This window comes from Archocentrus centrarchus, chromosome 13, assembly GCF_007364275.1.
Source record: "Archocentrus centrarchus isolate MPI-CPG fArcCen1 chromosome 13, fArcCen1, whole genome shotgun sequence".
Classification (NCBI taxonomy): Eukaryota; Metazoa; Chordata; class Actinopteri; order Cichliformes; family Cichlidae; genus Archocentrus; species Archocentrus centrarchus.
The window spans coordinates 24,578,494-24,650,582 of NC_044358.1; the positions used below are offsets into that span (position 1 = coordinate 24,578,494).

General features: G+C 41.0%; 2 protein-coding genes and 1 pseudogene across 4 annotated transcripts; 1 reads left to right on the plus strand and 2 right to left on the minus strand.

Moving 5' to 3' along the window:
- Positions 1–21,481: 21,481 nt before the first annotated feature.
- On the minus strand, positions 21,482–22,493 carry LOC115791052 (glutaredoxin 3 pseudogene; annotated as a pseudogene).
- Positions 22,494–27,272: 4,779 nt separating this feature from the next.
- LOC115790874 (galaxin-like) lies at positions 27,273–48,988 on the plus strand. 3 transcript variants are annotated; one of them, XM_030744869.1, is made up of 14 exons: positions 27,273–27,364; positions 33,487–33,598; positions 34,404–34,505; positions 34,663–34,836; positions 35,252–35,265; positions 35,502–35,524; positions 35,627–35,671; positions 36,523–36,623; positions 43,366–43,451; positions 43,793–44,019; positions 44,565–44,724; positions 46,688–46,850; positions 46,981–47,034; positions 47,126–48,988. In XM_030744869.1, the coding sequence occupies exons 1-14, from the start codon at positions 27,308–27,310 to the stop codon at positions 47,374–47,376; spliced, it is 1,569 nt and encodes a 522-aa protein (XP_030600729.1). In that variant the 5' UTR covers positions 27,273–27,307; the 3' UTR covers positions 47,377–48,988. The 3 variants fall into 3 exon arrangements, with proteins under 3 accessions (XP_030600729.1, XP_030600731.1, XP_030600730.1); XM_030744871.1 differs by having other exon boundaries at positions 43,940–44,019; XM_030744870.1 differs by lacking the exon at positions 27,273–27,364 and having other exon boundaries at positions 33,393–33,598.
- A 3,088-nt stretch (positions 48,989–52,076) lies between these two features.
- Positions 52,077–54,897, minus strand: LOC115790479 (uncharacterized). Its single transcript, XM_030744285.1, has 5 exons — positions 54,678–54,897; positions 53,725–53,884; positions 52,603–52,765; positions 52,419–52,472; positions 52,077–52,327 (listed from the first exon to the last, which is right to left on the minus strand). Exons 1-5 carry the CDS (start codon positions 54,803–54,805, stop codon positions 52,077–52,079), a joined length of 756 nt encoding a protein of 251 aa, XP_030600145.1. The 5' UTR covers positions 54,806–54,897.
- Between the last annotated feature and the right edge of the window lie 17,192 nt (positions 54,898–72,089).

Genomic DNA, 72,089 nt, shown 5'->3' on the forward strand with positions numbered 1-72,089 from the left:
TGTGTATGACCCACTGGGATTTGTGGCACCCTTCATCCTAAAAGGAAAACAAATCCCGCAACTGTTATGTCAAGAGAAAGTTGGATGGAATGAGCCACTCTCGGATGAGCTTTATACATAGTGGGAATTCTGGCTCCTAGATCTTCAAAACTTGCCAAAGGTGAGAATTCAAACATGTATCCTACCTGAAAACACAGACATTACACAGTGTGAATTACACAATTTTTCAGATGCTAGTATGATAGGCTATGGACCATGTAGTTATTTAAGAACAGTCACATCCAAAGGGGATGTTCATTGTGCTCTAGTCATGGGAAAGGCACGAGTAACCCCAACCAAAGTCACTAATGTCCCTAGACTTGAGTTAACGGCTGCAGTAGTTGCGGCAAGAACAAGTGTAATGTTAAAAGATGAATTGGAGATGAGCAATCTTCAAGCACATTTCTGGACAGATTCCAAGGTGGTTTTGGTATACGTGAATAATGATGCAAAAAGATTTCATGTGTTTGTGGCAAACAGGATTAAAAAAATAAGGTCACTCACAGACCCACATCAGTGGCATAATGTACCAGCTGAACGTAATCCTGCAGACCACACATCAAGAGGACTAAGTGTCCAACAGCTACTCAGATCCAACCGGTTTAAAGGTCCAAAGTTTTTGTGGCAAAGTGAGCTACCTACTGAAACTGACAAGGTTATTCCTGATGATCCAGAGCTAAAAACAGTACACACGCTTAGCACTAAAGTACAAGAAAGGAGAACAATACTTGACCGTCTCACCAAATTCTCAGACTGGATAAGAGCTTTTAAAGCTATTGTGCGTCTAAGAAAATTTGTAAAAAATTTTAAAGGAGTCACACAAACAAAAGGTGAAAACACAAGTGTAGAGGACAGACAAGAAGCAGAACTGTTCATAATAAAACTTGAGCAAGAAAACACCTTCAGTAAGGAAATCAAGGACTTAACTCAAGGAAAGAACATTCAACTCAAGGATAAGACATAAACTGTACAGCTTAAGTCCATTTGTTGATGAGCAGGGAGTACTTAGGGTGGGAGGACGTTTAACAAGAGTGAGTCTACACCCATATATCAAACATCCTGCCATTATCCCCAAATCAAGTCATGTGTCGTCTTTACTGATTAAACACTTCCACGAAAAGGTGCAGCATCAAGGAAGAGGAATAAATGTTAACGAGCTGCGTTCCAATGGACTGTGGATCACAGGATGCAGCAGTGCAGTTGCTTCACACATCTACAAGTGCACAACCTGCATAAACTACAGGAAGGATACTCAAGATCAATGGATGTCAGACTTACCAGAGGATAGAATGGAAACAACACCCCTATTCTCCTACTGTGGTGTTGACAGATTTGGACCTTTTTATGTAAAAAAGAGGGTAGAAAAGAACTTAAAAAGTATGGTCTTCTTTTACATATTGAAATGTTGGATGATGTTTCTACTGATGCTTTTATTAATGCAGTAAGTTGTTTTATTTCTATTCATGGACATGAAAGACAAATCAGGTGTGACCAAGGTACTAATTTTGTTGGTGCTAAGGGAGAGTTTTTTGAATGCACTGAAGGACTATGATAAAAAACAGTTGAAACAATATGGATGCGAGTTTGTTCTGAACACCCCCTCTTCAAGCCACATGGGAGGTGTTTGGGAGAGGCAAATTAGGACTATTAGAAGTGTCTTAACTGCTATTCTGGATCAAATGTCTAAGAGACTCGATAGTTCCTCCCTCAGAACATTTCTTTATGAGGTTATGGCTATTGTGATTAGCAGACCATTAACAGTAGAAAACCTAAATGATCCAAATTTAGAGCCTCTCACATCAAATCATATTCTTATGATGAAGTCCAGTGTTATTCTGCCTCCTCCTGGTGAATTTGTGAGCCAGGACCTCTACCTAAGAAGTTCAGGTTTTAGCCAATTAATTTTGGGCAAGGTGGAAGAAAGAATATCTTCTCAGTCTTCAACAGAGACAAATCTGGCAAAGAGATAAAATGAATGCAAGAGTAAATGACATTGTTATTCTTCAAGAGGACAATTCTCCAAGGAATACGTGGAAGCTGGCAAGAGTAACAGAGGTATATCCAAGCACAGATGGAAGAATCAGGAAGGTGAAGCTGTTGCTCAGTGACTCAACCTTGGATAAGGATGGGAAAAGGACTGTCAAACCAGTGTATATTGATCGGCCAGTACACAAAACTGTGTTGTTACTGGAAGCAGAGTAAATGCTGAAATGTAAATATGTTTCTATTATGATGTTATATGTTTGAATTGAAATCACAATAAGTTGGTGATTTGGTGGGAGTTTTACTGCCATAGTTTCAGTTTATGTATTTCATTTTGAATTATGCATATATTTTGTGTCATTAGGACATTTATTTTTGGAGTTTTATTAGTAGGAACTAAATTACAGGTTGTTTGGTTCCGCTGGGGCACCTGAGAGAGTAAAGGTAGCGGAATATTGTCGGGAAGTGTTGCTGTAATGATACCTACTGTAAACTGCTACAGCCCATATTAAAGCCGACTTCATGCCATCAGTAAAAGAGCTTTTTATTGACTTCAAGAAGAGGTGGAAGTGACATAATACCTGAAATTCTTAGCCTCGCACAACAGTACCTCAGATCAACTGCTAACTAGAACCCTTTGGATAGATAAAGCTGAGCATCATCTGCATAGCAATGAAAATGCATGCAATACCTTCTAATAATCCTGTCTAGAGGAAGCATGTATAGTGTAAACAGAACAGGTCCCAACACAGAACCCTGTGGAACTCCATAATTAACTTAATGTGTGAAGAAGCTAAGCTAGCTTGGTCCGCATGGAGTACAGGGGCCTGGTTAGCTAAAGGATTTTCCAGTGTGCAGAGCCTGGCCTCCAATTCACTGAGTCTGGCCTCCAGGGCTACAAATAGGCTACATTTATTACAAGTACCATTACTGCTAAAGGAGGCCAAGGAGTAACTAAACATCTGACACATGGAGCAGCAAAGTGCGGGAGGCACAGGAGAAGAAGCCATGCTGCCAGTGAGTTGGTAGAGCTAAGCTAATAGTTACACTAAGCTAGTGAATCCCTAAAGACACAAGGATTATTTATTGTCATTTGCATCACATTTACATGTGGTGGAATGAAATTCCTGTACTTAGGTCCCAGTGTTGCCCTTAAAGAAGAATAAATAGAAATAGAACGTAACAATAATATAAAGAAAAATATGCATATACATATGTTATATGGCTGAGGTAATTTTAGTGTGTTTTATTTAGTTTTATATTTGCATGTTTTTAAATTGCATGCTTTTATTGTTGTGGTGTTTTTACTTCCTCCCACATAATCAGGGGATGTGCAACAACTGTTGGTCACCTTTTAAAGGACATGGAAACAGAGAGAAGAACAGAGAGGAAAAGAAATGAAATGGAAGAAGAGAACAGGCAAAAAGAAAATGGACTGAGGGATTTGAGCTGAACAGAACAGAAGAAAACTGACCAGAGGTGACCCAGCAGAGCAGACCACACAGATGGCCATGAGAGAAGCAACGATGGACTCTGCAGATTTTGGTGTCAAGGGAACCTGGAGCAAGCCATGGAGTCGTGGCTGTGGTTGACAGTGGAGTTGGGCCCAGTGCAGGTGTGGTTTCCATTGGGAAAGGACTGTTTGCTACAATGGCCCAAGAGAATTTGTGTGGGACTGAAATATGTGTATGATGCGTAGCTAGACTGCAAGGACACCTCCTTTCTAAGTTTGCATTGCCTTTGCCCTGTATTCATTTTGTTGTAAATAAATTGCATATTTTTGACTGATTCTTGGTCTAGTGTACTCCTTGGCTGCCACTTATTTTTGTTTTGTGTTTTGAGCTGCTCTTCACATCTATACCCATACACATACATAATTGACTAATATAAAAAAAATACAGTAACAGGTTGAGATGTAGTAAAGGTAGTGAAACTTGGTGCCACAGCAGTGATGATTGTGCAATAACAGCAGCATGTGCGTGCAAGGATTGGAGGGAGAGCAGTGCAGCTACACAGCCCCACTAGAGTTTGACAGTCTTACAGCTTCAGGGAAGAAGCTGTTCCTCGGTCTGGTGGTCCTGCTCTTAATGCTCCTCAGCCTCCTACTTGAGGGGAGTGGAACAAAAAGTATGTGTGCCGGGTATGTGGGGTCCTTTTCCTGCATCTGGCAGTGTAAATGTCAGTGGTGGTGGAGAAGCTGACTCTCAACAGTCCACTGTGCAGCCTTCACCACCCTCTGCAGAGCAGCTTCCGTGCCACACAGTGATGTAGGAGCCCAGGACGCTTTACACATCTGTAGAACGAGCAGTGTGCATCTCTGGGGTTATAGTCTGTGATACTGTACTCACAATAAGTGAGTACAGTACTGTAAATATAATTTACTGGTGTTTCCTCACTAAGAACTTTTAAAGAATGAGGGTAATACCTGATTTGCAGGCATGTGGACGGAGACAAAAACAGATTAGCTCAGGTGACCAGATTTAGATCACCTAGACCATTTAGATCACTGATAAGACTTTTCAACTTAATTCTTAAAATAAAGTCAGTAATTTTGTTGAGGTTATTTAATAAAAAAGGATATTCTACTCATAAATATACATAGATTATTCATTAATGATTTCCAACACAACAAATTAATAATTCATCCATTAAAAATGACCTGGTGTTGGTTGGTGGAAGCTGCCATGGTCCACCACCACATTTGAATACCGTGGCCGGGAAGGACATTTCCCCTCTGGCTAATCGCAATTTACGTATATGGCTAGAGACCGGCCATATACAGGTGCTGGTCATAAAATTAGAATATCATGAAAAAGTTGATTTATTTCCATAATTCGATTCAAAAAGTGAAACTTGTATATTATATTCTTTCATTACACAGAGACTGATATATTTCAATTGTTTATTTCTTTTAATTTTGATGATTATAACTGACAACTAATGAAAACCCCAAATTTAGTATCTCAGAAAATTAGAACATTACTTAAGACAATCCAAAAAAAAAAGGATTTTTAGAAATGTTGGCCAGCTGAAAAGTATGAGCATGTACGTACATGCTCATACTTTTTTTGCATGAAAAGTGGGGTTTTCGACAGTTTCTGGCATGTAATATTGACGCGCGCCTTGAGTTTTAGGGCTCTCAGCAGGAGGCTTTGGCCAGAACAGTAAACTGTAGGGAAACTGCCGTGAACTCTCTGTGTCAGTGCTCCCTCAGCTCCCCCCTCTCCTCAGGTCTAGGGCAGTCATATGTAAAGGAGGTTTCTGTGAGTCATACAAATGCAAATCAACTACTCACCAGGGGTCACCAGTACTCACCAGTGGTCTGTCTACCCCTCCCAAGTTGTAACCAACATATTTTTATTTCTACAGTGAAACATTCAAACAAGACTAAATTTGAATTATCTAGTTGGAAATATGTTTTTGGAAGTTTTCAGCTTTTGTCCCTTTTTCCAATAAGGCTGTGAGCTTCTGTTTTGTGAGCCTTTGACATGGAGTTTTTTGTGAACCCTGAACTTTAGTGACTGAGGGAGATAAACAAAGGCTATAACTTGATTTTGGTGACACCACAAGCATTATTTTCATTGAAAAGCATACTCAGTTTTCAGTCTAATTCACTGTAACAAAAAGTCTGTCACACCATCATCCTCTCCTGTGCAGTGGCTTCCCAGCTAGCATTAAATATTCAGACAACATCCCATGAACGCTGCCATAAACGTTCAGTGAATGTTCACATGCATTAATGACATTAAAGACTACCAAGGCAGATGTAATAAGAAAACATATAAACATATAAAACATTTTGCTATACATGGATGTACATAAGAGATAACAGCAAAACCTTCATGAGAAAAATGTAAATGTAAAAGGTAAATAAAAAAAAAATAAGGAAAATTTTAATGCAACAGTCACCTTCTCAGTTGTCCTGCTTAAACAGACAGTGGATGTGTGAACAACACATCTTCCAGCTCATAGGGGTCATTTTGACTGTTGGGTTTTCTCTGTATTATTGTAGGGTCTTTACCCACAATACAAAGCGCCTTGAGGCGACTGTTTGTTGTGATTTGCTGCTATATAAATAAAATTGAATTCACTTGAAATGAAATTAATTCCATGTGGCAGCTTCCTCGCCTGTGATTGGACAATACAGATCACGTGCGGGATCACGCTGAAGGTCTGTAGGACCAATCAGTGCCTTCCTTCTCTTCCGTTCAAACTGAATGGCGGTTTATGTCTACGCTGCTTTCCCCTTACGACAATGGAGGACGTTGTAATGTACTTATATTGTGTACTAAATAGACAGGAACGAGCTTGTTCTCAACTGGCGCATTCTTTTATTATTCCACAAACATGGCCGGGCCGCTTTCCTGACTGCCCCAACTGCTAGGTACGGATACCCATTAGGGACATACAGAACGCGTACCACACACGCACTTTCCAACAATACATTACATCCCCCTTTCTCAACAGTAAAACAAATGCAGTGCTACATGTAACAAACTGAAAGAAGCATTCCCCTAAACACTACCCCAACTGAAATTATCATTTAGCTTCACAACAGTGTAACCATAACCGAACAATACTTTCACTGATACAATACTTACTTTCACTGATACCTGTAATCTTAATACAGTGAATATTAAGCTTATTACTGAACAAGTAGTCAAACTAAACTAGGAAGGAGAGGTTACTAGCACATCACTTCCAACAGACGTCTTACCACGCCTGTCCCTGACTAAGACAGTTCATAAGTTGAGCCTCTCAGGTGGTCTTACTGTTCTGCCCAGCCTAGTGCGAAAGAGTCCACCTGTTTGGGCCTGCGTGAGCCGGGGTACCTCTGAGGGTGACAGAGGGGACGCTGGCGGGCCTGCCGATGACTGCGGCTCCTCAGCTGCTGGTTCGTGCCAGGGCTCATCAGGCAGATCATGCCGGGACTGATTGGCAGTTTGAGTGGCTCTGCGGAGATGTTGCATATTGCGCCGAAACAGCTTGCCCTTGCTGTCCACAATGTACGACCGAGGTGAACTGTGCTGCTGAGTGATAACTCCAGGGGCCCATCTCTGATTGCCTGGGTACGGTGCCATCCTGACCTCGTCCCCAGGACGTAGGTCTGGACGCGAGCGGCTTGCTCTTCTGTCGTAATAGAACTTCTGGGTGTCTTTAGTCTTGTCTAGTAGGTGCTTTACTTTGAGGGGGTCATAGGTCATCGGTCTAAGTAATGCACGAGCAGTTGGCAGTTTATTGCGGGGTCTCCTGCCCATGAGCAGCTGTGCTGGCGACAGGCCGACTGACTCAAGAGGAGTTGTCCTGTAGTCCAGTAGAGCCAGATGTTTGTCAGTTGCTTTGCTCCACAATTTCTTAACTGTTTGTACTGCCCGCTCTGCTTCGCCATTGGAGTGTGGCAAATGAGGTGAAGATGTTCTGTGCAGAATGCTGTAGCTTTCGCAGAACTCTTTGAATTCCTCTGAAGCATACTGCGAGCCGTTATCTGTCCGCAGAATGGCAGGGATTCCATGTCTGCTGAACTGAGATTTCAGGGCTTCAATAGCAGTGCGGCTGCGCTGGTCTCTTAACAGTTCAACCTCAATGTATTTAGAATGATAGTCCACTAGTATGATGTACTGTTTGTCCTCAAACTCAAACAGATCAGAGGCCACAACTTCAAACGGTAGCTCAGGTGTTTCTGTTGGAATGAGTGGCTGCTTAGGAAGTCTGTTCTGAATCTCAGCACACTTACAACAATTTCTGATCGCGTTTTCAATTTCGGCACTCATACCTGGCCAATATAACACTTCACGTGCTCGTTGTTTGCTCTTCACCATGCCCAGGTGAGACTGGTGTATTAGCTCCAGCATGTGTCTTCGCATGGTGGGGGGGACAACGATGCGCATTCCTTTGTACACTACGCCGTCGGTTATAGTCAGCTGACTTCTTGAGTCCCAGTAGGGCTGGACGGGGATGGGTAGTTCCCTCCTGTTGTCTGGCCAACCTTGCTGGATGATTTGCTGGAGAGGACTTAATTCCTCTTTGGTGTATTGCTGCAGTTCGGCGTACTTATCGCTACTTACAGACAGAAAGCTGAGCATTGAGACACATTCCAGGCTGCCTGCCTCTGGGGTCTTATCAGGCAGCTGTGCCCTGGACAGTGTATCAGGGAGCTCCATGTCTTTCCCTCTTCTGTAGTTAACCGTGATGTCATACCACTGCAGTCGCAAGCGCATCCTCTGTATGCGCATCGGAGTTGACAGTAACGGTTTCTTATAGATGTCCTCCAGTGGCTTGTGGTCATTGTATATTGTGACATGTTTCCCAAATATGTAGTGGTGAAACTTGGCGCAGGCATGAACAATGGAGAGCATCTCCTTCTCAATCTGTGCGTAGCGCGTCTCGGCATCCGTCATAGACCTAGATGAGAAGGCGACTGGTTGATCATCCTGTATCAGAACAGCTCCCAGTCCTATGCTGCTTGCATCACAATATATCTCCACAGGTTTTGTCACATCATAAAACTTCAGCACGGGGTGACGAGTGCATAAGTGCTTAAGTTTGTCAAATGCCTGCTGCTGTGCTGGATCCCATGAGAACTCCACATCGCTTTTTGTAAGTTGTCGTAAGGGAGCATCAATCTCACTAAGGTTTGGAATGAACTTTGACAAATATGTCACAAATCCCAAGAAGCGGCGAACACCGTCTTTGTCAGTTGGTGGTGGCATGCGTCGCACAGCTTCTGTTTTAGCAGGATCTGGTTTCAATCCGTCAGCTGTTATTAAATGTCCCACATATGGCACTTCTAGCTGCCGGATGTGGCATTTGCTGAAGTTTAGCCTCAGATTGTAGCTCGTGGCTCTCTCTACAACTTTTCTGAGTATTTTGTCGTGCTCTTCCACTGTGTGTGCTGCGATGAGAATGTCATCCATTATGGCAGTTGCCCCACTGACGCCTTCCAGCATCTGGTCCATGATGCGCTGGAATATTTCCGGTGCACACTTTATGCCGAAGGGTAGCCTCAGCCATCTGAACCTCCCAATAGGGGTGTTGAATGTTGTCAAGAAAGATGATGCTTCGTCTAACTCAATCTGCAAGAAGCCTGACTTTGCATCTAGTACAGAGAACACCTTTGCATTGGGCATAGTAGCTACAACCTCTTCGATTGTGCGCATTGGGTAATGCTCCCGTTTGATAGCGTGGTTCAGGTCACTTGGATCTATGCATATTCGGAGTTTGTCTTTGTTTGTGACCACAACCATAGAGCTCACCCACTCAGTTGGTCGGTTAACTTTGGTGATGTAGCCGTCATTTACCATCTCATTGAGCTTATTCTCTATCTTTGCTCTGAGGGCTACTGGTTGTCGGCGCACAGGATGCACCACTGGTTTTGCTTCAGGGTCGATCTTTATTGTATATTTGCCTGGCAATGTTCCTGTAGTACGTGTTAGTTCAGGAAAGTTTTCTAGACCAGCAGGTGGGCTCGGGTTCGTGGCGGTGTTGTTAACTGTGCTCACATCGTTTGCCACTCTGCCGACATTTAGAGAGTCCAGTCTAGCAATTAGGCCAAAGGCCTCGGCTGTTGTGCCACTGAGCACATTCTCTTGTGCAATGTCCACTATTTCGAACTCCGCTGTGCATTTACAGTCCTTATACTTTAGTGGAAGGTCGACTGCAGCTACTGGCTTTATTTTGTGATTGGAGTAGGTTCTCAGCACTCTTTTGGAACTCTTTAGCTCCCCCATGTGGTTCAGCAACTGATAACAGTTCAGAGTCAGCGTATTGCATTTAGCACCTGTATCTATTCTAAACTGCACTTTGTGAGCCAGAACAAAAATGTCCACCAACCACTTATCATCTGTAAGCATTGCTATGGGAACATCCTCTGTTGTCAGGTTTATGTCCAGAATGTCCTCGTCACTCTGGAAGGAGGGTGACTCTGCATTAAGTGCACTTACTAATCGGCTTCGGCAGACTGATGCCCAGTGGTTTGGTTTTTGACAGCATGAGCATAAAGAGCCTTTTGCTGGGCATTTTCCTCCATTCCACTTGTGTTTGTTATCTTTACCACATCTTGAACAATTGTTTGTTTTATTTGGTGCAGTTTGCATTGGTTGTGTGGGCTTATGCTGCTTGTGACTGTAAGTTTTTTTGTTTTGGTTATAGTGCTTCGGTCTGGTTGACACATGCGCCACCTGTGCATCTTCCTCTCTAACAATTCGCATCTGAATTTGAGACATTTCGTATTGCTGGGGAATTTCAACTGCTTTAGCCAGTGTCAAATCCTCACCTTTATCCAGCAGTCTCTCCTGGACACGTTTCTCTCTGACTCCTGCTATTATTGCATCGATCAACATGTCATCTGCGTTTGGATACTCACAGTCCATTAGAAGCAGCTTCAGGTCCTTCACAAAGTGGTCAAAACTTTCTGTTGCGCCTTGCTTTCTCTGCTTGAAGCGGTGTCTGGCGATCCGTTTATTTTTCCTCGGTCTGATGTACCCGGCGAACTTATCCAGCACTTTCGCGGGGTCGTCTTTTTCGCCATCCGCCCACTGAAGCGTCTTGTAAATCTCTCTCCCTTGCTCGCCTATCCACGTACCCAGCCAGCCGGCTTTCTGTTTTGCTTCCAGCGCGGCGAGGGGTCCTGCGAACACGAAGCTAACGTGGCAGCTGAACCGCTGAAACTCCTGATATAAATCCGCGGCATCCCAGTCAATCTTCGGGTGTTCAAACTGCGTAGTCATGGCGGCGTGGTTGCCGTTCTTACTAGACTTCTGACACCATGTAATGTACTTATATTGTGTACTAAATAGACAGGAACGAGCTTGTTCTCAACTGGCGCATTCTTTTATTATTCCACAAACATGGCCGGGCCGCTTTCCTGACTGCCCCAACTGCTAGGTACGGATACCCATTAGGGACATACAGAACGCGTACCACACACGCACTTTCCAACAATACATTACAGACGTCGTCTATATTTCAACACCCCAGAAGCTCCCGGTAAAAGCGGGCCTCTCTACCAGCCAGCCTCAACCAGCCCCGCTGCAGACGAGAAGACACTGCTGGCTGCAGTGAGTGGGTTATCGACTCAGTTACTCAAGTGCGACTGAAAGACAACATGGCGTCTATTGTGTAGAGACTCGATGCTCTAACAAAGCCTCACCTACAGAAGGACTCGAGGAAAAGACGGCAGCATGATCCAAAAACTGCGGTAAGACTTGGTCGTTTCTAAAACAAAAATACTAAGAGTGGCAGAATGGTCACAGTAAGCTGACAGACGTATTGTGATTTGGTTTCTTATTTTTATTTCATCTTACAGGAAGCAGTTCGTGGCCTGCACAACTCTGAATCCAATAAAAGCCGGTATGATCCTCTGCAGAGGTAAGAATCAGAAACAAAGCAGCAGTATTCAATGTGTGGAGGAGAGAAGAACTTCAAATGTTTTTACTCTTATTTATTTTCACGTTTTTTTCCACAGACTGTTCGCCTCACAACGCGAGTGGGTTTCTAATGCGTGGACAGTGATATAATTGTGTGTAAGTATCTATTGGTGTTGTATGTTTGTGTGTGTGTTTTTTTGCCTGAATATTGTTTATGTATGCACTGTGTTTACACTGTGTTTATTTGCAATGTACAAAAATGTTTTTCAGCTTCTTGAAAAACCTACAGACGGTCCGCCGCAGCTTCCGCTACAGTCAGCCTCACGGTCCGGAAAAGGCGGCAGCCATTAAAAACTCTGCCCGGTGTCGTGCAAGAAGGAAGCCGGTAAGACGTATTGGATTGTTTTGTTGGTCTGCTGTATTTGTGTAGTTAGCTTGGAAATGCAGTTTTATTTTTGGAAAATATTACTTATTGTTTTTTTAACTTTATATAAAATCTGGCTTCTTTTGAACAACCCAAAATGTATATAAAAAGCAGTGGCGGCTGAGCATTTCACACCTAGGCCTTCAGTAGTGATCCGCCTGAATCACTCCACCCTCAATAACTATTTTATGGCAATAAAAACATCTTTTTATGCAGAAATGCAGTAGAAAGAGCTGTTGCATCGCAGATTGAGAGCTCATGTAGCCAGAATAAAAGCATTTACCAAAGAAACAAACCCAAGGTGCACAAGTCTGCTTTTACTGCCGCTACAGCTGCGACACATATAAAAATGCATTGATAACCTCATAAAATTATTATTAAGAGAGAAACATTTTAGTCATCGTGACCCCGAAATGAAAGTTCCTGCTTGCCCCCCCCCCCCAAAAAAAAGACAATCTAACAGTCTCTTTAAGATTTCCCTATTATTCTTCACCTTTACGTCGTGGAGCTCCGCTTCCCTGCGCACTTGCTCGCTCAGCTGATCCGCTCTGGTGTCCCCGAATGTTTTGCTTGTAAGTGTCCGGCAGTGCTTTGGTGTCTCGTTGCTGTCTTGGTTAGGCAAGTCAAATTTACAAACCCAGTGTGGCTCCAAACACCATGTCGATCAGTGGCAAACAACACGCACTCCCAGCAATACAATTTGCAGTGTTCCTCGGGGCCTGTGAGCCAGTGGTACCGCTCGTAATTAGTGGACTGAAAGTGGTGGACACATCCTTTTCCCGGTTGTGACAGGCTTGCTAGCTTCGGAGTTGCCCGACCTTTCTTAATGATGTCCAGCTCTTCTTGAAAAGTCCGTCTTGAAAATGGCTTTGACAATAAATCTGCAACCAAATCCATTTCTTCTCCTCCTTCAGCCATTGTGGGTTGACAAAACAGCTATAAAATCAGCACAACTATATTTTTGCTTGTGCAGCTCGCTACAGATGCAGTTTGCTAGCTCTGGCTAGTACACTGACTATCCAATCAAAGTGTATGAATATGCTGCCGTTACCGTACACCTGCTAGAGGGCCTCGGTGTTGCCAACTCATAATCTGATTGGTTGATCAAACTGTTTGATCGACGATATTTTTGTGCTACGGGGCCCGCAGAACTGATTGTGAAGGCCTCCAGGCAGATTTCTTTGACCCTGGCAACAAATGATGGCTGAAATGTGATTGATTAAATGCTTTAATATGAAAATACACGTCTGGAAACAGCGCGACCACAGGAAAAGCTGTGAAAGGAACCGTACAAACCATTTGGAATAATTTAACAAGTATTGATGGACAAGATATAATTAACACCAGTCTGTGATTCAGATATTTTTCTAGGCCAGCAGAGAAGGCCTTGCAGGCCCTGACGGCCCACCACTGCAGTGAAGGTGAAAATAATTAACATTGAATGTTTATAGTTTCAGCAGCTGTAACATATTTGGACCTAAAGATAAAAAGTGTATAATCAGTTTAAAGGTGCCTCAAGGGTTAATGACCAAAATCACTGAAGTACTTTTATCAGTGTTAAATTATTTCAAAGTACTTGTTCATTTGTCTTTTATTCACAGGATGCAGGAGTTGGTACTTTGTCAGATAACCATTGTTTTTGGTGACAAAGATGGGCTGATTAAATTTTTTTTTTTTTTGCATTCAGGGTCTTATCTGCTTTGTGTGCATTCAAAGTCAAGAGACTCAAACTTTCAGTGTAGTTTCCTGATTTTTCATAATATTTCATTTAGTTTCATAATGACTTAATGTGTGCTCTGTGTCAACAGCTGCTGGAGGCCAGGGCGAGTGTCCTGGCAGTGAAGGAGGTTGACTTCTGGGACGGTGTCACCACTGACCTCATGTTGGATGAGGAGGATGGCGTCTCAGAGGGCGTGTCGGGCTGGATTTAGACCCCCAAGCTTCCCCAGCCAGGAGAGTGACCTCTGAGCCAAACTGCAAGACTGACTAGAAGCTCACCCTAAATACAACACTGTGCACCATAAGTGTTTGTATGCTGGACCATGCTCTGAGAGAAAGCCACCACCACATGGCCCAGAAGTAGCAAAGCATGATATGTCATAATGTTTTTGTTTTCTTTATATATATATATATATATATATATATAGATAGATAGATAGATAGATAGATAGATAGATAGATAGATAGATAGATAGATATAGATATAGATATAGATATAGATAGATATAGATATAGATATAGATAGATATAGATATAGATATAGATATAGATAGATATAGATATAGATAGATATAGATATAGATATAGATAGATATAGATATAGATATAGATAGATATATAGATATATATAGATATATAGATTATAGATTATATGATGTGTGTGTGTGTGTATGTGCATATTGCTTTATAAATAAAACAAAAAAAAAATTCAAACTTGTGCCTCACAATTTGTTTCTTAATTGTATTCCCTTTAGTTGAGGTTATTAGCATGGCATAAATACAACATAACATACAAGGTATATCACAGAAATAGTAATTAAAAATAATTTTTATTACTGGGTTATTATTTATTAGGGAGGGGCTTACCCAGGCCTGTCTTTATAAAGGCCAATGGGGGGACAGATCTACCAACCAATCACATGTGAATACTGAATTGTGATGTCATTTTTATCATCCAATGACTGAGAAGCCACGTGGGTCTCTTGCCGCTGCTTCGGCTTGCAGCGTTATTCATATGTAAAGTGGAGTCATTAACACCTTGCGCCTGCCGGCTCCCCCCGTACCTCTACCCCCCGCTGATTCTAGTGGTACGTAAACGACCATATCCGTCTCAGGCGAACGAATATGCGCTGCCCCGTATGCTGACGAAAGCTGACGAAAACTAGGTGCGCCCGCGTCAGTATACAGGGACGGATATGCCTCTTTTCGTGCAGTGTACAGCACTCAATACTTAGTTGGGGCTCCTTTTGCCTGGATTACTGCAGCAATGCAGCGTGACCTGGAGTCGATCAGTCTGTGGCACTGCTCAGGTGTTATGAGAGTTCAGGTTGCTCTGAAAGTGGCCTTCAGCTCTTCTGAATTGTTGAGTCTGGCGTCCAGAAAGTTTCCATAAAGTTGGTCAGCAGCAGGAAGCATGAAGTGCTCTAAAACTTCCTGGTAGATGGCTGCGTTGACCTTGGACCTCAGAAAACACAGTGGGTCAACACCAGCAGACGACATGGCACCACAAACCATCACTGACTGTGGAAACTTTACACTGGACCTCAAGCAACGTGGATTCTGTGCCTCTCCTCTCTTCCTCCAGACTCTGGGACCTTGATTTCCAAAGGAAATGCAAAATTTACTTTGATCAGAGAACAAAACTTTGGAGCAGTCAGCAGCAGTCCAGTCCTTTTTGTCTTTAGTCCAGGCGAGACGCTTCTGACGTCGTCTCTTGTTCAAGAGTGGGTTGATAAATAAACTTGCTTTATAAATAAACTTGACTTGACTTGACTTGACTTGACACAAGGACTGCGACAGCTGAAACCCATGTCTTGCATACGTCTGTGTGTGGTGGTTCTTGAAGCACTGACTCCAGCTGCAGTCCACTCTTTGTGAATCTCCCCCACATTTTTCAATGGGTTTTGTTTCACAATCCTCTCCAGGGTGCAGTTATCCCTATTGCTTGTACACTTTTTTCTACCACATCTTTTCCTTCCCTTCAGCTCTCTATTAATGTGCTTGGACACAGAGCTCTGTGAACAACCAGCCTCTTTAGCAATAGCCATTTGTGTCTTGCCCTCGCAAGGTGTCAATGGTAGTCCTTGTGCAAGGTGTCAAAGGTCATCTTTTGGACAACTGTCAAATCAGCAGTCTTTCCGATGATTGTGTAGCCTACAGAACTAAACTGAGAGACCATTTAAAGGCCTTTGCCGGTGTTTTGAGTTAATTAGCCAATTAGAGTGTGGCACCAGGTGTCTTCAATATTGAACCTTTTCACAGTATTCTAATTTTCTGAGATCCCGAATTTGGGGTTTTCATTAGTTATCAGTTATAATCATCCAAATAAAAAGAAATAAACATTTGTAATATATCAGTCTGTGTGTAATGAATGAATATAATATACAAGTTTCACTTTTTGAATGGAATTACTGAAATGAATCAACCTTTTCATGATATTCTAATTTTATGACCAGCACCTGTATGTAGTATGCCAAAAGCGGAGAAGAGAAGTTGTAAGGGTTCGCAAGCCATTGAGGGACATATAAATTCGTGTGTGCACCTTCAGGCTCAAGATATGAAGGATTATACTTTGTTTTATCAGGAGAAGGGGTTCCCTTCACCAAAGAAGCGAAAACGTGAAGGAAAGACGCAAGCCCCCAGCATCTTAATAAAATGTCATCCCCTTCCTTCTCACCTCAAGCCTCATCTCCTGAACTGAAGTCAAGGTTTTAACACACGAAAATGTCCATAAACATGCTTATTTATTCCCGTGCGACCCTTCCATCTGCGGACAGCTGATGAGCCGGCTAAACAACAGTAGCTGATTATAAGCTGACATTATGCCAGCTAATGTTGCTCGCAATAATCCTGAGCATGAACAGAGGTGGGAAGTAACGAAGTACAAATACTTCGTTACTGTACTTAAGTAGATTTTTTAGGTATCTGTACTTTACTTGAGTATTTATTTTTCTGAGTACTTTTTACTTTTACTCCCTACATTTTTACACAAGTATCGGTACTTTCTACTTCTTACATTTTCAAAACAGACTCGTTACTTTTTAACACGTCAGGGAGAAGTTTGCGTTTTCGGTCAGTGCGCCGTCAGTCATCAAGTGATCTGAGCCGGAGGAATATTAACATATAAGAGACAATCGTACTGGCGTATCCTCCATCATCGGGGCTTATCGGGTACAAAGGGATTAAATACACAAACCCATGTAATTAATGTCTCATTTATAGCGCTATAATCAGGGGTTACAGCGGGCCGTTAAGTTATGCTCGCGGCACATAAACAGCTTAGCTAGCGCTACTGAAGAGGAGCGAGCATGAAGGGAGTAACGTGTGGCAGGTAAATGCAACGTTTTTAAATGCTCAACAAATATCAGCAAACACACAAAGTGTGTGCAGTTTGTCACACAGTGTGTCTGCTAGCTAAAAGAAGAGCTGCTGCATTTCAGGGAGAACAAAGAGAGAGAAGTTCACTCAGAGATGGAGAAAGGGGACAGGAGAGGAAGAAGAGAGGTTAGATTTAAAGGTAAGGACTGGAAAATAAACTGAAGTATGCTGACTTTGTGTTATTCAAAGATTGTATGAAAATACTGCAGTTTAGTACGTAATAAACAGGTTATCTTGTTGTACTGTATTTACAGTAAAGCTCTGTGTTGGACTGGAGCACAGTGTTTGTGTTCATGGTCAGAGTTACAGGTTACATCAGTGCAGCAGAGATGAGTTTGAATCAAAGCTGCTGATGCTGAGATTCATTCACTGAGTCCAACATTTCTACAGCCTGTATGCTGTCAGTGTAGAGGATGGAGATCAGCTCAGATAGCTGTGAAATACTGGGTTACATCTTTGTGAGTTCAGTTCATCCACACAGAGCAGTAAACCTCAGAGCAGCAGCAGCAGGTCAGCTGATCACAGCCTGCACACCAACATCATTTACTGCAGCTCACAATAGAAAGCTGTGATTCTTCTCCCCATACAGAACCACTACAGCTGATCTTAGGGTTCCTCCAGCTTCTGAATCCCACTGTAACCCCTGAGTATCCTCATGTTGGTGTTTAGGTGGAGGCACAGTCACCCTCTACTATGGAGGACACAGAGAACAGAGCTGTGTTTAAATTCCCTTTCACAGTTTGTGATTCAAGCTGAGTACATTCATTAGAATTAAAATTTAGATGGAATAACGTTTGTGTTCTCATGTATTATTTTATATTATTACAATAATATATAATAAGGTTCAGTTAGCTTTACACAAAAATAGCAGGTAGAAACGTCCTCCAAAGAGCTACTTTTACTTTCTTACTTTGAGTAAATTTCAGAGCCTGTACTTTTTTACTTTTACTTAAGTAAAGAAGTTGAACCAGTACTTCGACTTTTACCAAAGTATTTTTTAACACAAGTACTTGTACTTCTACTTAAGTACAGAATGTCAGTACTTTTGCCACCTCTGAGCATGAATATTGCTAGGTTTCAAGATTTATTTCTTGTAGAGTCCCCCCCCCCCCCCCCCCCCCCCCCCCCCCATTAAATAATGTTACCTTGTTTTCCCATCACAAAACGTAGCTTTTATTTTGGTCAGTCCTCATTCAGTCAGTCAGTGCTGGCTTGTGCATGAATATGAACGCTTTCGATGGGTTGCAGTGACTCTAATTAGATGTAAGGATCATTGAAGGTATTTGTTCACTTTGAGTGCGTTTGATTGGTTACAATGAAGTTGTTCCTGGCTTGCTTTATTGTCGATCATAAATTGATTAAGTGATGTGAAGTAAAGAACTTTGTTTTGTTGTTTTTGTTTTTGTTTTTTTATTGAACAAAAACCTTTTTTTGCAAGTAACCTGCCGTGGGTGTAACGAGAGTTTATTCTCTAAGCCTCAGAGTCCAACAAGATTGCATCATCTAATTTTAATACGCTTGTTTGTCATCCTTAAATGTTGGCATTTTTAATTTAGATAACGCTTCTTGAACATAGAACATAGAACAATGAACATAGTGGGCAAATTTGCAAGACGCGAACTGTTAAAATCCGTATACGCCGTAAGGCAGTCAGGTGGGATGAGGCCAAATTCTCATCAGTGTTGCAATCGCTTCCTGACAATGACATTACTGAAACTGGACTACATAAAATGCGTGTCTGTTTACAAGATTTTTTCATTCAAGTATATTTTGATTAGAGAATAGAGATTTCATCACTTCAGTTTATGTAAGTGAAAATAAGGAACCTGTTATCATCCTGAAGTCACGTAGAGGCGCGGCGGTCCCAGGAGGTATCAGCAATCAGCAGTTACAATAGGTGACTCTTATCAATACACAATGATTTGGGTTTAAGGGGACAATATGGGCTATCCGTGTTAACGCATACAGATGTCTTTCACAGAAAACAACTTTTCGAAGAGCCTGTCCTCAGTTACAAGAAAATGCCATCCACTGACGTGTAAACTGCCTGAAAACCTCGCTTTTCACAAACAAGCTCTCAGGAGTGGTTTGAGGGCGACAGTTTCCACCTCAGTGCAGCGTCTATATTGTACATAATTACTGCATGCTCTAACAAATTCATGTTGCATCTTTCCGCAGTTGCGGAAATCTTATAAACGCGTCTTGCTGCGGAGATTGATGTTAGGGTTCACACAAACATATTTGTAGGTGCACATCATCATGACGGTGGTTATAAAGGCCATATTTTTAGGTGATATCAGGAGGGAGGTGTGGCTAATGATTGTATTTAAACTTAACTGTTTGCCTCTTTTACATCTCACTCAGATTCAGTGTGCAGTAAGATGCTCCTAAAAGGCTCCCAGATGTTCCCGTTTTGTGCTGTGGGATTTAGTAAGTTATTTGACACTTTTGCTATAATAGATTTTGAATTATCATTATTATTTTTTAAAAACAAAACTGTACAATAATACTTCTGCGCCAACTATTTCAGTTTGTTTAACCTTTGGCTTCAGCACTGCTTGTGGTAAGTAGGGTTTATTTTAATTTAATTTAATTTAATTTTTTGTTTTGATTTCTTAAACTCAGCATGAAGGTGTGTGTGTGTGTGTGTGTGCGTTTTGACAATAGTCCATCAAAGGTCAGTTTACCAGGCGATATTATGACAAGATGAGTTTTTGCTGTTTTTAAGCAATCTTCAATCCCTGCAGGGCACTCACTGAAACACTTTGAAATTCAAAATTCCAACCTTAGAGTGTTATTGGAGGACATAAAAAGACCTAATTGCTTCTGTGGCATTTTTCAAAATGTTTCATTTTCATGTAATAAAAAAAAAAAAAAAAAAAAATCAAGGTCAATGAAGTTTTCATATTTGGTTCCTTGTCCATAACTGGTTAGAAAAAATTCCAAGAAGTGTACAAGAAAAACACATATATGTTGAAAGGAACATGTATTTTAGAAAATTATAACAGATTCCTTACAACATCACTGTTTAGTACATTACAATGCAAACATTAATGCACACATTATAAATTTACATATTTCTTCATGACCACATTCTTCAGTACCACATACTGCACTTCTTAACCTCACTGACACTTTATATGTGACATTCACCCCAATGGGGGTGGGCTGGGGTTAATGTCACATATAAAGTGTGTGGAAATGACCAAAAGTAGTTACTTGCATTTTAAAGCGTTTAACTGTATCATGAGTCCTGGTAAAAAAATTATTATTACAGAAAACCATAAGTTATCTTGTCCGTGGGAATCAGGAAGTGAAATTTTCATCTAGAAATACTGCTTAACAGTGCTAATACCAGTGACTCACAGCTTTGAACTTGTGTTTCTTGGCAGAACCTGCAATGGGAGGAAATTCAGCCTCCACAAAGGACTGTTATCAGTGAGTCACCCCTTCCTCATTCACTGTGTTTATGATGTGTAGTTCTTTTTTTTTATTTATTGACTTGTTTTTTAAGATGTGTGGTTCTACTATCTGAAAAAGTTTAAGCACTGGCTTAGAGGCTAGCAAACCCATGTGCTAGCCTCTAAGCCAGGGAGGGTATATATATATATATATATTTTTATATATATATATATATATATATATATATATATATATATATATATATATATATATATATATATATATATATATATATATATATATATATTAGGGGTGGGACTCGATTAAAAAAATTGACATGACGAATAAATCAATATACATAAGCTTAAACTTCAAAATTTTGTTTATTTTCCACCAGTCTACTACACAGACCAATGAACGGTGGAAGTGCTCCTGTGATAAGCAAACTCCTGAAATTAAAGTTAAGCATCATAACTGGATAGTTTTATTCAACATTAATGTCTCACTTGTTATAGTTGGAAATTAATCATTCTCTCAGCTGTATTCCTTGATGTTGAAATGTGTTATGCTTGTTTTAACAGCTTATTTTGAATTAAAGACTTAAAATTAAACCACAAAAAGGAGAAAAAGTTCATTCTCCGTTTAACCAGCTGCTTTTACACAGCTGTGCTTCGCACTCACGGTTGCTAGGCGACATGAGCTACGCAGAGGTGACGCTGATACGAAGGCTAGCCGCTCACTTCCGGCCTTTGTGGTGTTTTTTTTTTTTTTTTTTTTTTTTTTTGTTTGTTACTTTTTAATCATAATCTTACTGTCGAACACATGTAGCTTGTTACCAGTGGTCCTTGCACAGTTAAAAACATGTGCAGACAGGACGGCGTGAACAGTGAGCAGAATCAGACAGCAAGGAGAAGTATTTTAACCAGAAACCTTCACTTTAAACAATTCTTCAGATGTATTCTCAAGAATTTCTAGTAGTACAACTTTCCAGGAACAACCATTTCCAGAAAGAAAACCATTAGCAAATTCTCACTGTTGACTGCAGTTTTGTTTCTGACTGTAATTTGAGTGATTCTCCACCTGCTACCATGCTTTAGTTATTAGAGAAAATTTTGACCCCATGCAGGGTTACATGAGCTGATCTGGGCATGTGTAGCCCTCCCCCGAATGGCCAGTGCAGATCCACCTATGACTCCCCCTTCAGGACCGATACCAGCTCTCCACTCTCCTTCAGCTCCTTCATGATGTCCAAACCACCGATAAGTTCTCCTTTCACGTAGAGCTGAGGGTAGGTCGGCCAGTTAGAGTAAGTCTTGAGCCCCTGACGCACCTCTTCATCCTGCAGGATATCAAAGGTGTCATAATCCACCCCGGTACCATTCAAAATCTCCAGGATCTGCCTGCTGAAGCCACATCTGGCAGCCTCTTTGTTGCCCTTCATGAACAGCATGACCGGGCCCTGGTTGATGATGGTCTTCAGTTGGTGCTGTAAGGTGACAGCCTTCGGGCAGGTGTTCTCGAGCTCTCCAGACTCAGCCAGCTCTTTCACTATGTCCAGTCCTCCCACCAGCTCCCCGTTCACATACAGCTGGGGGTAGGTGGGCCAGTTGGAGTAGGTTTTCAGCCCCTGTCGGACCTCCTCATCAGAGAGGATGTCGAAGCTGCTGAACTGGATGTTGTGCTCCTTCAGCAGCGCCACTATCTGCCGGCTGAATCCGCAGCGGGGCTCCTGGGGAGATCCTTTCATGAAAAGCATGCAGGGGGCGGCGTTGATCAGCTTCTTCAGCCGCTGGTTCAGATCTGCGCCGCTTCCCTCAGCAGCTCCAGCGGGACTCTTGTTCACTGCGAGCCGCTGCACCATCTTGGTCAGCTCCGGAGCGTGAGCCCCGTTCAGGCGATCCAATTTCTCTCCCTCCTTGAAGAAAAGGAAAGTAGGGACGGAGGAAATTTCATACTTGTCTGACAACTCCGGCACAGCTTCCGCCTCCAGCTTCACGAATGTAGTGTGCGCGTTTTCTTTGGCCAGTTCGGCCATCACCTCGTTCATCTGGCCGCACTGAGGAGCCCACGCTGCTTGGAAATGCACCACAGTGAGGCATTTTCCAGCTTTGGCTAAGAAATCTTCAAACTGCTGTTGGGTAGTCGCTTCCACGAGATTCGCCATTTTTCTTTCCTTTCACCCTCTGCACGTGCAGTGGTTCCGGTGCCGCCTTGACGTCACATCCATGTAGCTTAGCAGTTTCTGGCAAGTACCAGAGCAGCTACAGGGAAGTGGTTTGCATGCTAGCTGATGATAAGAAAAAACTGCATACACTGAATGAGTCGAGAGGATAGTGACTTTTAAGGTAAACGTTTAATGACACAGCCTTGATGGCCTTTGTGGTGTTCGTGGGCTGCGAAAGACGTGGGCCGGGTCCTTCGCAGGATGTGGCCCCTAATTTGGACATTGTGCGTCGATATAATCTGTATGCCGGGAACTCGCGCACTGAGAAACGTTCCACGGTGCAAAGTGCGATTAAAATGCGTTAAAATTTTTAATGCGTTAATTTCCCCATAATTAATTAATCGAAATTAACGCATTAAAGTCCCACCCCTAATATATATATATATATATATATATATATATATATATATATATATATATATATATATATATATATATATATATTTGCTGTGAAAACAAACTTCACCCAGGTGGAAGTCTGTCTTGCTGTGGAAAACGCAATTAACGCGTTAATTTCGATTAATTAATTACGGGGAAAATAACAAATTAAAATTTTTAACGCATTTTAATCGCACTTTGCACCGTGGAACGTTTCTCAGTGCACGAGTTCCTGGCATACAGACAGAGGTGGCAAAAGTACTGACATTCTGTACTTAAGTAGAAGTACAAGTACTTATGTTAAAAAATACTTTAGTAAAAGTCAAAGTACTGGTTCAACTTCTCTACTTAAGTAAAAGTAAAAAAGTACAGGCTCTGAAATGTACTCAAAGTAAGAAAGTAAAAGTAGTTCTTTGGAGGATGTTTCTACCTGCTATTTTTGTGTAAAACAAACCGAACCTCATTATATATTATTGTAATAATGTAAAATAGTACATGAGAATACAAATGTTATTCCAATCTAAATTTTAATCCTAATGAATGCACTCAGCTTGAAACTGTTATGTAGGACACAAGCTGTGAAAGGGAATTTAAGCACAGCTCTGTTCTCTGTGTCCTCCATAGTAGAGGGTGACTGTGCCTCCACCTAAACACCAACATGAGGATACTCAGGGGTTACAGTGGGATTCAGAAGGTGGAGGAACCCTAAGATCAGCTGTAGTGGCTCTGCATGGGGAGAAGAATCACAACTTTCTATTGTGAGCTGCAGTAAATGATGTTGGTGTGCAGGCTGTGATCAGCTGACCTGCTGCTGCTGCTCTGAGGTTTACTGCTCTGTGTGGATGAACTGAACTCACAAAGATGTAACCCAGTATTTCACAGCTCTCTGAGCTGATCTCCATCCCCTACACTGACAGCATACAGGCTGTAGAAATGTTGGATTCAGTGAATGAATCTCAGCATCAGCAGCTTTGATTCAAACTCATCTCTGCTGCACTGCTGTAACCTGTAACTCTGACCATGAACACAAACACTGTGCTCCAGTCCAACACAGAGCTTTACTGTAAATACAGTACAACAAACTAACCTAAACTGCAGTATTTTCATAGAATCTTTGAATTACACAAAGTCAGCATACTTCAGTTTGTTTTCCACTCCTTACCTTTAATTCTAACCTCTCTCCTTCCTCTCCTGTCCTCTTTCTCCATCTCTGAGTGAACATCTCTCTCTTTGCTCTCCCTGAAATGCAGCAGCTCTGCTTTTAGCTAGCTGTGTAACAAACTGCACATACTTTGTGTGTTTGCTGATATTTGTTGAGCATTTAGAAACGTTGCATTTACCTGCCACACGTTACTCCCTTCATGCTCGCTCCTCTTCAGTAGCGCTAGCTAAGCTGTTTATGTGCCGCAGCGCAACTTACGGACTCGGTCCGGCCCGATTATAGCGCTATAAATGAGACATTAATTATATGGGTTTGCGTATTTAATCCCTTTGTACGAGATAAGCCCCGGTGATGGAGGATACGCAGTACGATTGTCTCTTATATGTTATTATTCCTCCATTTAGGCTCAGATCGTTTTATGTTTGAAGGCGCACTGACCGGAAATGCAAACTTCTCTCTGACGTTAAAAAGTAACGAGTCTGTTTGAAAATGTAAGAAGTAGAAAGTACCGATACTTGTGTAAAAATGTAGGGAGTAAAAGTAAAAAGTAGTCAGAAAAATAAATACTTAAGTAAAGTACAGATACCTGAAAAATCTACTTAAGTACAGTAACGAAGTATTTGTACTTCGTTACTTCCCACCTCTGCATACAGATTATATCAACGCACAATGCCAAAATTCAGGGGCCGCATCCTTCGAAGGACCCGGCCCACGTAGACTGCAAAGGCCGGAAGTTATCGGCTAGCCTTCATATCAGCGTTGCCTGCTGTCACCTCAGTGTGGCTCATGTCGCCTAGCAGCCGAGAGTGCGAAGCACAGCTGTGTAAAAGCAGCTGGTTGAACGGAGAACGAACTTTTGCTCCTTTTTGTGGTTTAATTTTAATTCTTTCATTCAAAATAAGCTGTTAAAACAAGCACAACACATTTCAACATCAAGGAATACAGCTGAGTGATTGATTAATTTCCAACTATATTAAGTGAGACATTAATGTTGAATAAAACTATCCAGTTATGATGCTTAACTTTAATTTCAGGAGTTTGCTTATCACAGGAGCACTTCAACCCTTCGTTGTTCTGTGTAGTAGACTGGTGGGAAAATAAACAAAATTTTGAAGTTTAAGCTTATGTCCCACCCCTAATATATATATATATATATATATATATATATATATATATATATTTTTTTTTTTTTTTTTTTTCGGTTAGCCTCAGTGAGGCTAGGGAGCATAAAGATTGGACTCTGGAGCAATGGAAGAAGGTCATGTGGTCTGATGAGTCCAGATTTACCCTGTTCCAGAGTGATGGGTGCATCAGGGTAAGAAGAGAGGCAGGTGAAGTAATGCACACATCATGCCTAGTGCCTAGTCCCTTTGTGCAGTGGTCAGAATCTGCCATCATCACTGCAAGATCTTGGTGAATATAATTTAATGCAAAACTGGATGGAAATAAATCTTGTGACATTGCAGAAGCTTATCAAAAACAATGCCACAGCGAATGCATGCTGTAATCAAAGCTAAAGGTGGTTCAACGAAATATTAATGTGTGCCTTTTTTTTTTTGGCCAGGCAGTGTATGTAACAGGCCTATTTTCCCCCATGTGACAAAGAGGTCTGGCCAAGTTCTTTTCACACTGACTCTTGCAGAGAGTGGTTTTCTAATTGGGTGTGCTTTTCAGAAAAGAATGCAATGGAACACAGTATGACATCCAAGAGGCTACTTGCTGTGAAAACAAACTTCACCCAGGTGGAAGTCTGTCTTGCTGTGGAAAGGAGCCTTACAATCCTGGCACAGCCACTTGTTGTAAAATGCACCATGGAACCACCTTCACAGGTAATGAATTTTTAAACTAGCTAACATGAGGAGAACACAGAAAGGTCCCAGCCAGATGATGGATTTGAACCTAGGACCTTTCGCTGTGCCACCACTTGTCCGTATATACTTCCTACTCCAAAGTGCTTTAAAGATTAGAAACATCAAAACACAGAAGATTACAATGAAATTCAAGTTTTAAAAAAACACTACCAGTAAATACTCATTGTCTATTGATTCATCTGCTATGACTGAAACTAAGTTTGATATTTGCATTGATTAAAGCTTTTGCGGGCCTTGCATTGTGCACAATAAGCAGATGAAGTTTTTTTTTTTTAAGTAAATCAAACAGAGTTAATGAGAAAATTAGACAGGTCTGGGAGTTATCTAATCTCCCACACTGTGGTGCTAGTTTCTGTGTCTTGCTTTTACAGCCAGTGTTACACAGGGTCTGAGTGAAAAGGTGTCCAACTGCTGTGACTTGAAGGCCTACAACCCAGTCAATGAAATATGCTGTCAGTCAACCATCACAGCAAAACCTGCACCAATGGCTGAATGTTGTGGTGAAGGTGAGCAGAGGTGGTCACACCAATGAAAAACATCATATTACAATCAAAAGATAAGATTACATTTTCTCCACCACAAACTTTTGAGTGTCCTTTAATTTTTAACAGTTAACAGCAGATTAGTGTAAGTATTACATTGTGAGATTTAGCTTATTAGCCCCCAGTTAACTAAGTGACCACAAAATATAAATATGTGCTTTTTGCTTACTAGGCAAAGGTTTGGACAAAGCTACTCATTTAACTTTTTTCTTTGTTTTTACATCAATATAACTCATCTGAAATTATGAAACAAAGGTTTTTACTAGTTGATGTTTGCCTTGATAACAGCTTTGTCCACTATTGGTAAAGTTGAGCCTTGTTAGAAGTTAAATGAAAGAATTTTTTTCATCTTGTTTTAGAAAGTTAGTTGAATTTTTTTTTTCCAGTGTTAAAACAGTAAACAGGCCTTTTGTAGCAACTTCTGTAAAACTTCTACCACTTCACAAAGTAAAGAGATAGAAACACAAAGACAGATTTTTAGCTTCAGATGTCATGTCTTTGTGCAAATGTTTAACAGATGGCGAGCCTGCGTAGAAGCATCACTGGTTCTTCAGTAGAACAATTGTGCAATTGTACCACATCGACTCCATTCAAACATCTGCAGGACACTGTAGCTGCCTCACAGCTGAGTTATGGTGGTGGTCAAGGTTTAAAATAAAAATCATGATCTTTTCCACAGAGGCTTTTGATAAGGACAAGCAGTTGTGTTGTGGTCCGACTGATAAGAAGATGATTCTGATAAGGAAATCCAGTCAGCAGCAGTGCTGTGGTCATAACCAGTATGACACAGAGAATCAGTGCTGCTGTCTGAATAAGGAAAATGTTCTGGAGATTCAGCCTAACAATTCGTCGTGCTGTGTCACGGACTCCACTGCAGGTCAGCTAAGCACTTAACTGCATGTCACACTTAAGAATAGATCTGAAGAATGTACTTTGAGTCATAATGTACACATCAGTCTTAATGAATGTCAGACTGATGCTTGTCATGTCTGCAATGTTGCTTATGCTAATAGTTTTCTGATTAGTTACCTTGTAGCAAATTTACCATTTTCTTTTCTCCTTTTAACATCATAGATCTTCATGGAAATCAAATTGTTCTAAGTTTATGCTAATTACTGTGAGCAAGATTTAAGATTTAAGATTTAAGATAGTGTTTATTCGTCACATGCACAGTTATACACAGTACAATGCACAGTGAAATGTATTTTGTACCTGCAACCATATATACACACACATATAAATAAGAAGAAGAATAAAAATAAAAAAGTAATTCACACTATACACTATACTCTATATACTATACACTATACACACTTTTACGTGGAATTATAGATTATAAATTATAATATTTACATTGTGCAATGATAGTCCAGTTAGGGCTCAGAGTTGAGCAGACGGATGGCTTGTGGGTAAAAACTCTTCTTCAAACTTTCAGTCTTAGTCCTCAGGCAGCGGTAACGCCGGCCTGATGGGAGCAGGGAGAAGAGAGAGTGTCCGGGGTGGCTGGGCTGTTTTAGGATCTTCATGGCCCTCAGCCTGCACTGCTTGGTGTAAATGTCCTGCAGGTTGGGGAGGGTGGTTCTGATGGTCCGTTCAGCTGAACGAACCACCCTTTTTAGGGCCATGAAGTCCTGCTTGGTGCAGTTTCCCATCCAGGTGGTGATGCTCCCACGCATGATGCTCTCGATGGTGCAGGTGTAAAAGTTCCTGAGCACCTTGAGTGGGAGCTTGAAGTCTCTCAGCTGCCTGAGGAGGTAGAGACGCTGTCTGGCCTTCTTCACAGTGATGTTTATGTGATGAGTCCAGGACAGGTCCTGTGAGATGGTCACTCCCAGGTATTTGAAAGTGTCCACTCTTTCCACCTCAGCACCACTGATGACAAGTGGATGGTAGTCCCTCTGCTGCTTCCTGCTGAAGTCCACGATCAGTTCCTTTGTTTTGCTGACGTTGAGCAGGAGGTGGTTCTCCTGGCACCAGTTCTCCAGGCGGGAGACCTCTCTCCTGTAGGCTGTCTCCTCATTGTGAGAGATTAGTCCCACAACAGCAGTGTCGTCAGCAAACTTGATGATGACGTTGGACTCTGACGTGGCCTCGCAGTCATGGGTGTACAGTGAGTACAGCAGAGGGCTGAGCACACAGCCTTGGGGGGGATCCAGTGTTGAGGGTGAGGGAGGATGAGGTGAGGTGACCCAATCGTACCACCTGTGGTCTGCTGGTCAGGAAGCTGTGAACCCACCTGCACAGGGATGGGCCCAGGCCCAGGTCCAGCAGCTTAGAGACCAGCCTGGAGGGAACTATGGTGTTGAATGCTGAGCTGTAATCTACAAACAGCACTCTCACATAGTTCCCCTTACCAGTGTCTATGTGTGAAAGGGTCTTGTGGAGGAGGAAGGATATGGCGTCATCTGTGGATCTGTCTGGCCGGTATGCAAACTGTAGTGGGTCGAGGGTGGTGGGCAGTGAGGAGGTGATGAATGTCTTGATGAGTCTCTCAAAACACTTCATCACCACTGAGGTGAGTGCTATGGGCCTGAAGTCATTGGGGCTGCTGGGGTGTGGTTTCTTTGGGACTATGATGGACTTTTTAAAGCAAGTGGGAATCACACACAGTTTCAGTGAGAGGTTGAATATCAGTATAAACACAGGTGCCAGCTGGTCAGCGCAGGTCTTAAGGACACGTCCACTAATACCGTCTGGTCCAGCCGCTTTCCTGGTGTTTACACGTCTAAACGCCCTCCTCACGTCGCGCTCCGTCACAGTGAGTGTCTCCGCCCCTCCGGCCGGGAGCGCAGCGGGCTGTCGGCTTCCCGACTCGAAGCGCGCAAAGAAGTTGTTGAGTTCATCAGCCAGAGAAGCGTCGGCACTCACCGGGGGTGTGTGTGTGGTGCTTTGTAGTCCGTGATGGTGCGTAGTCCCTGCCACAGTCCCCTGGAGTCAGACTGTTGTAGTTGCTGTTCCAGTCTGCGGCCGTAGCGATGTTTGGCCTCTTTCACCGCTCTGCAGACGTTGTATGATGCAACCTTGTAGTCCTCCATGTTCCCAGAGGCGGGGCCAGAGTTGTAGGCAATGATGCGGGACCTCAGGGCGTCGCGGACAGATTTATCCACCCACAGCTTCTGGTTGGGAAAAGTCCTGATGGTCCTCCTAAGTGAAGTGTCATCAACAACTTTCCCAATAAATCCCACAACAGTTTCCGTAAACTCCTCGATGTCTCCGCCCGCGCTGCTGCGAAACATGTCCCAAGGGCCTAGGAATGAGTTTACTATGGGAGGGGGGGGGGGGCACATATCAGAAACCTGACAGATCCGTAAATACTCTGAGCAAAACATAAAAAAATGCTATTTGATCTTTTACCTTCTTCTTTGTCAAATGTTTCTTGAAAAAATAGTGTTGTGTACAGCTACATTATTGCATGTATAATTTTATGTTTTATAATCGTAAGATGTGGGCAAACCACCAAACAAAATGGCTTGAGTCTTTTATCAAGCATAATGACCATGTCATTCCAGGGCTGTACACTTACCTCACTGGTACTAGCATGCTAAATATTTCAGTAGCACAAAAATTATTTAGTAGCACACACAAGTGCAAGGTTTGATATGTTTTATTGCTCCAAAACATTTAATACTGCTCAAAATGCATTTATGTAGGTTGACTGGCAATAGAACTGGTTCTTTAATTAAACAACGTTCTGACATGAAAGAACCCTCACAAATAATGTAATGAACTAATTATTGACTTTTAATTAGGGGTTGGACTTTAACGCGTTAATTTCGATTAATTAATTATGGGGAAATTAACGTGTTAAAAATTTTAACGCATTTTAATCGCACTTTGCACCGTGGAACGTTTCTCAGTGCGCGAGTTCCCGGCATACAGATTATATCGACGCACAATGTCCAAATTAGGGGCCGCATCCTGCGAAGGACCCGGCCCACGTCTTTCGCAGCCCACGAACACCACAAAGGCCGGAAGTGAGCGGCTAGCCTTCATATCAGCGTCACCTGCCGTCACCTCTCATGTCGCCTAGCAACCGTGAGTGCGAAGCACAGCTGTGTAAAAGCAGCTGTTAAACGGAGAACGAACTTTTGCTCCTTTTTGTGTTTTAATTTTAAGTCTTTAATTCAAAATAAGCTGTTAAAACAAGCATAACACATTTCAACATTAAGGAATACAGCTGAGAGAATGATTAATTTCCAACTATAACAAGTGAGACATTAATGTTGAATAAAACTATCCAGTTATGAAGCTTAACTTTAATTTCAGGAGTTTGCTTATCACAGGAGCACTTCCACCCTTCATTGGTCTGTGTAGTAGACTGGTGGGAAAATAAACTAAATCTTGAAGTTTAAGCTTATGTATATTGATTCATTCATCAACTAAACTTAAATTAATATTTATCATGTTAAATATTGAAATGCGATTAAAATGCGATTAATTTCGATTAATTAATTACAAAGCTTGTAATTAATTCGATTAATTTTTTTAATCGAGTCCCACCCCTACTTTTAATATCTACCTTAAGTTAAAAACAGCTATGAAAATATGCCTATTCAGTTTGAAACTGTTTGTTTGGCCAACAAAAACAAAATCTAATATCAATAAAAAATAATAAGTTATTTTTTTTCTATATGAAAGTAAACTGACAACAAGATGTTATAAGCCAGCCCAGGGGCGGGTTGGGGTTGAAATTCAGCCCGGGAGCTTGCTTTAGACAGGCCTTTTATACGACACCCCCCCCACCCCCCCCGGGTGGGCAGAGTCGGTGATTAAACACCGAGCCTGCCCACCCGCTCCCTCCGCTCCCATCCCCGGACCTCGCTTCAGCCTTTATCAACCTTTGAGACAGGTGACAGCGAGTTTACTTACACAAGTTGGCAACAGCAGCCCAGATAAAGGAGGAGAGTTGAACTTAGCAGTCTCACCCCACAGTGTTTTTGTTAAATTTGATATTCTAACATTAAACAATACGGGGCAAAATTCATGTATGTAATGTGGGTCTAGGCAAAGCATTAAAGTTATTAAAGTTCATTTGTAGTTCTAAACATATTTAGGGTGGTTTTTTTCTTCATTTTTTGCCTCTCCAAAGAGGTTTTTCCTCTCTCCTTCAGCCTCGACTGCAGCTATATCCAAATGAACAAATATGCAAATTAGGCGATGACGTCACAGCAACTTATATTTTCAGCAGCTAAAATTTCCCGTATTTTTAAATACAAAACTTGACAGGTATGGTATAGGCGTAGGAACCGGGGGGGTACGTGCCCCCACCCCCCTTCCCAATATTAGAGACAGGCACATTTATCCCACCCAAAAATTGCTCCGCGGAGGAGAAAAATACTTGATTTTGAAATCTTTAACTCGTGCGCTTTTATTTTGAAGGCTCAACATAGCGTCATGTCATTGTGCTCCCCCCCACCCCCTCTGAACGGCTCTGATGCTAGCCTCTTTCCCACCAACAGGGTTCCAGAGCCGGTTCCTTCTTTTGAACCGTTAGGCAGCTTTTCCACCGCGGAAGCACTTGGTGCTCGGCCGAAAAACGGGTTCAACTCCGGCCCCGCAAACTAGCTGGTCTTGAACCAAGAACGCGTGACGAAAGCTGCAGAAGGACGTGACTTTGCCATCTCAACATCAAGTTTTCTACCGTATTACATGCAGTGGCGGTCCTAGCCTGTTTGGCGCCCTGGGCGAGCATCCCCACTGGCGCCCCCCCAATAGCGATTGCCTCTGCAGCGCCTACCGCACTACTCCACTTGGGGGGTAATGAGCGCCCTCTGCCTGCTGTGTGGTGATTGACAGTAGCCAGCCCAACACAACAAAACCTCCATTGAAACTCATGTTAATATCACCAGGTGTGATATATATTTAAAAAATATACACAGCTTTGGGTAAGTTGTTAAAATTTTAGCTGCTTTTCACCATATTTGGTAGGTTCATAGGAAGTTTTCAATTGTAAAATTATATATCTATATGATTTCATAATTATTTAGATATACCTATATAATTTTCCAGCCCAATGTGTTCACAAGCTGCCCAATCTGGCAATCTGGTAACACTGCGCAATCCACCAACATTTGTCTGAACTGTCTAGATTCGTATTTGTGTTATTTTTTTCATCAAGATTCAGGTTCACACAAATACTGTGAATTAATGACCATATTTCCAGTATTATAAATGAAATGTGCTTTGTGTTCTATCAGTTGTGTGCATCTAATTTTATTAGTGCACACACAGATGCTGCAGTGGGAGCCTGTTGTCCCACGTTTGTGCGCTTCGGCTTGGTGGCCAGACGAGGACCCGCCCACACTCCTACATAGGAGCAGTTCACTACTTTCCCACCGCTCCTCCGCGTGGGAAAGTAGTATTTCCCACCGCCGAGGAGCCGGTTCGCGTGCCAGTGCCAGTGCTCGTGCTGTTCCACCGGCGAAACGCTTCAGAAAGGGCCTGCGTTTTCACCGCGTTTCTGTGAACTGCTCCTTTACGTATGTGGGCGGGTCCTCGTCTGGGCATGGAAGCCGAAGATCGCAAACGTGGGAGAACACGCTCCCTGTTTTTGTGCTGCAAACACATCTTAGGGTCCAAGCCAAACTACTGCAGCTTCTGTGTGCAGCACAGAGATAAACACAGACAGCGATTAGAGCAAGACGACAAGTACGCACTTTGTGTCCTTTTATCTGTGATATGAACTGATACAAAGCAGCAAGTAAAACCTTAGAGCCCAACCTGATTCACAGCGGTGAAAATCGCTTCGCTTTTCTCATGTAATACACATGTAATATGGTAGAAGACTTGATGTTGAGCTGGCAAAGTCACGCCCTTCAGCCACTGGGAGGCGGAGACAGCGGACAATAAAACAGTCTGTCAGGAATTTTGCCACGAATATGGCTTGCTCAGGGGCGTGGTGGCCATCGGGAGGTTCGGGACGTTTCGCGAACGGCCGGTAGTTTCCAGGCCGAACCGGCCGGTGATCAGAATTTTTTTTTTTTTTTTTTTTACCCACAGCAGCGCTCGCGGCCACAGGGGCAGACAGTGATGGTCGGTCGGAGCTGGCTCGGAGCCGTTTTTCATCAGGAGGGGCTACAAACACAACAGCCCAGCCAGCACACCATGAGAGGTGAAGGGCGAGACACCCATACCTGTCAAGTCTCCCGTTTTGGTCGGGAAACTCCCGTATTTTACCCCTCTGTCCCGCCGTCTTCCCATATTATTATTTTCACGTAAATTTCAAATATTTTAATATAATAATTTAAAAAAAAATAAAAAAAGTGTTCCTGTGCAGTAGCCTGGGTGGCAGTTCTTGCGAGGTTAGTGCTGACAGCCGGAACAAACCCGGAAAAACAACTGGACCTCGGTTGGGCTCAGTGTTGCCAACGAGTTTTTTTGTTTTTTTTTTCCCATAAAGCGTCTAGACAGTGAAATCCTTCCAAACCTCACTTCACCTCCACCCTCGAACCCCCCGAGGTTTGGGGGTTCGAGGGTGGAGGTGAAGTGAGGTTTGGGCGATGCCAAAGTGTACGAAGGGACGCAGGAAGAAAGCTTTATGACAGCGGAGGATTTCACTGTCACTAGACGCTTTATGGGAAAAAACCTCGCTAAGTTGGCAACACTGAGCTCAACCGAGGTCCAGTTGCTTTTCCAGGTTTGTTCCGGCTGTCAGCACTAGCTGCCACCCAGGCCACTGCAGGTGGCAGTTCTCGCGAGGCTAGTGACAGAATTTAGTTTGGAGCGGCACAGGAACACTTTTTTAAAAAAATTATTATATTAAAATATGGGAAATTTACGGGAAAATAATAATACGGGAAGACGGCGGGACAGAGGGGTAAAACACGGGAGTTTCCCGGCCAAAACGGGAGACTTGACAGGTATGGCCTACACCTGTGAGTGATGCTTGTATATTGACTTTGTCTTTGCCTCTACAGCTCATTTATGTGGAAATAAGACCTTCAGCAAACACAAGGAACTGTGTTGCCAGTCTAGTGTTGTGCACAAACCTTCACTGAAGTACAGGTGCTGTGATAAAAGTAAGTAGAGCTAATCATAATGTTAACTGCAAAGATAATACTTAAAGGATATTCTTCCTGAGAAACATGTAAACCCAACATTTGCTTCAAAGAGCTAATGGTTAACTGAAATATGATTAAAGAGTTTTATTTTTCAATATCTGGATCGTTGCTACAGAGGCGTATCATGTGGAGGAGCAGCTGTGTTGCGGTCCAATTAATGATAAGAAGATCCTGATAAGGATCTCCGAAGATCACCAGTGCTGTCATCATGGCCAGTTCAACACCAAGAATGAGTGCTGCTGTTGGAAGAATGATGTTGCTGAGATACAATCGAAGAATTCATCCTGCTGTGAGTCAGATACATTTGAAAGTCAGCACTTGTCAAATGTGGTTGCATGCATATCTTCGAGACCTATTTATAACGAAACTCTTAAAACTGAAGTAATCACAATGGGAAAATTAATACCGTTCCAGATGTGAGGAATAGTTCCATATTATTTTAAACAAAATCAATAAAAAAACATAATACTCATCATGCGACACCGTGATTCTCAAACTGAGTGCTGTGCATTAAATATTATATTCAGTTTTGTCTGATTTTTTTGAACTCCTGCACTGATAGACAGTAATTAAGGCTTAGGTCTGTGAGTTTTTTCTTCTTAAATTTGCTTAAATGTACATTGTGATGAAGAAGTGTTTTTTTTTTTTTTGTTTGTTTGTTTGCTGTTGTTTTAATTAAAACTCTTTGTGCTTTATGCCCACAGGTGTGAAACAACAGGTAAGTGTTACATATCCAAGGAAGTCAGGGGATCTGGGGAATCAACAAAAAAAAGTGTCTGGGTTTATAAGGAGACAGTGAGGAAAACTGGAAATAAAGTTTTTTTTTTTTAATTCAAAAACTAAATCAGACAACCAAGCTCCTCTCACTAACAGCAAACAGCAAAGATGGTGTGTATCAAGCTCCCTTTTAACATTTAAAAAAAATGCATTTAAATATTTATTTTTGTTTTTTAGACACTTGAGCTTCAAACCAACTGGTAAGTTAACTGAAGGTTTTCACTACAACACAGCTTTATTATTGTCCATCCATCCATTTGTACTTACATACACACATTTTCTAAACTGGTTATCCATTTCAGGTTTTGGCATCAGGGGGCGCTGGAGCCTATTCCAGCTTTCATATGGCAAGTGACAGGGTACACGCTGAGCAGTTCATCACAAAGCTTTATTACTGTCAACACTGACAATCATTCAGTCATACTTTGCAGTAAAAAAAATTGTTCCACTTTATAACTTCAGTGTATAACATACTGTAAGTAATCACCTGGCACAGTTCAGGACCATATATAGAGAGAAACTCAGCAATCCATTTTGAGTAAGCGCTTCGCCTTAATGGGGAAGAAAAACTACGATTTACAGCAAATGGGTAAATGTTGATGTGTCTCTGCAATATCCTGCAAGTTTAACAATTAGACTTAGGAGGCTTAGTTGGCCCTTTACAACTTCACTACACGAAGAATAAACTTGCTGCATCAGCACACAAATGCCGAGTGACACTTGATGCATTTCTATGAGAGGCCATTGGCTTTAACAAAAGCAGTGGTGTTTGACACACACAACAGAAACTTTGTTTTACTTTGATCAAATCATCCAACAGTTCAAATAACACACAGGTTTGTAACAGTCACTCTGCCTTATCTGACACGTCGCTGCATTTTGCACATCAGTGAAATTGTATGAAACACTACAACTAGACTCTTTTTACAAATACACAGCTGGAAAACAACTCACAGGAAAAGTGATCTATAACACTACAGGAGGTCAAATATTATCCAGAGAACCATTAATCCAGTTATTGCATATGTGCCAGTTTGACTTTAATTGAATGAAGTCGGTATACATGTGGTCCAGCCTACACTATAAAAGAAAATTATGTTTCCATACTTACTTCCATACTGTTTTCTACATTACGTTGGTGTTCCTGTGATGTGGACTGTTTTTGTTTTTATTTTTGCCTGTCTTTGTGCATCCACAGCACTGAACCAAACACACATCTCTGTGGGTCAACATGCTACAATCCAAAAGAACATCGCTGCTGTGAGAGAAACCAAAAGCCTCATTGGTTCTGTGCCTCAGGTATCATTGTGTGTTTGTCTATGTTTTGTAGCTGTTGTAGCAGGTACTATCATATTTCATCATCCTGCATAGCTTCTGTTAGAGAAAGCTGAATTGTGTAATAAACACAACCCACATTCCAACAAGGTGGTTAGAGATGAGTGATCAGCTCGGGCATGTTTCTCTCGAACATATAAAAACAAATACTTTCAGCAAAGATTTCCCTGCAGGGCATGTTGCATCATTTACTTTTGTGGCATCAAATCATTTTGGAAAATATCTCAATCGGTGAACTGTAAAGACATAAATAACCTGCTAGCGGGCATGCAGGTGCACTGTAAACCCAGATTTTGATTCCACTTAAAAATATTGAGTTCATATTACTTAAAATTACCTAGAATGTGAACATTACTTGTTAATGCTGAGTAGACTGTACTTTTTGATGGTCTATCTTATTGTAATCATGTGTTTGAGTTCAAACAACTTAATATCATCAAATTTTGCACCTACTAAAGATCTAGTTTATACCAGTTTTAACAGACTGGATTAATGTGCAGCTGCATGGTGGCCTGATGGTTAGCAGTGCTACCTCACAGGTATAATGCCATCTAGAAGGTCTGGGTTTAATTCTGGCTTGGCCCAGGCCTCTCGTTGTTTGGAATAGCAGACATTTGGTGTTTCTGTTCACAACGCTCTCTCGTATAGTTTTTTTTATTGTTCCATGGACAAATGATATTTGTAAATGTTAATGTACCAGCATTCAGCAGGGATGAGTTTTAGCATGTTTATTTACCAAATTTAAACAGACACAGTTCAACACTGTAAAACATATTTGTATTACTGGGCAGCATAGTGGCATGGTGGTCAGCACTATGGCCTCACAGCTAGAATAGCTATCTGATAGTCTGGGTTCAATTCCACCTTAGCCTGGGACTCTTGCTGTGTGGAGTTTGTATGTTCTCCCTGTGTCTGTGTGGGTTTCCTCCCACAATCTGAAGACATGCAGTTACTGGGGTTAAGTTAATTGGTCTCTCTAAATTGCCCACAGGTGTGAATGGTTGTCTGTGTCAGCCCTGCAACAGGCTGGTGACCTGTATGAGGTGTACCCTGCATCTTACTGCCTTGTCAGGTGGGATAGGCTCCAACCCCCACACAACCATGAAAAGGACAGGGGGAATTGATTGATCAAAAGACATTTTATTTTTTCATGAACTATAAAAGATAAGTTTGGTCAATTAGAACATACAATTTAGGTCAACTGGAAATGGAGTAGTGCTTACTTAACAGGCTAAGTTAAATGAATTGTTTCATTACTTAAAAAATTTAAGGCAACGAGTTACCTTTGTTTTTTTAAGTAGATTCAACTTATCCGGGTTTACAGTGTGGATGTTGTTAAAGGTGCTTTAGTGGATTTAGTGGAATATAGTGGTGGGTGTGCAAACCAATGCCAAACACAACACAAGGTGGTTGGATTTCTCTCTGTGACCAACCCAACCACCTCGGCTGACTTGTGACAAATGCCGGTTGAAGAATGAAATGGCGAGTTTTTCACAGGCGCAACCCACACAATCAACTCTGCTACTAAGCCCACAAATGTATTTTTCTCACAAATGTGGCACCATTTAAGGAGAAACAATCAGGTTTTTCAACCATGCTACTCTTAGTTTAAGTGAATTATATTAAATCGTATTCTATTGGGTCAACATTTCCCCCCAAATCCTACACACCGAACCTTCCAAAAAAAATTGACATGCTGTGTAAACTACTAATAAAAATAGAATGTACTGATTTCCTTTATATTTATGCCAAATACCAAATTTCCATATAAAACTGAAAATAATACCATGGCAGCAGATCCAGCCATGAAGCTATTTGTTGTTCTCAATTTAAATTTAATACTAAAAGCACTTTTCTAACAGTTTAGATCAAGGGCATGTTTCCCAGTGTGCTGCATCACTTTTAGGAACTGAGGAGAGCAAATGCTGAAGCCACGTTTTCACAAGTACTCACCCATTTGTACCTCCTTTGTTTGTTTACTTTATCTTTCTTTTCACAAAGTGACAAATATTTTCATTGGGTGATAGTGCTGAAAACAGACAGGTCAGTTTATCATTCGTCTGCTGTTGAGCCATGCTTGTTAGAGCTGCAGACTGTGGTCGTTCCCGAAAAGAAATATGTAATAAAAAATATGTAATCTGCATTAAGATTAAGATTAAGATAGTGTTTATTTGTCACATACACAGTTATACACAGTACAATGCACAGTGAAATGTATTTTGTACCTGCAACCATATATACACACACATATAAATAAGAAGAATAAAAATAGGTAATTCACACTATACACTATACTCTATATACTATACACTATACACACTTTTACATGGAATTATAGATTATAATATTTACATTGTGCAATAATAGTCCAGTTAGGGCTCAGAGTTGAGTAGACGGATGGCTTGTGGGTAAAAACTCTTCCTCAACCTTTCAGTCTTAGCCCTCAGGCAGCGGTAACGCCGGCCTGATGGGAGCAGGGAGAAGAGAGAGTGTCCGGGGTGGCTGGGCTGTTTTAGGATCTTCATGGCCCTCAGCCTGCACTGCTTGGTGTAAATGTCCTGCAGGTTGGGGAGGGTGGTTCTGATGGTCCGTTCAGCTGAACGAACCACCCTTTTTAGGGCCATGAAGTCCTGCTTAGTGCAGTTTCCCATCCAGGTGGTGATGCTCCCACGCATGATGCTCTTGATGGTGCAGGTGTAAAAGTTCCTGAGCACCTTGAGTGGGAGCTTGAAGTCTCTCAGCCGCCTGAGGAGGTAGAGACGCTGTCTGGCCTTCTTCACAGTGATGTTTATGTGATGAGTCCAGGACAGGTCCTGTGAGATGGTCACTCCCAGGTATTTGAAAGTGTCCACTCTTTCCACCTCAGCACCACTGATGACAAGTGGATGGTAGTCCCTCTGCTGCTTCCTGCTGAAGTCCACGATCAGTTCCTTCGTTTTGCTGACGTTGAGCAGGAGGTGGTTCTCCTGGCACCAGTTCTCCAGGCGGGAGACCTCTCTCCTGTAGGGTGTCTCCTCATTGTGGGAGATTAGTCCCACAACAGCAGTGTCGTCAGCAAACTTGATGATGACATTGGACTCTGACGTGGCCTCGCAGTCATGGGTGTACAGTGAGTACAGCAGAGGGCTGAGCACACAGCCCTGGGGGGATCCAGTGTTGAGGGTGAGGGAGGATGAGGTGAGGTGACCCACTCGTACCACCTGTGGTCTGCTGGTCAGAAAGCTGTGAACCCACCTGCACAGGGATGGGCCCAGGCCCAGGTCCAGCAGCTTAGAGACCAGCCTGGAGGGAACTATGGTGTTGAATGCTGAGCTGTAATCCACAAACAGCACTCTCACATAATTCCCCTTACCAGTGTCTATGTGCGAAAGGGTCTTGTGGAGGGGGAAGGATATGGCATTGTCTGTGGATCTGTCAGGCCGGTATGCAAACTGTAGTGGGTCGAGGGTGGTGGGCAGTGAGGAGGTGATGAATGTCTTGATGAGTCTCTCAAAACATTTCATCACCACTGAGGTGAGCGCTATGGGCCTGAAGTCATTGGGGCTGCTGGGGTGTGGTTGATGGACTTTTTAAAGCAGGTGGGAATCACACACAGTTTCAGTGAGAGGTTGAATATCACTGTAAACACAGGTGCCAGCTGGTCAGCGCAGGTCTTAAGGACACGTCCACTAATACCGTCTGGTCCAGCCGCTTTCCTGGTGTTTACACGTCTAAACGCCCTCCTCACGTCGCGCTCTGTCACAGTGAGTGTCTCCGCCCCTCCGGCCGGGAGCGCAGCGGGCTGTCGGCTTCCCGACTCGAAGCGCGCAAAGAAGTTGTTGAGTTCATCAGCCAGAGAAGCATCAGCACTCACCGGGTGTGTGTGTGGTGCTTTGTAGTCTGTGATGGTGCGTAGTCCCTGCCACAGTCTCCTGGAGTCAGACTGTTGTAGTTGCTGTTCCAGTCTGCGGCCGTAGCGATGTTTGGCCTCTTTCACCGCTCTGCGGACGTTGTATGATGCAACCTTGTAGTCCTCCATGTTCCCAGAGGCGAGGCCGGAGTTGTAGGCAATGGTGCGGGACCTCAGGGCGTCGCGGACAGATTTATCCACCCACGGCTTCTGGTTGGGAAAGGTCCTGATGGTCCTCCTAAGCGAAGTGTCATCAACAACTTTCCCAATAAATCCCACAACAGTTTCCGTAAACTCCTCGATGTCTCCGCCCGCGCTGCTGCGAAACATGTCCCAGTCGGTTGAATCCAACGCACCCGCAGAGCGGCCTCTGTTTGATCAGACCACCGTGTCACTTCTCTCACAGCAGGGGGTTCCTGCCTGAGTCTTTGTTTGTATTTCGGCATGAGAAGGACAGAGGTGTGATCTGACTTCCCAAAGGGCGGATAAGGCTTTGCTCCGGTATCACCTTTTTCAAGGTGATACCGGAGCACTGTTTTTTGCACTGTTAAAGTCCCCGGCTACGATGAGAGCTGCATCACGCTGGTTAGCCTGATAGGTGGAAATAGCCTCATGTAGCTCGGATAGTGCAGTGTTTGTGTCCGCCTGAGGTGGAATATAGACGGCGCTGAAGATGACCGAAGTGAACTCGCGGGGCAGGTAGTGGGGACGGCATTTCAGGGTTAGGAGCTCCAGGTTAGGCAAACATGATTGTTTCAGAGGGACGACATTCCTACTGTCACACCAGTTGTTATTAATCATTAGGCACACACCTCCTCCTCTTGATTTTCCAGACTCACTCGTTCTGTCCGTGCGATGAACACTGAAGAACTCCGCCGGCTGTACGGCGTGGTCTGGTATGAGGGGGGTCAGCCATGTCTCCGTGAGACAGATGATGTTGCAGTCCCTTATGTCCCTCTGAAACTGTATCCTGGCCCTTGTTATCCAGTGACTGGACATTAGCCAACAGGATGCTCGGCAGTGGTGTTTGGTGCGCTCTACGCCTCAGCCTCTCTCTTACGCCGGCTCTTTTCCCACGGGGCCTTGTCCGTGACCTGGGTGCTCCACGCCCTCCTTTGTTTGAGCTGGCCCACTGGCGCAGGATCTCCTGGGGCCAAGAAAAAGGTGTCAGAATACAGCCAGAGTGCTGTATTCTGATATTAAAAAGAGTCTGTCTGTCATACGTGATATGACACAGAGCAGGTGGAATTATAAAGTCCAGAATTAAAGCTAAAGCTAATATATACAGACAAAGTGACTGAATGCATTCTTCCAAAACCTACGTAGTTCAGCATTGATGGGGCTTTGACAGGTGAAGTCACCTGTGCACTAATATCCCTCCATACCATTATAGATGTAGGCTTTTGAACTGTTTATAAGGTGGAGGGTTCCTCTTTAGCCTCGAGCATGTCACATGACCCTGATTTTTAGTTTTAAAGCATGGTTCATCAGATCAGAGGACAGTTTTTAATGTTTACTGAGCTTAGACCCAGAGTAGTAGTGACATACAAAGAAAGATTTGCTGTTGTGGTTGACATATTCATCCAGCACAACCTCATTTGTACACGGATGTTCGAGGAGCTCAGCATAAAGAGTGACAATGAGTCTTTGAGAAACTATGAGATCACAAAAACATGTTTGATCACTTGTAGTGATAGTCTGGGCAAAACAATATGATGCTGCACAACCAACAACAACTACTCTTTTCACTATTGCATTATACTCACTGTTTATGTACTTAGATAAAACAAAGCTATAATTTTCTGGTTTGTTTAGTGTCTGGAAAGCATTACAGGTGCTGGTCATAAAATTAGAATATCATGAAAAAGTTGATTTATTTCAGTAATTCCATTCAAAAAGTGAAACTTGTATATTAGATTCATTCATTACACATAGACTGATATACTGATATATTCCAATTTTATGACCAGCACCTGTATATTGCATCCATTTCCTTCTTGACTTCATGTTGTGGTTACTTTACCCTATTACAGTAAAGTCATAGGGTTGGACAGAAGTGTGGGATACAAACTGAGACACAAAAGTTCGCTGCACCAGAGACCACACAACATGAGGGAGAACAGCACAAAGGAATACTGAGATCATACATACACATGGGAAGCTGAGGGAACAGGCAAATGAGGGAAGCGCAGCAGGAACCAATCACAGATGACAAGACAGGGGACACAGAATTGAACCCAAAGCACACGAGACAATGGACTGCCAAAAACAAAAACAAAAACAGGAAACAACTAACACTGAGACCAGAACTAAGATATACAAACTTTGCATGGAGGCAGAAGATAAAACATGGAGACAAGCTTGGAGCCACAGAAAGGGAACGAACATCCAAAGCAGAAAGCTGATCACAAATTTCCCACTTTTGTATATGAGCCAAATACACATGCTTTGTATTGAATAAAAGGGAATAATTTCAGAATAAGAGACACAGAGAGAAACAATATGAGGAAATTAGATGGGAGATTAATGGACATCTGTTTGAACCGTGTCACTTTTTAGTGGAACTCAAAAAGTCTGACACATCCTGTTTTCACTTCCTTTGAATTCGGTCAAAGGATGTGGAAACAAGCAGGCTTTGACCTCAAAGTGTTCTGTATTTCCAAAAGTAATTTGAAACTGCAGCTGCAAGTAAACACAGATGTGAGTCAGCTTTTCCAGTCCTCATAAATCATCAAATATTAATTCTGATGAGGTTTTTAACTCTAACTCCTCTCTCCACTTTCTGCTGTCCCCAAAACCTCACACCCCTCTGTTTAGGTAAAGCCACAGCCACTGTGTATAACCCACACACTCATGTCTGCTGTGATGGATGTATATCTGTGTGGAAGCCTTGGATAGATCAAGTAAAGTACTATTTTTTTTCTTTCTTTTTCTTGGCTCAGTTTTTTTTAAGTGCAAATGTCAATTTTTATCTGTTTCTGTGGGAAACTCCAACTTTTCTAGTGAAGGTTAAAAACCTAAAGCACTGTTTTCCTAAAAAAAAAAAAAATGCAGAACAGCATTTCAGTAATAAATTCTAAATTCAAAGATGTAGAGATTTCACAGCAGTGGAAACCAGTGATCCCCCCCAAAAATAAATAAATAAAAGCATTTTTTTTTTAGCTTCAATGAAAGATCTCAGAGTTTGAACCTGTTTGTGTTTGCATTGCTACACAATTTACTGTATTGTGTCTGATTCTTCAAGTGCTGTGGAGAGACACCGTATGGTTTGGCACAACGTGGAGTTCTCTGTTGTAATAACACCTTGTACGAGGATAGAGAAGATGGAGAGGAATGTTCAGAGATGGGTTTTCCTTACAGCCCGGCTAAAGGGACTATGTGTTGTTCTCAGTTTCATGGCAGCCCTGGACAACACTGCTGTGGGACAGAAATTTACCGTCCTCATACTGAGATCTGCTGCAACGGACACAGGTGATTTGTGTGTGTTCTGTTTAGTTGCTTTACATTGGTGATGAAATCCAGCAATTTATTATTAAAATTGTTAAAAACTCTCATATGTCTTCAACTCTTTCATCTTTTAATGGAGCTAAAATATTTAGTACTTACAGTTATTGCATCATTCAGCATTAATGTTAGTATAAAATGATAAAATAAAAAAAAGTCAAGTTATTAATATGGTATTTATCACTGAGCAGCTCCTGATATTCAGGTCTCTGTTTCAGTTTCATGTGTAGCTCTTTATGAGTTGATTTGAATCTTGGCTGCTCTCATCAAGCCTGTCTCCAGCTGCATTAGCTGTCAAAGTGTGGGTGACAACAGCACAGCTGGGTAGAAATGCATTCTGTGTAGACACTGATGGAGAGCTTAAAGTGCAGCCCTGATGATGGTCTGCTTTCAGTGCACAGTGTTAAAGAAATGAAGACGTTATACTCATCTAACCCAGCCTCTAATTAACTTACATCCTTTATCTCACTGTCCTTATTTGATATTAATTGCTACCTGTGTTTTCCACCCAGACATCCCAAATCAGAAAACATTCACTGCTGTGGGGTTAAAGCGTACAACATTAAAGACCCACAGATGAAGTGCTGTGCAGGAACGTTGTACAATCTGACGGTATTAGAGAAGCATGGAGGGGACGGCCAGTGCTGCGGATCCATTCTGCAAAAGCCACAGGTAGATTTATTAATGATGTCATCTCAGGATCTGTTGTTTGTGAATCTGTTCATGTATTACACTCTATTATGTTATTGGGCCTTATAACATAATAGAGATACGGGGTGAGAGTAGTTATGTTGGCCATCCTGTGTTGCACAGCGAGTACTGTACTGTACCAAATCAGTTCAACCTTTTTTTTTTCACAATGCAGACAAGGTTTTACACACTACATCATGTCTGATGCTTAAAATGCTCCAACAGGGATCAGATCAAAAAGATTTTTCCTAGGGGCATAAACTAAAGGGGGAGGTCAGTCCTCTGGAAGTGGCGGGTGAGAGCTCTGGGTACAGGCTGAATCTGGGTTAATGACTGTGCTTTAGGGATGTAGCTGATACAGTGCGGGAGAGAGAGGTAGAGCTTACTTGGGTAGATGTTGACGTAACACAGAGAATGGGCTGATGGCTTAGATGCTGGTGTTTATCCAAGGGTTGCTGAATTCTTCAGAGGGCAGGCAAATGGCTCACAGAAGGTGAGAGGGTATCCATTCCTAAACCAGAGTGCACAACAGCTGTCAGGGGAGCTCACAGGGCTGAAGCAGTTTCCCAGAGAAGAAGCAAAACCAGGATCCAAAAAATCCGAAGACGAAGTATTAGTTAGCTGAGGCGGCCAGCTTACCACAGGAAAGTAGATGAATCTCTGGTGAAGAGCGAGAGTTTCCGCTGGTCTTCAAATACAGGTCCTTAATGATGCTTAATGGCCCCACAGATGCACCAGGCTGAAGCACAGAAGCAAAACTCCACCTCAAAAAGGGGAGTGGGAACAGGCCCAGCCCTCACAACACCTAACAACAAGAAACACCTAAGCTATAGCACCCTAGTTATGGTAATGTCCCATTGTTTTTCACACCATGTTTTGTTTACAGCGGCAGCAAGGAAGCATTTTGTATTTCCTACCATTTCAAAGGCCCCTTTCTGACTGGATTCTTCTGGCTCCTGAGGCCATCTCACAATGATGGGCAAAACATGATTTGACCAATATGGAAATGAAAATAATTAACTGTGAAACTGTCTTGAGCTGTTTAAGTATCTCAGAGAGTCCTGTCATTATAAAGGATTCCACAACACAACTGAACTACAAATCCAGAATATATTCAGCTCATGTAAGCACAGTCAGTATAAAGTGGATGAAAACAGTATGCGGTAACACAACAACATGCAAGTCGGTCATTCAATTCAATTTTATTTATATAACACCAAATCACAAAAAATAGTCATCTCAAGGTGCTTTATATTGTTAAGTAAACCATACAATAATTACAGAGAAAACCCAAAATGACACTCTATGAGCAAGCACCTGGTGACAGTGGGAAGGGAAAACTTCCCTTTTGATAGGAAGAAGCCTCCGGCAGAACCATGCTCAGAATAATAATAATAATAATAATAATAATAATAATAATAATAATAATAATAATAATAATAATAATAATAATAACTCATGATTAAATGCAAAGTGGTGTAGAAATCATCACTGCCACAGTTCGGCCAACTGTTCAAAATGGTTTGTTAAAGCAGATTCATCACCATCATCATCATCATCATCTGGGTTTATTTTATGATTCTTTCTGGAAAAAAGCAGAGCCAGAAGAATCCAGTACAGATTAATACCAAAAGGATCACTTCCAATCTGAACCAACAATAATTACTAAGGTTGGATAACTCTAAGCAGTTCCCTTCAAAAGCACATTGAGATTTAGGTTGAAGCTGTATGTTAGATCTATTTACTGTTTATATGACAGTCAAAGTAACTTTAGTAAAAAAAAAAAAAAAAATCTTTTATAATAATCTGCAAAAATCAACTGATGTATCAACATTACTGGCTGAACTTGACATTGTGACCTCCCTGAACTAACACAGTGCTCACTGACTGCAAACAATGATGTGTTCCTTAAACTTAATAACTCTATATATCTTTTCAAAATTAGGACATTTGCTGCTCAAGCGAGGACAAAGAGGTGCTCTACTCTGCCAAGACAGGTTTCAGATGCTGTGGTCACCTCTACTACAGCACCACTCTGTGGTCATGCTGTGCTGGGAGGCTGAGATCAATCCACAAACCAGGACAGGATCAGAGAAAGATGATTAACGGTCTGTTGTGTCTGCTCAGATCTTCTTTCACAGAGTAGAACTTCATTTTGTGTCATTTTAACTCGATTGCACAGCCCAGATCCACTTTACCAATAACATGTCTATAATGTTCTTTTTCTTTCTTTTTCAGAATCCAGACTTCTATCTGTGAATATTTTGAATAATAATGATATTTGCAAAGAAAGTAAGATATTGCCTACAATTTAGATTTTCATAATGCTGTTTATGAATAAATTTGGCTTTGTAATGTAACGTGTTTGTGTCTCTCTGTTTAGTGCACATCGGGACTGTGGAAAGTGTGTCTCTGCATAGCATTGTGTTCAGGAGCGTGCTGAAGATCTGTGGGGGGACGATAATGAAAGCTCTGCCTTTGCCTCACATCCTGAACACAGATGATCCCTGCAGCTCCCCTAAACTGATTCCTGGGAAGACCTACTTCTTTAACAAAGTTCATGTTTTCACTGATTTCAACCACAACTCTGTTCTTCAGTCACTCCATTTCATTATTTCCAAGTGTTCACCTTAGGTCACCACAGGCTGATCTATTTCTGATCAGTGTTGATCAGTCACTTTTCCTTGATGAAGTATTCATTTTTGTTTACATATTTACACACAGTATTTGGTTTTTCACTCAGAAAAGTTACAAATTACAACCCAACCTTTCTTTTGGTATTTTGGGTATTACCACAACCAACAGCAAACTTGTTGAAAACCAACCCAAAGAAAACTTTTCAGAAAGCCAGTTTATCGCTGCTTTTCTTACTCATTGAGAAGTTTTGGCTCCTTTTCTGGTCAGGATATACACAGTTCGAACTACGCTCAGGGCACCATGTTTGTTTTGCAGGTGCTTTAAAGGTGGATAGTTGTTTCACACAATAAAATGAATTGTAGATCATTTCTATTTTTCCACAAAGTGCGCTCAGATATTGTTGCGCAAGGACACATTTTAATCTTTTCATTATTCAGATTGAAGTAAAAACAAAATAGTTTTATTCAAAACTGTAATGTGTTTATCAAGAACAGTAACGCACATTACAGCATTACAGGCAAATATAATGTGATTACAGAATGCCTTTCTTGTAATGTGTCACACTCAACACTGCTTACTTTTTTTAAATAATCACATTGCTTATACATTGCTATCAGTATACAATACTTTTCATGATATGTTACTCAGCCCATGTCCAGCCAAACCTTGTTTTTCTGTGTTTTAACTGTCCCAAAAAGTCTGATCACTGACAGATTTAATTAAGGATGACTGAAATGAGGAAGAACAATGTAGCTATAAAGCTGTAATATTTACTGTAATGTCGTCACTCACACAATTTAAGACAGTTATCAATACTTTAACACAATTAGATGGTGCACACTGTTGTTCAAATCTAAGCATGCAGCAAATATGTTTGGCACAACAGTGCATTCAGATCATGATTCTGATTGCAAAAGCTGCCAAATAAGACAATCTTAAAAAAAAAAAAAATCTTAGTGTGCAATGTAGTATAATGCAATACAACTAGCTTCTATAGTCAAAAAAAGCTAAAGGAGCAGACAGTATTTCCAAACTAGTGTTAATTTGGGATTAACAGTAGGTCACACCTTAGCTGTCATAGTGGGAGGTAGCATGCAAGAATATTAGCATGCAGCTTGATGTTCATGCAATTTTATGCTGCTTTCTTGCACTAAATTATAAATGGCAGCTGCTTTCACATGTTCTTGAACCATACAATTGATTGTATACACGTACTGTACTGTAAACTGCAGGATTTGTTTTGACTGATAATGCTAGTGAATCATGAAGCTGCCAAAACCATGGATACAAATATGCTACAAGGATCCAAAACACCAACCATTCAGAGGTCCCGCTAAAAATGTATTTCTGTTTCTGTTCTACCTATTTTTATTCAGCTTTGTTTAAGCTGCAGTTATGTTGTTGTTGGTTTTTTTTCATTAGAATGTGATTCATGGAATATATTAAAAGATGCAGTAGCAGAAATGGCAGGTGTTTCTTTAGTAACCATAGACATTTAAGGGATAGACATTTAAGCTACAAGCTAGAGAAAATACTGCCTGTTCAACTGTGTTTGATACTTTGCTGGTATAAAATTTTATATTGCATGTTTATGTTTAATATGTGACAGGACCTACTATCCTTTTTAAGATTAAGATGTAAATAAATAGACACTTGTTATTAAACCCACTGTGTTTTGTCTTATTGATTTGATGGTTTTCCACCAAAAATGTACTTGTAATGTAGCCAGGGAAAAGAGGAGGAATGAAGTAGTTTTTTTTAAAACCTGTGACTATTAAGATAGCGTCCTTATATATTTTAACATTTATGATTCCTTAAGACCCAACTGACTGCTTAACACAATATTCAAGTCATCTATCCATCCATCCTCTTCCACTTATTGGGGGTGGGGGTGGGGGTTGGGGGCTGGAGCCTGTCCCAGCTGACATAGGGCGAGAGGCAGTCTTCTGCCACAACTGGTTGGGGCTGAGGGGACAGAGACAGGCCATGCTGTGGAAGAGAGCCAGAGATTAATAACTAACGATTAAATGCAGAGTGGTGTATAAACAGTAAAAAGAGGTGAATGAAGAAAGAAATAATCAATGCATCACGTGAAATCCCCCAGCAGCCTAGACCTATTGCAACATAACTAAGGAAGGGTTCAGGGCCACCTGATCCAGCCCTAAATTTAAGTTTGATCAAAAATGAAAGTCTAAAGCTTAATTTTAGAGGTAGAGAGGGTCTTTCCCAAATCCAAACAGGGAGCTGGTTCCACAGAAGAGGTGCCTGAAAGCTGCCGGTTCTGCCTCCCGTTCTACCTTTAAATACCTTAGGACCCACATATAAGCCAGCAGTCTGAGAGCGAAGTGCACTATTGGGGTGATATGGTTATGAGGTCTTTCAGATAAGATAGGGCCTGATTGTTCAAGACTTTATATGTGAGTAGAAGGATTTTAAGTTAAATTTTAACAGGGAGCCAATAAAGAGAAGCCAGTATGGGAGAAATATGCTCACTCTTTCTAGTCCGTCAGTACTGTAGCTGCAGCATTTTGGATCCACTGACGACTTTTCAGCGAGCTGATAATAATGAATTACAATAGTCCAGCCTAGAAGTAATAAATGCATGAATTAGCTTTTCAGCATCACTCTGACATAGTATAAGACAGTAAAAACTTGTCAGAAAAACATATACTCAAGTAAGAGACATTCACACCAGTAGGTCACTGGTGTGAATGACTAAACAATCAGACACAGACTTCATGACGGTGACCTGAGAGCACGAGATCCTAGAGGGCCCTGTGTTCACTTCCTGACGCCATGGTGTCTGATTGCCATTTGCTATAGAATACCAGAATTGGCAGGTCCACCACTTGCGCCCTTCGCTTTTTCACAGATGAGAGCAGCTTCACCCTGAGTACATATGACAGATGTGAAATGGAGAACATTATGCTGCCTGTAACATTGTTCAGGATGACCGGTTTGGTGGGTCAGTGATAGTCTGGGGAGGCCTATCCATGGAAGGCTGCACAGACAGGCTAGGCAAAATCCTTGGATCCACTGTCAGACCCTATGCTGGTGCAGTGGGTCCTGGATTCCTCCTGGTGCACAACAATGCCCTGCCTCATGTGGCAAGAGTATGCAGGCAATTCCTGGAGAAACTACAGGAATTGATACCACTGATTGGCCCCCACACTCCCCTGACCTAAATCCAACAGAACACTTCTGGGCCATTATGCTTCGGTCCATCTGACGCCACCAGGTTGCACCTCAGACTCAGTGATGTCCTGATCCAGATCTGGGAGGAGATCCCCCAGGACACCATCCATCATCTCATTGGGAGCATGCCCCGATGTTGACAGGCATGCATATAAACACACTGGGGTATTACAAACTATTTTGACCATTTTTTTTTTTTTGTATCATTTTGAGCTGCTGCAATGAAATTTTGGCAAAGTAGACTAGCCTGCCACATCATTTTTTTTACTTTGATATTTGGAGTGTTTTTGACTTCAGCCCTCTGTAAGTTGATAATTTTCATTTTTATTAAATGATATTGCATCCTTACGTTCCTAACACATTACCCAGTCTGCCATATATTAAATATAAACATGTAATATATAATTGTATACCAGTGATGTCACCAAAAACAGTTGAACAGGCAGTATCTTGAAGTCCTGTAAAGTTGTACTGATATCAATGTAAATGCAATACCACTAATAAGTGATACTGCTGATTGAGTAATATAATGTAATTAAAAAATATATATATAATAAGTATTCAGTTCTGAGTGTACAACAAAAAGCAATACATCCTTGAATAGCATTAGATTGTCTGTAAGGAAGAAATGTTGGGCATTAATATTTCAAAGTTACTTTTAATTTTTTCAAGTGTGCGTGCACAACAATAACTGACCTTACCTTGTGGAAATATAAAAATGACAGAGTGGTCTACAATGGTGGAGATACACACGGTTATTTAATTTTATTGTGAGAACTATCCACTGCTGTGAACACAAATCTTGGTAACACTTCATAATACGGCCCACGATTAAGGCTATGAGTACCAGAATTATGTGTAAATACACGTAATTCCAGGGATGTACCCTGTAGGTAAAGTTCTGCATAATTTCCAGGTAATTTAGCCAAAAAACCCAACTCTTTTTCCTCGATTCTACATCTTGAGTATGCTGTACTTTTCGAGGCACAGGTCACATTATGCAGTGGCTTAACCTGACTTAGAGGTATTTTACATGGATGTACCCTGTATATAAATTTAAGTTCTGCATAATTTCCGAGTCCTAAGGCTGTAAATACCCTGTACTTCTGGTCTTAGTCGCGGGCCGATCATGAAGCGTTTCCCGGATCTTTTTAAGAATCTACAAAGGGGCGGGGCGACATGTACATGCGCCGCGCTGGGGTGTGGGCGGCACAGGTTCGAATCCCGGCCCATCGCCAGCCCACCTGCGTGTCCTCCCCTGATTCCCTGTCTCTCCTCTACTGCTAATAAAGCTGTTGTGGCCAAAAAAGAAGAATCTGCAAAGGGAACATGGGCCCCTGAGCAAAGTTCACACTCATGATGACAAAGAGGCCAAAACTTGAGTCTGAATGGATTAAAAGACCAACGATGATTTTTATTTTTATTTTTTAGAGACAAACCCAACATTGTAAGAAAATATGTAAATAAAAATGAGTACCATCCACAGATCAGCCTGTTTTGAATTAAGGTGAACACTTGGAAATAATGAAATGGAGTGACTGAAGAACAGAGTTGTGGTTGAAATCAGTGAAAACATGAACTTTGTTAAAGAAGTAGGTCTTCCCAGGAATCAGTTTAGGGGAGCTGCAGGGATCATCTGTGTTCAGGATGTGAGGCAAAGGCAGAGCTTTCATTATTGTCCCCCCACAGATCTTCAGCACGCTCCTGAACACAATGCTATGCAGAGACACACTTTCCACAGTCCCGATGTGCACTAAACAGAGAGACACAAACACGTTACATTACAAAGCCAAATTTATTCATAAACAGCATTATGAAAATCTAAATTGTAGACAATATCTTACTTTCTTTGCAAATATCATTATTATTCAAAATATTCACAGATAGAAGTCTGGATTCTGAAAAAGAAAGAAAAAGAACATTATAGACATGTTATTGGTAAAGTGGATCTGGGCTGTGTAATCGAGTTAAAATGACACAAAATGAAGTTCTACTCTGTGAAAGAAGATCTGAGCAGACACAACAGACCGTTAATCATCTTTCTCTGATCCTGTCCTGGTTTGTGGATTGATCTCAGCCTCCCAGCACAGCACGACCACAGGGTGGTGCTGTAGTAGAGGTGACCACAGCATCTGAAACCTGTCTTGGCAGAGTAGAGCACCTCTTTGTCCTCGCTTGAGCAGCAAATGTCCTAATTTTGAAAAGATATATAGTGTTATTAAGTTTAAGGAACACATCATTGTTTGCAGTCAGTGAGCACTGTGTTAGTTCAGGGAGGTCACAATGTCAAGTTCAGCCAGTAATGTTGATACATCAGTTGATATCAGCACAGTTTTTGCAAATGGGTATAGAATATTCCCTACGTGAAGTTTACTTTGACTGTCATATAAACAGTAAATAGATCTAACATACAGTTTCAATACAGATTTCATTGTGCTTTTGAAGGGAACTGCTTAGAGTGATCTATCAACCTTAATAATTGTTGCTGGTTTAGACTGGAAGTGATACTTTTAGTATTAATCCGTATTGGAATCTTCTGGTTCTGCTTTTTTCAGAAAGAATCATAAAATTCACCCAGAAGATGATGATGATCGTGAATCTGCTTTAACAATAGCGGTTTTAAAAGTCTCAAATGCAGCATTGATGATTGACTTGCGTGTTGTTGTGTTAAAGCATGCTGTTTTCATCCACTTTATATTGACTGTGCTTACGTGAGCTGAATATATTCTGGATTTGTAGTTCAGTTGTGTTGTGGGAGGGGCCACTGGTTTCCTAAATGTTTTCCCCAGACCATTATATGTTATTCATGTTCCTTTAAAATGACAGACAGGACTCTCTGAGATAATTAAACAGCTCAAGACAGTTTCACAGTTTATTCTTTTAATTTCCATATCGGTCAAATCATGTTTCGTCCATCACTGTGAGATGACTCCAGGAGCCAGAAGAATCCACTCAGAAAGGGGCCTTTGAAATGGTAGGAAATACAAAATGCTTCCTTCAATGGGACCATAACTTTGGAGCCTGGTGTGGCCAACATTACCCTCGCCTTGTATCTCTATTATGTTATAAGGCCCAATAACATAATAGAGTGTAATACATGAACAGATTCACAAACAACAGATCCTGAGATGACATCATTAATAAATCTACCTGTGGCTTTTGCAGAATGGATCCGCAGCACTGGCCGCCCCCTCCATGCTTCTCTAATACCGTCAGATTGTACAGCGTTCCTGCACAACACTTCATCTGTGGGTCTTTAATGTTGTACGCTTTAACCCCACAGCAGTGAATGTTTTCTGATTTGGGATGTCTGGGTGGAAAACAGAGGTAAAAATTAATATCAAATAAGGACAGTGAGATAAAGAATGTAAGGTAATTAGAGGCTGAGTTAGATGAGTATTGCTGAATGCCATCATCAGGGTGGCACTTTATTCTCTCCATCAGTGTCTACACAGAATGCATTTCTACCCAGCTGTGCTGTTGCCACCCACACTTTGACAGCTACTGCAGCTGGAGACAGGCTTGATAATTCAACCAATTCAAGTGATAGAGATAAACATAAAACTGAAACAGAGACCTGGATATAAAGAGCTGCTAAGCAAATATGTACATGCTAATAACCACAAATGACAAATGTTTCAATGGACTAGCCTTTTTGTCATTGTGAAATACTGAATAATGCAGTAACTGTAAACCCCAAATATTTTAGCTCCATTAGAATCACCTGGAGACATGAGTCATGACCATATGCACGCAGACAAGTTTTAACAATAAACTTGAACTCAAACGGCACCAAACCCAATCAGAGACCCAGAGAGACGGAGACAGGGAGTGTCTTTGGAACCGTATCTCAGAGAGGAACCGTACCCAGAGAGGAGCAGTGTGAGAAAATTCATCATAGCTGATGATTTCACATAGTTACTATGAAGGGCACAGTTCTGTAGAAATCCTGCACCACCAAGAAAACAAAGGCGGGACAGGATTGTGCCTTTCAGAGAAACTATCTGATTAAAAAAAAGAAGTCTTTTTTCACTGGATTCACACACACACACACACACACACACACACACACACACACACACACACACACACACACACATTACCTGTGTCCGTTGCAGCAGATCTCAGTATGAGGACGGTAAATTTCTGTCCCACAGCAGTGTTGTCCAGGGCTGCCATGAAACTGAGAACAACACATAGTCCCTTTAGCCGGGTTGTAAGGAAAACCCATCTCTGAACATTCCTCTCCATCTTCTCTATCCTCGTACAAGGTGTTATTACAACAGAGAACTCCACGTTGTGCCAAACCATACGGTGTCTCTCCGCAGCACTTGAAGAATCAGACACAATACAGTAAATTGTGTAGCAATGCAAACACAAACAGGCACTGTCATTCAAATGCACAGAAGTCAACATATAAGGTTTGACAAAAAAATTAGCACAAAAATCAAAACTTTCAACCTTTCTGCATCACATACATCTAATTTCAATACATAGTGTGTCTAAGTTGTTTTGGTCTTACCGTACTTTTGATCCTTTTGCATTAGTGGAAACAGATACCGTTATACAACTTTTACACATCAGATAGAAAACACCCTCAGTTACTGTGTATAAGAAATGGGGTGGAGCTCCGAGTGCTCTCATCAAAAGTGCCCAAAAACAGCATTTATTTTTTTCTTTTCTGGGATCACTTGTTTCCACTGCTGTCAGCTCTCTACATTTGAATGTTCTTTGAATAGAATTTAATACTGAAATGCTGTTCTGCCTGGTATGTTTTAATTAATTTTTTCTGCTTTAGGAAAAACAGCAGTTTAGGTTTTTTTTGCACATAAACAGAAAAAACAAACAAACAAACAAACAAACTTAGTCATGTGGGCAGGCCTGGAAAAATAAGGGGGAAACAAAGCAGTGCATTACTTGATCTATCCAAGGCTTCCACACAGATACACATCCATCACAGCAGACATGAGTATGTGGGTTATACACAGTGGCTGTGGCTTTACTTTGACCTGAACAGAGGGGTGTGAGGGTTGGGAGAGAGGAGAGAGGAGACAGGAGTTCCAGTAAGAAACTTATCAGTATTAATAACTAAACAGCTTCTCAGAAAAATGCTCTGAGAAATAAGCAAATAAGGTTTATATATTGAAGAAAAATGTAAGAAAAAATATGCACACATCAGTTCAATCAATTAGAGTTCAGCAGATGTGAAAACAGGATGCATCAGACTTTCCATTAAAAAATGAAAGCTTTCTAGCGATATCTAGTAATCTCCCATTTGATTTCGCCCGTGTCTCATTTCTCTCTCTGTCTCTCTTAATCTACCATTACTATTATTATTGTCAGGGTCAAAATATCATAGCCAGTTTTCCTGACTCACTTCAGTCCTACCCTAATCCATGTGATGTCAACTGCTAAATATTTAGATGTCTGTATCCATGGATGGAGAAAGAAAAGCATTTCTAATTCACACCCACCATAAGAATGTCATCTGCACATATTTCCGCGGTCTCAACTGTACCTTTGTGGAAAAACCATTTAGCCTCAGGCTTAAAACTGTCACTTTGACAGATCTGAGCATGCAACAATTTTTACTGTTGCGTCCTTCTACATTTCAGAGGTTAAATGCCTACCACAGGTATTTTACTTTTACCTGAAGTCTTTTTATGGCATAACACATAACTTATCAAATTTCTTTCTTTCTTTCTTTCTATGTGTGAAAGGAAATTGTTGTTCTTACACAGATACATGCAAGATAAAACTGTTCAAACTGCTCATCTTTAACAGCCTTATTGTGACATGAGCTGTAGATGATCTAGGTAGATGATCTAGTATATTCCAGTGGTACACATGAGCTCCAAAACCAAGACAAACAGACATGGATACCTGAGGCGCAGAACCAATGAGGTTTTTGGTTTCTCTCACAGCAGCAATGTTCTTTTGGATTGTAGCATGTTGACCCACAGAGATGTGTGCTTGGTTCAGTGCTGTGGATGCACAAAGGCAGGCAAAAACAAAAACAGTCCACATTACAGGAACACCACCATAAAGTGGAAAACAGTATGGAAGTAAGTATGGAAACATAATTTTCTTTTATAGTGTAGGCTGGACCACATGTATACATGTAGTCATTCAGCAAAAGTCAAACTCGCACATATGCAATAACTAGTTTAATGGTTCTCTGGATAATATTTGACCTCCAGTAGTGTTATAGATTACTTTTCCTATATGGTCATTTTCCAGTTTGCCTGTTGTATGTATTTGTAAAAAGAGTCTAGTTGTAGTGTTTCATATAATTTCACTGGTGTGCAAAATCCAGCAACGTGTCAGATAAGGCAGAGTGACTGTTACAAACTTGTGTGTTATTTGAACTGCTGGATGATTTGATCAAAGTAAAATAAAATTTCTGTTGTGAGTCAAACACCACTGCTTTTGTTAAAACCACTGCCCTGTCATAGAAAGTGTTATTTGATATCAGTGTTGGGATGCAGCATGTTTATTCTTCAAATATGGAAGCTTTTAAAGCCTGGTAAGACAACCAAATATTCTGTGTATATGGGTCAACTTTTACCCATGTAAATCTGACAGGGGAGGAGTTTTTTCTTCCCCATTAAGGCGAAGCTCTTGCTTAAAAGTTTTGCTTAATGTCCTGAACCATTTAAGTGCCCCGAGTTTACTTATGTTATACACTGATGTTATATAAAGTGGAACTAATTTTCTTTTGCAAAGTATGAATGAATGGTGTATGTGCATAGACAGATAGACAATAATAATAATAATAGATGGCTGAGCTGTGACATTGTAGTAAAGACCTCCAGTTACCTTACCAGTTGCGTTGGAGCTCAAGCGTCTGAAAAATAAAATAAAATATTTAAATGCAAGACACACACACACACACACATACACACACACACACACACACACCCTTTTCAACTTACTGTAGTTTCCCCAGATCCCCTGGACTTCTTTGGAAATGTAACACTTGTGTGTTGCTGCACACCTGTGGACATAAAGCAAAACAAGTTTTGATAAATAAATAAATAAATGAACAAAGTGCAAACACTGTACATTTCAGCAAACTGAGCGCCCCCCCCCCCCCCCCCCCCCAAAAAAAAAAAAAACCCTCACAATGTACGACTTATCCTACATGTTCAGATATAAGCCTTAATAACTGTCTGTACAGACTGTAAATAATATTTAATGCACAATAAATTGTATTCATATTTCCATTATTATTATTATTTCAGGAATTTCAATTGCTGTTGAATAGTTTGAAGAGTTTGTCCATCCCTTTTGGTCACAGCGTACACAATTGTACACATCATTTTCCATAGTTATATATTGCACTGGAATATTCATTTTCTGATATCTCCTGTATTCAGAAGATTTTTTTTTTTCACCAGATTCCTGTATCACGACAAAATGGCTTAGAAACAGATTTATAAGATGTACATGAAACTGAATTTGACAAATTCTGACATTCAAATGTACCTGACTCACAGCAGGATGAATTCATCAGTTGTATCTCAGCAGTATCATTCTTCCAACAGCAGCACTCAGTCTTGGTGTTGAACTGGCCATGATGACAGCACTCGTGATCTTCGGAGTTCCTTATCAGGATCTTCTTATCATTAATTGGACCACAACACAGCTGCTTTTTCACATCATACGCCTCTGTAGGAAAGATTTGTCATCATATCTCAGTTAACGATTAGCTCTTTACAGTAGATGCTGGGTTTACGCGTTTCTTATGAAGTCTGTCTTTTCAATAATTTTTCTGACAATATTATGATTCGCTCTACTTACTTCCATCACAACACTGTAGTTCCTTGTCTTTGTTGAAGGTCTTGTTTCCACATAAATGAGCTGCAGAGGAAAAAGGCAAAAGAGTCAACATACAGGCATCACTCACAGTCATTAGCATGAAACTTCCTTTAACTGCTGTATGATGGACTTCCATGAAGTTTAGAGATGTGCAAAGGAAAACAGAAAAAATGAAATTTGCTTCAAGATAACTAATCACAACACTGATTTTTATTTATTTATTTTTTTGCATAAGCAACATTGCAGACATGACATGCCTCAGTCTGACATGCCTTAAGACTGATGTGTACAGCGTGACATAAACTATAACAATTTTCTTTGTTGCACAGTGTGACATGCAGTTAAGTGCTGAGTTGACCTGCAATTGAGTCCTTGAAACAGCAGGATGAATTCTTGGGTTGCAGCTCCAGAACTTTTTCCTTATTCTGACAGCAGCACTGAGTCTCGTTGTCATACTGGTTGTGACCACAGCACTGGTGGTGACTGGAGCTCTTTATAAGAATCGTCTTGTTATCAGTCGATCCACAACACAACTGCTTCTCCTCGTCAAAAGCCTCTGTTGAAAACAGTCATGGTTATTTTTGAAACTTTTTCATCAAATATAAATCAACTGACAAGCTGCTGAAATATCCTGAAGATGTTTGAGTGGAGTAAATGTCGTAGAACTGTACAATTGTTCGACTGAAAAACTACATTTCAAAAGGCATAACATCTGTAGCCAAAGATCCCCAGTTTTTTTTTTGTTGTTGTTGTTTTTTCTTTTGTTTTTCATTGCTCATGTTACAGAGGCTGAAAAGACCTGTTTACTGCATGTAACACCTTGGAAAAACTAACTGTCTCAAACAAGGGGAAGAATTTCTTCTTTTTATTGAAAACTATTCAAGTGGACCACCTCATAAAGCTGATAAAGACTTCTATCTACTATTTATTTTATCATCAAAACAAACAGCAGCTACTTTGAGGAATGACACAAGAGGATGGAACACCGAGGAAAGAATTAAACGCCAAAGCACCTCAGAACTAAGAACAGCACTTAAATACACTAAGGGAGAAAATACATGAAACAACATAAACATGAAACAAACCTGGAGTCAAATAGCTTAAATACACAACATCCAAAGACTCAAACACTGGGTCAAATGACCCAGGACCATGACATTCCCTCTCTGCTCACCTTTACCACAACATTTAGCCATTGGTGCAGGTTTTGCTGTGATGGTTGACTGACAGCATATTTCACTGACTGGGTTGTAGGCCTTCAGGTCACAGCAGTTGGACACCTTTTCACTCAGACCCTGTGTAACACTGGCTGCAAAAACAAGACAGACACCAGCACCATTGTAGGAAATTAGGCAACTCCCAGAACTGTCTAATTTTTGACTCTGTTTGATTTACTTAAAACAAGCAAAAAAACCAAAAACCTTCATCTGCTTATTGTGCACAATGTAAGGGTTAGTGATGCACAAATGTTCACAGAGCTAATGAATGTAAATATCAAACTTCATTTTAGTGTTAGCAGATGAAGAGTAATCTATGCTGAATTTGTGTTATAGCAAGTGCATTACATCACTACTAAGAATTCAATTCAATTCAGTTTTATTTATATAGCGCCAAATCACAACAAACAGTCGCCTCATGGGGCTTTGTATTGTGGGTAAAGACCCTACAATAATACAGAGAAAACCCAACAGTCAAAATGACCCCCTATGAGCAGCACTTGGTGACAGTGGGAAGGAAAAACTCCCTTTTAACAGGAAGAAACCTCCAGCAGAACCAGGCTCAGGGAGGGGCAGTCATCTGCCGTGACCGGTTGGGCTGAGGGGAGAGAAAAAAGACATGCTGTGGAAGAGAGCCAGAGATTAATAGCAATTAATGATTAAAACTAAAATTTTAAAATGAAATTTTAGATTTCATTTTAAAATGTTAGTTTTAACCTTTAGGGCCTTACATGGCCAAGCCCCCCAGTATATCTCTGACCTGTTGAAACCATATTCTTCATCCAGAGGTCTTAGATCATCAGGTCAAAGGTTACTGTTGGTCCCTCGCACTCGTTTTTAAAACTTGTGGGGATCGGGCTTTTGGGGCTGTGGCACCAAGGTTGTGGAATTCTCTTCCACTCTCTTTACGCTGTACAGACTCCATTGACTCTTTTAAAAAGCAGCTGAAGACATTTTTATACAGACAAGCTTTTAATTAACATGTTATATTGTATTCTATTGTTTTGATATTGTTGTACCTTTATTTTATTTTTGTTTTTTGTTGCGAAGCACTTTGTGATTTTTATCTGTGATAAGTGCTATATAAATAAATTTTACTTACTTACTTAAATGCAGAGTGGAGTATAAACAAAGTAAATAAGGTGAATGAAAAGAAACAGTGCATTATGGGAACCCCCCCAGCAGCCTAGGCCTATAGCAGCATAACTAAGGGATGGTTCAGGGTCACCTGATCCAGCCCTAACTATAAGCTTTATCATAAAGGAAAGTTTTAAGCCTAATCTTAAAAATAGAGAGGGTGTCTGTCTCCCGAATCCAAGCTGGGAGCTGGTTCCACAGAAGAGGGGCCTGAAAGCTGAAGGCTCTGCCTCCCATTCTACTTTTAATTATCCTAGGAACCACAAGTAGGCCAGCAGTCTGAAAGCAAAGTGCTCCATTGGGGTGATATGGTACTATGAGGTCTTTGAGATAAGATGGGGACTGATTATTCAGGAACTTGTATGTCAGGAGAAGGATTTTAAATTCTATTCTAGATTTAACAGGGAGCCAATGAAGAGAAGCCAATATGGGAGAAATCTGCTCTCTCTTTCTAGTCCCTGTCAGTACTCTAGCTGCAGCATTTTGGATCAGCTGAAGGCGTTTCAGGGAGCTTTTAGGACAGCCTGATAATAATGAATTACAATAGTCCAGCCTAGAAGTAATAAATGCATGAATTAGCTTTTCAGCATCAATCTGAGAAAGGATTGATGCTGAAAACTTAGAAATATGCAAAAAAGCGGTCCTACGTATTTGTTTAATATGTGCATTGAAGGACATATCCTGGTCAAAAATGACAGGTAAAGCTGAGTATCATGTGCATAACAATGAAAATTGATGCAATGCTTTTTAATAATACTGCCTAAGGGAAGCATGTATAATGTATATAGAATTGGTCCCAGCACAGAACCCTGTAGAACTCCGTAATTAACCTTAGTGTCTTAAGAAGACTTCCCATTTACATAAACAAATTGGAGTCTATTAGATAAATATGATTCAAACCACTCAGTGCAGTACCTTTAATACCTATAGTATGCTCTAATCTCTGTAATAAAAAGTTATGGTCAACAGTATCAAAAGCTGCACTGAGGTCCAACAGGACAAGAACAGAGATATGTCCACTGTCAGAGGCTGTAAGAAGATCATTTGTAACCTTCACTAATGGGAGGAAGTTCACAAGTTCAAAGAGAAGCAAAAAACATTCAGTCTAAAAATAGCTTGGTATTTTTTTTCTTTTACTTGAGCAGCAGTTAGCCTTCTTCCTGGAAGGCTGGAATAAATTGTGCTGGTGGTTTAGAGGATAGGCCAATAAATTTCTAATCTTTCATAGTCACTGTGCACTGCAACCATTATAAACTTTGGGGAGATGTGGAGGAACATGAGATTTACTTAAAAACCCCTTCATGTCCTTAATGTGCACAATGCAAAGGTTAGTGACACACAAATGTTCACAGAGCTGAGAAGCAAAACAGTTTCAACAGGTCTGAATGAACTGATGAAAAAATCCATGAAAAATAAGTATTTATTTTCAGGTGCTTTTAGTTGTAATCTTCTGTGTTTGGACGTTTCTAATCTCTGTAAAGCACTTTGTAAACCACAAATGTTAAAGCATAGTCCCTCATTGGGTAATGGTATTGAAAGTAAGTAGCTGCTATTAGTTTTTTTTGCTAAAGTCGGAAGTATATACACTCATCTGCCAATTTTAACAATAATGTCAATGCAGTATTAACTTTTACTCCAAAGCAGCTCAATTCAACTGCTCCACAAACTCCAGCCTCCAAAATGGTCAGAAATTTAAATGAACACCTTGCTGTCATTATGTTGCCACTGTGTAAACACAACAAGGCAGTCAAACACTGAGGCTGCTGCTTTCCCTGTTGAGATTTTATTAAATTATTTCTTTTTCACCCATTTCAGGTGCTCTGTTTCTTGTGCAATTACAAAGCCTGAATTCCAGTTTCAGTTAGTTGTTAGCTAGTTTACAAATTCATTACCTGTGAAGGTGTGTCCATGTTGTACTTTACAACAAGTGGCTGTTTCAGGATTGTAAGCCTCCTTTCCACAACAAGATAGACTTGCACCTGGGTGAAGTTCATTTTCACAGCAAGTAGCCTCTTGGATGTCATACTGTGTTCCACTGCAGTCTTTTCTGAAAAGCACAGATAACCAACCCCAGGATGTGATCCGTGACACTCATTTATATTCCGCAGACATGCAAAGAGTAAAGGTAGTGAAGGTGGACACCTTTAAATACCTCGGGACTATCATGGCCAAATAGCCGAGAAGGAGGACTCAAATTCAGGCACAAATGAGACAGTGTTACAGAGGGCTAGACAAGACAGACTTGATTTAGGACACATGGGAGGTTGGATGGATTCTGAAGGAAGCTCGTAATTTCATCCATGACTGTAGATGGACTGTTAACTGACTCAATCTTATAAGGACCAATAACATAAATGTTATGTGGCATGGTTGTTGGTGCAATTTCTGGTCTATTTCAGAAACTGCTGATACACTGGGATTTTCCCACAAAACCATATCACAAAATACCCAGTGAGCAGCAGATGCCTTGTTGATGTCAGACATAAGAGGAGAACGTCGGACTGCTTTAGGCTGATAGGAAGACAACAGTAAATGAAATAACTTGTTAAAACCAAGGTATGCAGAAGAGCATCTATGAATGCAGAACATGTCAAACCTTGGGCTACAGCAGCAGAAGACCACACCAGGTGCAGCTCAGAACAGTGAATCACAACATCCTGCATTACATCTCTCTCTCATTTTTTTATTCTATCATTGTGAGGAACCTCATCAACATCATGCGTTCCCTAGCTTCTAATCCAGCTCTTAACCTTGAGGGACCTGGCTAATAGTAGAAATGCATATCCCACATACACACAGTGAATGAGGAAGCATCGACTTACCGATAACAGGTGTTTGTGGAGGCTCCCACAGCAGGCTCTGTCAACAAACACAAGTTCAAAACTGTGAGTCACTGATATTTATAGGTTTAAGCCTGTTAATAGCATTAGATGAAATATCAGATGGTATGCTGTAATAATATGCTGCTCAGCTTATTCTGTAAACAACAAGCAAACCGCAAACCTCTGCCAAGGCAGCTCGCTCTGTGGCCAGTATTTAATTTTAAGGGAATAGTATTGTATTTTGTACATATTCATTTTGTTTTCTCTGTTCTTTTAAAACAGAGTTTAAGACGTTTGTAGTGCAGTAAAAATCAGATAAGGGTAGCATGACATATGTCAACTTTGATTACACAAACATCATGTAGGTAATGCACAATAGGTATTGATTTATAAACTATGTATATATATATATATATATATATATATATATATATATATATATATATATATATATATATATATATATATATATATATATATCAGAGGCGATTGCTCTAAGACTGCAAGGGAAGCTCAGCTTCCCCTAAAATGTCAAAAAATAAGTGGTCAGATATATACTGTTGTGTGTACATGTCATTGACTAAATATGCGCAACAACGCGCTCAACTTTTGTTCAGAATCAGCTTCTTATCACTGGTAATGACGCGGCTTTCCTCTCACTCATTCCCGCAGCTTCTCAGCGCTTTAAACAGTGTGGACGCTGAGCGTCTACAGAGTTCAAAAGCCAAGCAAAGAAAGCAGTGAAACGAGATGAGTCATTGGATAAATGTTGGGCTTGAGACTTTCCTAATCCACTTAGCGGCATTTTCTTTGTTAAAAACGACTAGCGACAAATCGAGCTTCTATTTCTGGTGGGGTTTTTTTTTTTTGTAGCTGCTTGTGTTTGGAGACTGACTTCTATCACTCTTTCTGACTTCTATCGCAGTTTCTGTCCAGCGAGTGCTGCTGTATAAATAAACTGACATATTTTATGGTGTAGGCCGAAATTGAGCTTCCCCTCCTTGAAAGACCAGCATCCGCCACTGATATATATATATATATATATATATATATATATATATATATATATAGATATATATATATATATATATATATATATATATATATATATATATATATATATATATATATATATATATATATTAAGCTCAAGTTACATATTTTATCAAACTATATATATAAAATAGGGGTGGGACTTATTAATTAATTAGGAGCTTTGTAATTAATTAATCGAAATTAATCGCATTTTAATTGCATTTAAATATTTAACATGATAAATATTAATTTAAGTTTGGTTGATGAATGAATCAATATACATAAGCCGGGTCCTCTGAACGATGCGGCCCCTGAATTTTTGACATTGTGCGTCGATATAATCTGTATGCCTGGAACTCGTGCACTGAGAAACATTCCACGGTGCAAAGTGCGATTAAAATGCGTTAAAATTTTAGTTCGTTATAAGCCAAATTTAAATGGATTATAAACATGATTCCACTGTACTTCCCTACAAAGTTTTATCAGAATTCATTCAGAACTTTTCAAGCTATCGTGTTTACACGCTGCCAAAAACAACTTCTTTGCCAGAGGTAATAATATAAACGCCTACAGAAATGTATCTCTGCCAAATCAGTTGCCGCTCAGTTTTTCCATTTCATTTTTCATTTCATTTTCTAAGCAGTATCATGAACTTCAACTGTAATATTAACAGAAAAAAAAAAATCATGCTTCCAAGCGTCATCTCACCGCTAACTCTATTAAATAGGCTTTACTCACAGGTAAAGCCTGTCTGTTTTAATAATACCTTAATTTCGTGTGATATGATATATGATATTGTATATATTTCTTATATCTCCATCTACTTTTACACACACACACACACACACACACACACACACACACACACACACCACACACACACACACACACACACACACACACACACACACACACACACACACACACAGAGAGTCAAAAGAAAACCCATCAAGGACTTCAGTCTATATCAATCAATCAAAAAAAAAGCAAGAAAGAAAGAAAGAATGAAAGCAAGCAAGGAAACAAACAAAAATGACAAAACGCTACTCACCACAAGCAGTGTTGAAGCCAAAAATTAGGGGAACTGAAAAAAATGGACAGAGAAGGATTAATATAAAGCTTTAAACACGTATTTATATATATATAAATTATCCATTTTATTTCCATTTCAGCAAAACTGCAAAATAACCAACCAAATCCCAGAGCCCAAAGCAGAAACATCTGGACGATGCAAAGGAAGCAAACAGATTTGCTTAAATACTTTTAAGGCCACGCCTTCCTCGTGACAGCCCAAAAAATAGGGCCAAATAGATTCAGGTGACGTACATCCACCATCGAAGAGCACGTGAAAAAAAGCCTCCCCCCAAAAGAACCTCTTTTACAACATTTATAAGACTTTATAAGACATCACGGAAAGAGGCTACACACCTTTGTCAGAGCATGGAGTAACATCCTCACCTTGAAATGTTTTTGCTCCACTCAGGTGGATCTTCAAACAATTTAAAGCTGCATCACTAAATCTCAAAACTGATTCCTTTCCCCTCACCTGTGATAGTGAGCCCTTTCCTGTCTTATTGTTGCGTCACTTATTGTGTAATTCAAATTTTAAGATGAACAGTTTTGTCTATTATTGTTCTGTTTTATTCTTCGCCCATGGGTCCTCAACCCACTCATGGGCGTTTGAGAAAAAAAAAATCATTCCATGTTGTCCAGTTTCAATAGTATCATTGCCAACAGTCATTCAGGACGAGAATCTAACTCAATCCCAGTCTAACAAACTCCTGCTGATTTTGCAGGCTAGCCCTATAACCTTGTATAAGCTCTAACCCACTCCATCTGGAAGCAAAATTAAAAAAAAAAAAAAAAAAAAAAAAAAACGACTGAGAAGCCCATCACAATACTACTTTTCAACGTATATGGCCAGGGGCACACGAGTAAAAACTCGGCAAAGAACCAAAGAGAAGGGGAACAGAAAGCAGGCATCCCTCTCCGGAGTTTGCGCTCGTTGGTGTTCGTTTCCGCTGTTCCTTGCCGACACCCTGCTCTCCGGGGCACTGTCTCCCTCTCCGGCTGTTGTTGGGCTTTTGTTCCTTGCCCTCTATTTTGGAGTTTTGGGGGACATGGTACCAGCAAACCAGACAGTGTTGGCTCACGGTTAGCGGTTATAGGATGCGCGACATATGCCCTGAAAACTGTCTCCTGGTAGGCCTTGACATATCAGAATGGCTGTATCCGACTCTTTTCTTAGGTTTTATTGTCTCCGAGTTTCAGAAAAATGTTTTATTCCCTGTGTCAATTTAAAATCTACATGTGTTGTCAGTTTGTTCACCATATAATGTACACGCAAGTGTCTATGCTTCTGCTGTCTGGTATTCAGCCTATTTTAAGAAACTGTCTGAGTCACACATTCTTCAGACAAACGCCCGCAGTTTGCCATGATCTGGGACCGTTCAGCTGGGGTTGACGCAATTGTTGTTTCCGACTCTTGAATTTCTAAATCTTCTTATACAGATAAGAAAAGGTGTGGCAGGTGTGAAGGCCGGTCTTGCTGTTCAGGTCATGTTTTCTAGATCTGTTTACAAACCAGTCCTTAACTGATATTGACTGCTTCTCCTGACTGACAATCCTGTTTAGTTCAAAACTGATCAGAACTGCATTTTAACAAAAATCATCATGGTGGGTGATTTTAATCGGGACTGGCTTTCTTCTGTGTTTGAAGATTTTTTTAGGCACAGCATGTTTTTAAATTTAACGCAAATTATTCAAAGCCACAGAATCAAAAATCCCCAGATAAATAATCTTAGTGATCTTTTTTTTTTCTTTAACCAGTATGCTACCTAAGTTTTCCACATCAGCGGTTTTTGCCAATGATTTGCATGCTCATTGCGTGGTTGGTGCCCCGCACCGCAAAAAGAAACTTGAAGCGTTTTAGTGATCAAGCGTTTCTTTACAATTGAATTAATTTTAATTCATCATGTAAAGCATCACACTGATTGATAACGTCAGCTTAGCTTGGAAATACTTTTATGAGAGTCTCATCTGTTTGCAGACAAACACGGTCCTTTTCGCCAGGTCAGAGTGAAGGTCGCGAAGGCCCTGGGTCAGTTCTGAGCTGTCCGGTCTCCTACGAGGAAGAAAGTCCAACTCTGAAACTGGCTACGTTTTCGTCAGTTGGGTATTCGTTTCACTGCCTCCATTATTAGGAAGGTTAAACGTTTTTACTTTTTGACATTAACCACTGAGTCTGAACGATTTGTGCCAGCCCTCATTCCCCAGAGCTACTTCCCCATTTAACCATCGACTGTGTCAGATAAAACTGAAATGCTCAACTATTTAAACAAACATTTTTCACTTCCTCTCACAAAACTACTAGTAGCTCCTCGGTTACTAATACTTTTGCTTTTAAACCATTCCCGGTGGAAGAGGTCTGGAAGGCTTTGAAAAGTCCCTGATATGGTGATATCATTTACATGAATGCCCCTGTTGATTCGCTCCGTCTGTTGGACTAGCTCCACTGTACTTTTACTTATTTTCGGTTCATCCTTTTCTTTTTTTATTAGATTAAATGGTACGTAAGCAGTTTAGTCATAATCTGGACTTTAATATATTCATTGTTCCATTATTTGTTACTTGGAAGGGAGGCCTTTTACTTTTCTGGCCCCGTTTTCATGGATGGAGGACTTGCAGCTCTCCCATGGGAACTTGTTCCTATTTTATTGTTTTTATTATGTTTTTATTATGTTTGTTTGAAAGAGTTCTCTCTTGCAAATGAGACACTCAATGGGACTGCCTGTCATAGGGCGAGAGGCAGGGTACACCCTGTACAGGTGGCCAGAACAGAGAGACAGACAACATCCACACTCACCACATTCATGCTCTTATTCACACCTATAGGTAATTTAGAGTTTCCAATTAACCTAACCCCAGTAAGTGCATGTCTTTAGACTGTGGGAGGAAACCCACACAGACACGGGGAGAAAATGCAAACTCCACAGAGGAAAAAGAGAGAGGCCCGGGTGGAATCAAACCCAGGCTTTCCAGATGTTGTTCTAACTGTGACACAGCAGTGCTAACCGCTGCGCCACCGTGCTCATTTAAAATGCGCTTTTAAATCAGTGAGCTAATAGAGTGTGACGAGGGAGTCATAATGCATTAATCAGAATACAGATGACTGAGTTATAGCCTCTGCATTATAAATAAAATAACAGCGATGTTATTACCGTCTCGTACCTACTAAAATGATCACGCAAGCTGGTGTGTCACCAGCTTGCGTGGGATGATTTGGCCTTAGCTGTATGCAGTGGGTGGACAGTGTCTGCAGTTGCTAATATTCCTCATGCGCCAAACTAGACGCGTCTAGTGCCAGCAGCATACAAACCGACTCCCTCCCATACAGCAGCGTAGAGGAGAGACAATACCGCAACAAAATTGTTTAACTGAAAATGCAGCAGTGCATATTTCACTCGTCTCTCTGTCAGGGTTTAGTCTCTCACGCTCAGTTATGCTACAGAGGCTACAGCCGAAATAAACGAACAGAATTGGATTTAACAGTTGATGGAGGAAAATTGAAAGAGTGTCAAATTGGTTTGTTTAGCCTTTTTTCCTTAATAAATTAAATCATCATTTAAAACCTGAATTTTGCATTTACCTGTTGCAACTGTGTGATGTTCTTATACACTGAAGTGTGAGAAAAATGCAAAATAAACAAAACAGAAATCTAAGAAATCAATAAGGGGCAAATACTTTTTTTCTTTTTTTTTTTTACAACTTTATTGATCATTTTTGCATATCAAAAACACTGATATCAATAGTTAAGTATTCTTACACATTGTAAACCTCCCATCTCCCATCCAGGTGGCATCACCATAAGCACACACTCTTATATCAAACAGGCACCAGACAAACCACAAAATAAATAAACAAATAAAATGAACAGTTCAACAATATCAGACGGCGGGCATGCAGTGATGCATAAGCGATTGCATTTCTATGGGAGTGGCAGAACTTCAACTCACCCCCAACTATGGCAAAGATAGCTCTTAAAGGGTTATAGGCTGCAGTGTTTCATCAGGTATCAGGTAGACTGAAGCCCAGAAACCGTGCAAGGATGGACCAAAACATATGTCGTAAGGAAACAGGTGAATACTGACTTCTAGGACAATCTGGAGCAACATCAGGGTACAATTTAGACAGTCTGTCATTGGAGTAATGCAATCTGTGGACAACCTTAAATTGCCTCAGGCCATGTCTGATACAGAGGGAAGATGTGTATGCTGTACTGTATAGTATTTTTCCAGGTATCCTCTGATATAGTTTCCCCAACTTCTCCCGCCCATGCTGTCTTGGCTTTACCCCATATATGAGAACAACTATTCAGAGTTTGAATATTTTGGATATTGCAGCCATTTTTTTCCACTCGGCGACACACTCGCCGAGGAACAAACTCTGGTTATTGGCGACTGTTTTGAGAAACATTAATCTAGTGACACCAGCAACCATAGTCAAATGTCTTCCAGGGGCCAGAGCAGAGTACATTCATGGAAATTTGAAACTGCAAAAACAATGTCGGACTCTGTAGTTTTCTCTGGGCCCCTCCCCAGTCAGACCAGGAGCGACATGTTTAGCCGCATTTTCTCCTTGAATCGCTGGCTGTCTGAGTGGTGTCCAAAAAAGAACGTGGGCTTCATAGATAATTGGCAAAGTTTCTGGGGAAAACCTGGTCTTGTTAGGAGAGACGGCATCCATCCCACTTCGGATGGAGCAGCTCTCATCTCTAGAAATCTGGCTGAATTTATTAACCCCCCCAAAATGTGACAATCCAGGGTTGAGACCAGGAAACAGAGTTGCAGTCTTACACGCCTCTCTGCAGCTTCTCTCCTCCTGTAACCCCCCAAAACCCCATCCCCATAGAGACGGTGTCTGCTCCCACCAAAAAACAAAGCTAAAATCAGCAAAACACTATTGAAGCATAAAAATTTAAAAACAAGAAATAATGCAGCTTCATCAACTGCACCAAAGAATAAAACAATTAAATGTGTATTATTAAACATTAGGTCTCTCTCTGCCAAGTCCCTGTTAGTAAATGATTTAATAATTGATCAACATAATGATTTATTCTGCCTTACAGAAACCTGGTTATAGCAGGATGAATATGTTAGTTTAAATGAATCAACACCCCCGAGTCACAGTAACTGTCAGAATGCTCGAAGCACAGGTCGAGGAGGAGGAGCAGCTGCAATCTTCAATTCCAGCTTATTAATTAATCACAGACCCAGACAAAGTTTTCATTCTTTTGAAAGCCTGACTCTTAGTCTTGTCCACCCTAATTATTAAAAAAAAAAAAAAACTGTTTTATTTTTTAATCTATCGTCCACCTGGTCCTTACTCAGAGTTTCTGTCTGATTTCTCAGACTTTTTATCTGATTTAGTGCTCAGTTCAGATAAAATAATTATAGTGGGTGATTTTAACATCCATGTAGATGCTGAGAATGACAGCCTCAGCACTGCATTTAATCTATTGTTAGATTCAATTGGCTTCTCTCAAAATGTAAAGGAGCCCACCCACCACTTTAATCATACTCTGGATCTTGTCCTGACATATGGCATAGAAACTGAAGACTTAACAGTATTCCCTGAAAGCCCCCTCCTGTCTGATCATTTCTTAGTAACATTTACATTTACTTTAATGGATTACACAGCAGTGGGGAATACGTTTTATTACAGTAGAAGTCTTTCTGAAAGTGCTGTAACTAAGTTTAAGGATCTAATTCCTTCATTGTTATGCTCTTCAGCGCCAACACAGTGCAGAGCAGCTACCTAAACTCTGCTCCCAGTGAGGTCGATTATCTCGTCAATAGTTTTACATCCTCACTGCGTATAACTTTGGATACTGTGGCTCCTCTGAAAAGGAAAGCTTCAAATCAGAAGTGCCTGACTCCGTGGTATAATTCACAAACGCACAGCTTAAAGCTGATAACCCGAAAGCTGGAGAGGGAATGGTGTCTCACTAAATTAGAAGATGCTCATTTAGCCTGGAAAAAGAGTTTGTTGCTCTATAAAAAAGCCCTCCGTAAAGCTAGGACATCTTACTATTCATCATTAATTGAAGAAAATAAGAACAACCCCAGGTTTGTTTTCAGCACTGTAGCCAGGCTGACAAAGAGTCAGAGCTCTGTAGAGCCGAGTATTCCTTTCACTTTAACTAGTAGTGACTTCATGGATTTCTTTACAAATAAAATTTTAGACATTAGAGAAAAAATTATTCATAACCATCTCAAAGATTTATCTTCATGTTCGGCTGCTTTCAGCACTGCTGGTATTTGTTTAAAGTCTTTCGTGCCAGTTGATCTTTCTGAGTTAACTTCAATAGTTACTTCCTCCAAACCAGCAACATGTTTGTTAGATCCCATTCCTACTAGACCGTTCAAAGAAGTCTTTCCAATTATTGATGCTTCAGTCTTAAAAATGATCAATCAGTCTTTAT

Bases quoted from the DNA above. Each gene is read 5' to 3' on its own strand.
- LOC115790874 (XM_030744869.1), top strand. From the start codon at position 27,308: ATGTTCTGGAGATTCAGCCTAACAATTCGTCGTGCTGTGTCACGGACT. The intron at 35,525-35,626 runs GTAAGTTAACTG...TATCCATTTCAG, and splicing joins CTTGAGCTTCAAACCAACTG to GTTTTGGCATCAGGGGGCGC. The intron at 36,624-43,365 runs GTATCATTGTGT...CCCTCTGTTTAG, and splicing joins TCATTGGTTCTGTGCCTCAG to GTAAAGCCACAGCCACTGTG.
- LOC115790479 (XM_030744285.1), bottom strand. From the start codon at position 54,805: ATGGGTTTTCCTTACAACCCGGCTAAAGGGACTATGTGTTGTTCTCAG. The intron at 53,885-54,677 runs GTAATGTGTGTG...TTTTCCACCCAG, and splicing joins ATCTGCTGCAACGGACACAG to ACATCCCAAATCAGAAAACA. The intron at 52,473-52,602 runs GTCTGTTGTGTC...TTTCTTTTTCAG, and splicing joins TCAGAGAAAGATGATTAACG to AATCCAGACTTCTATCTGTG.